The 72,089-nt window shown below is 37.0% G+C and overlaps 1 long non-coding RNA gene and 1 pseudogene across 1 annotated transcript; one reads left to right on the top strand and one right to left on the bottom strand.

The window, feature by feature from the left end:
- Positions 1-12,025: 12,025 nt before the first annotated feature.
- LOC150040992 (uncharacterized) lies at positions 12,026-70,484 on the top strand. The gene is made up of 2 exons (XR_016533721.1): positions 12,026-12,412; positions 70,359-70,484. It is a non-coding gene; the product is annotated as an uncharacterized LOC150040992 (long non-coding RNA).
- Positions 31,132-31,326, bottom strand: LOC150040993 (translation machinery-associated protein 7 pseudogene; annotated as a pseudogene).
- Positions 70,485-72,089: the final 1,605 nt, after the last annotated feature.

Below are 72,089 nucleotides of genomic sequence, written 5' to 3'. Positions count from 1 at the left end.
TAATCATGCTGATTTATCATCATATTCTGTATGCATGTATAGAATGATCATTCTGCACCTTAGAGTTACATACAAATATGTTATTTCAATTACAAAAAATAATTTTAAAAGAATGAAGAGACAGAAAAGGGTAAGGAAAGGCTTGTGCTGGTGTTTCTTCCTTACCCCAGGAAAAGGACTGATTTGCTTGCATGAAATAATATACTTCCTCCTGGACCAATCACAACTCTTAGGGAGTATAATTATACTGTGATAGCATGGAAGAGCCTTCTCTTATATGGTGCTGAGGACTGAACCCCAGGCCTTATGCATGCTACACAAGTGTTCTACCACTCAAGTATATCCCTGTCCTGGCATGGAACTTATTGTTGCAGCCATGTAGATAGTGAACTGAAGGAACCAAAAAGGAAAGCAGAATTCCTAGAGGGTATTTCTGGGTAATAATCCCATAGGTACGTGTCACATCAAAGATGTCCTACCATCTTCTCTCTTGGGTGTGAAAAGAGATGCTGTTGGTATTGGTTAGGATATGAAATTCTACCATCCTCTTTCTTATACACTGTTCCCTAACAGTAGAAAAATTGAAAAAAAGGATAGGATAGGGAAGGGGGAAAACAAGATGAGGGGCGGGGGTGGGGGAGGGACATGGGGACCAAGACATGAGAAAGGGTACCAGTGTTTCTGAAATAATGTACCTTCTATCTGAGAATATAATGTAACCCTTCTTCTATTAGTTATAATACAAATATATGGAAAAAAGAAGGAGCAACAGCAAAAAATATTATCAGAAGAAATTATGTGACATAATTTTACTTCATTTTCAAAAAATTAAATCAATGTATTTTAGGAAAATACAATTTGCAAGCAAAACAAGGAAGGTATTGACAACAGCACAAGAAAGCATAGTATTCAGTGGTTAGAAGTGAACTAACATGAAAATTATAATATTCTTTATGTAATTTGGTGTTGGTAACTTGAGTGTTTCCTTTAATAAACATATATATATATATATCAAAAAGGAAAAATTGAAAAATATGAGAAACAGAGGATTTTGTACCATTATTTGTACCTTTGACCCATACATATAATACAGAGTTCTGAAAAATCTGATTTGAAGTGCATGGCACAAAATTGAAGCCAAAGAAATTGCTATATTACCAATTCTGTATAAGTAAAAATATTACCTTTTCACCAGCCTGAAACATGGGAACCTTATGTTAAGAGAAACATGTTTGATCCCCAGAGAAAAGAATGAAAAACAGCTGAAACCCAGGCCATGTCCAACTGCCTGTTCTTTAGTCCATTTCTCAGGTCATAAATAAATGTGATTCAGAGAATGTCCTTCCATCTGGTTTACTGGCATAATTGTTTTTTAAAGTTAGAAAATATGTGGAAACTATTTTCTAGATTTATTTCTGGTGTGGAGAGCGATCTAGAGCATCTCTCCATTTTAATTTTCTCTTAGCCTTTAGAGTTTAATAGTTAACATGATAGTCAGCCATAACTATCCCTCTTCAACAGCAGAGAAGTTCTCCTCTTCTTATAATAGCATCTTCTTGACAGTCATTCTCTTCAAATTTTTTGTCTATCATCCTAGGGCAACAGCTACACAGCAGGCCTCAAATCCACCAGCCATTTCATTGCCCAGATGAAATTACATGGATCTATATTTACCCAACCTGATTCAATAAGTACTATATGGTGGTAGTATAGTCCAGATAATTCAATAGTGGCCCTGCAATATAAAAAATGTCATATATTTCAACAATAGCCTACTAAGGATTAAATTTCTGTGAAGGTCAAGTTTCATGTGAAAATGTGTTTTCTCTGTAGATATTAAATTCCCCAAGAGATTAAAGCCAGAAATTATCTTCTTCCCAATTTCTTATTTTGTTTTATCTCAGCCAGAGGCAGTATCACCCAGATGTCTGGATAGAGGCTGGTTTCCCTTAGCAGCTGCATGCTTGGCTCTACTTCACTGTAATTACAGTTCTTCTACCACTTCTTAAGTTAGATTGATACAACTTCAAGTCTCCCTTAGGTCTCATTTTTCTCAGGTTTCAGTTCCACACTCATAAAATGTAGGACCAAGTGCCTACAACAAGCAAAAGTAATGTTCTTCTATTACTATTGCTAGCCCTATTGCTTGGGGAACAAGAATAGAGTCTCAGAGAGACTCTTTTATTTTAACCTCATCTGTCAGATTGTGCTAATTGCTTACTGTCTACAGCTTAGTAACTAAAATTCAACTACCCTTGGGGGGAAGCAGAAAATTTACGTTGTTTATTTTCACCAAATCTCAAGTCTTTGTTCACTCTGAGCTCTTCCTATTAGACTTACCAGACATAGATCTATGGCAGTCTTGTTTCCCTCAGATCTTGAGTTCTCCAGGCTTTGGTCACCTAAACGGTGATATAAAAATTTCTCCTTCCATTTAAGTTTCCTACCAGAGCAGGATGCAAACTGTGTTAGAGCAATACACTGATCCTGTGCTCTAGGAAAGAGAGATGAAGTGTGATGGAGAGAAACCATCCTTCCAACCAATGCCCCAAGGCATGAGACCCAAGTTTTTCCCATCTACAGGTCTTTTCTGGCTGTAGATCTATGGGAAAGTGTGGTTGACATGTGGCACACTTGAAGCCTCAGTGAAGTTAAAATTCAAAAAGCACTCTTCTCTGAGGCACATAACATAGGAACACAAATCGATGCCAGCATGCTTAGTACAGGGAGAAATATATAGCGATAAGCAGAGAACAGAGGAGGAACATGAAAGGAAGTACCATGCATGAGTATAACATCTACTTGCAGGGGCTGAAAGTGTGGCCTAGTGGTACAGTGCTTGCCTAGCAAGCACAAAGCCATGGGTTTGATTCCTCTGCATCCCATACACAGAAATAGCCAGAAGTGGTGCTGTGGCTCAAATGGTAGAGCACTAGCCTTGAGCCAAAAAGCTCAAGTACAGTGCCCAGTCCCTGAGTTCAAACCCCAGGACTGGCCAAAAAATTTCTGCTTGCAAACACTTACGGCAACCAATTATTAAATCTGGTTCAATTAGGGAACATTTTATAACCCACAGCAATTCCCTTTCCCCTTCCCTTCCCTGCCCTTCCCTGCCCTTCCCTGCCCTTCCCTGCCCTGCCCATTATTCTTTACTTCGTGTGTGGGCGCATGAGCATGCACACGCACATGTGTGTGCCAGTCCTAGGGCTTGAAATCAAGGCCTGGACACTGTCCCTGAGCTTTTTTGCTCAAGGCTAGCACTCTATCACTGATATCAAACCTCTTTTTTTCAGTCTTTTTGGTGGTTAATTGGAGATAAGAGTCTCAAGGACTTTCTGGTTTGGGCCAGCTTGGAACTGTGATCCTCAGATCTCTACCTTCTGAGTAGCTAGGATTAGGTGTGAGCCACCAGCTCCTGGTGGTACTGTATTTCCTCATCTTAGGAACATATGTATTAAGTAGAAGATGTAAAGACAGGCACCTTCCTAATACAACTAGGGACATGACTGCTATCTTCTTATCATAAACAGGAGTTATTCAGGCCAAATGGTTATAGAAAGAACAACAGTTTTTGAATCAGAAGGAAAAGAATAAGCTAAGACAGGAGAGTGTTAAATTGTTTGATGCGAGAGACCAATTTGTTTTCTTTGAGATTAATTTGTTTTCTTGCATGGAATAGCAATTTAAATTGACCTAGCTTAAGCAAAAGAGGGAAATTAGCATGACCAAACAGTGTCTAAGTCAAGAACAAGAAGGTAGGTGAGCTTCAAGAAATAGCTGTAGCTAATAACTCAATTGCTATCTAGAGTCTCTCCTCTCATCACTGCATCTCTCTGTGTTTGCCTCATCTTTCCTAGCAGACCAGCTTTTTCGCTTTCCTAGACCATATGGCAGAAAAATGGCTGCTGCCAACAGCTCTGAAATTTATAATATTTAGCATAAGTAAGCAACCAGATTGGGCTGAATCTGGATTCTAGATTCCTGAGGAAAGACTAAGATAATCTGAGATTCATCAACTGTAACAGGTCACATACATAAAAATTTATCCAACAAGGTCACTATGAAGTTGATGGAAAGAGAAGGTCCCAGGAGAAGGAGTTATTCATCAGAAGAGAATTGCAAACCATATTTTTCTGAGTGTGAAATGGGATGTGGAGAATACTAGGTAGTAAGGCTCAAGAAGAACAAAGCCCTCATAGCTCACACCAATAATTCGAGCTCTGTAAGAATTTGATATCTGAAGACTGCAGTTCAAAGCCAGCCCAGGCACCAAAGTCCCTGAGTTCTTATTTCCAATTAATGCACAAAAAGCAGGAAGTAGAGGTGTGGCTCAAGTGGTAGAGTGCCAGCCTTGAATGAAAAGGGATAGTGACAGGCCCTGTATTCAAACCCCAGTCCTGTCCCAAACACACATACACATACACACTTTTCCCCCTCTACACATGCACACACAAAGGTTGGAAAGGAGGTAGGTTATGGAGAACATGTAGATTAAAGTATATTCAGTAAGCACAGAAAATACATTTGAGATGTTTTTAAACAGAGGAATGTGGTAAGGTTTGCATTTTAATTTAACTAACCTAAGATGCTACACGGAAGATGGTTTAAAAGGATGGTAAAAATGAAAGCAAGGAGCCTAATTAAATTTTTTTAAACAGTTCAAAGTAAATAATGATAAGGATAAAGCAAGGTTTGTGATAATGTAAGTTTAAAGGGAAAATGAGTAGTTAGGAGATGGTAGAGTTTGGTAATTAGATTTGTGGCATTAAAAAGATATGGAATACAGGTAAATCCAGAATAAGGATTTAGGATTATTAGGATACTGCCAGACTTGGGAAAACATTCTTCCTCCTCTCTCCTCCTCCTCTTTCTCCTCTGCGCTCTCTCTCTCTCTCTCTCTCTCTCTCTCTCTCTCTCTCTCTCTCTCTCTCTCTCTCTCTCTCTCTCTCTCTCTCTCTCTCTCTCTCTCTCTCTCTCTCTCTCTCGCTCTCTCTCTCTCTCTCTCTCTCTCTCTCGCTCTCTCTCTCTTTTCCTTTGTGTGTATGTGTGTAAGAGAATACAAGTGTGTGCAGTTACTAGGGCTTGAATTCAGAGCCATAGCCCCACTTCTGACTTTTTTTTTAAACATAAGAATCTTACAAACTTCCCCGCCCCCAACTGGCTTTGAACTTTAATCTTCAGGTCTCAGTCCTCCTAGTAGCTAGGATTGTAGACATAAGACACTAACACTGGGATGGGAGAGCATATCATTCTTGAGGCTAGATCATAGATCGTTTTTAATTCAATTGAGAGAAAATCAAGAGACAGATCACAAGCAGAAATTTTTATATGCCCTTTACTCAGTATTGAATACAATGTCAAATACAGACAAAACTTCTGATTGAAGTAGATATCTTCAGTTGCTAAATTGTCTTAATTTCTAGAAGTATTATTGTTCCCACAGGGATCGAAGGCAAACTGAAGGGGACTTTTGCATATAGTGGACATCTGAGCATTTGGAAGAACTACTAATGGACCATTTAACAGGTAGATGAAATTTTAACTCATAACCTTCTTTTTTTCTCTCCATGAGCAAAAGCATGGATGAGATGTATTTGTAAATTCATTTTTACACTATTTTGAATATAGAAGAAATATTTATTCCACTATGGGCATATATTGATTATCTATCTATTTTTCTTTGGCTGCCAAAACCACTAAAAAATTTAAGTTGGTTTATTCGGCATATTTATTGAGGACATATATTCTGTGCCAGGATTTTTAAAATGTACAAAATTAGACATTTTCATTCTTCCATAGAACATTCTTTGAACATATTAGCTCTTTCTCTTTCTTCCAACCTTTTCCCAGTAATTAGTTTGTGTTGTTTATCTATGTACCATTTAAAATATTTGTACAAAGGGGGCTTAACTTTTTATTCATTTATGTGTTCAATGAATCCTGATTCAAGTCATCTCATCTATCATTTCCCACATCTGTCTTATTTCTTCCTGTCTCAAATTTCCTAGTTCAGTTTTCACAAAATATACATTGCATATTAAAACTATACTTGCCCATCATTCACCTTTTTTCCCCATCTCCCTGATACTCATTTTGTCAAACTGTAAGGCAATGTTTTAAAAGGTTTATACTATTGAATCTCCTACATACACTATTACTCAGTTTGATCATGTGTATATATGTATATTTGCAAGGGATGAAGGATTAGTAATACCACATTGAACAAAACTGACAAGAATCTCTGTCCCATTGCAGCTTTAATCATAGTGATACATCTTATTCTTCCTTGAAGCATATTTGTAGCCTATTTTTCAGGAAAGGAGAAAAGTTTTGGGTTAATTTGTGTGATATTGGCATAATCCAATAATTTGTGAGAAAGTAAAAATCATTATGTGAGGATACCAGGGTCCTCTTTGGGGAGTCATTTTTGGAATCTAACTTAACAAGGAAAAAAAAGACCATTTATATGGAAAGATGATGTATTTAGGTATAGATACATTCACTTTGGATTGTTTGAGGGCATCTAGTAGGCAGTTGGATTTACTTAGATCTATTTTGATCTAGATGCCAGGAGGGAATTATGAATTATATATATATAGATATGAAAGTAATTCATGTCCAGGCAATAAATGGGCTGGTCATAGTGGCAAACTGTAATCTTAACACTTGTGATTATGTGGATGATGAATGTGATTATGAGACCAATCTGGGCTACATAGTAAGTTCAAGAATATTGAGATTTTAAATATAGAAATATTGAGATTTTAAAATAAACAAAAATAAAAATCAGAGAGCAAAATGCAAGAAACAGGCCTACGGAAGAACTGCAGAGTAGTATCAACATTTAAGGAATGGGTAGAAGGAGTTCATGAAAGCCATAGGGATGAAAAAGATAAATAGAAATCAGGGAGTAGAAACGAGAATATGTGTTTGGAAGTCAAGCATCTAGACAATTTCAAGCAGACCCAACTGATGATATGATTATTTGTGGCAGTTAAGTTCAATGAAAAGGGAGCTGAAGAGAGTTCATTAAATTGAGAAATTTGTCAGTAATTGGTGTTCTTAACAAAGGATTTTCGCAGAGATGTTGAAGTGCCATCCTTACTATAGTGTTTGAATATTTGAAGTGATTGGAGGCAGTCCCCTTTGAGGCCTCTGGGTGAGAAAGAAAGGTGATAGGGCAGCAGAAGAGACTTAAAAAACAACAGATAAAGTCTAAGATAAAAAGAAAGTATTCATTTTGAGAATGGATGAACATCATACCTGTAATCCCATTAATCACCAAAGATCCAGAAGTGGAGCTGGGGTTTAAGTGGAAGAGCACAAGCCTTGAGCAAAAACGCTAAGGGACAGTATCCAGACCCCAGTTTCAAGGTCCAGTACCTACACAAAATAAATAAAAAAGTAGAAAATAAATAAAATAATGTAAGATTATTGAATATGTTTATAGAAAAGAAGAAATATTTGAGCAGAAGAAAGTAATGGTTCAAGATATCTCATGGACTATATGAAAGAGAGTGCAGAAACTCAGATAAAGGTTTAGTTTCATGTAGTCTAAGTGAAACTGAAGGGGTAAAGGTAACTTAGAAAAAAATTTCTGGGCAAGGACTGTGGCCTAAGTGGTAGAATGCTTGCCCAGCATGCATGAAGCCCTGGGTTTGATTCCTTGGTATCACATATACAGAAAAAGCCAGACGTTGTGCTGTGGCCAAATGGTAGAGTGCTAGCTTTGATAAAGGTCAAGGACAATGTCTAGTCCTCAGTTCAAGCCCAGGACTTGCGAAAAAATCCTGCTAGCTTAGATTTTTAAGGAAGATAGGTTATGATGTTGGATGGTAAGTTTGGGAGATTGGAAGGCTGAAGCAATAGGTATGGTTATGGTATGGAATTATGGTTGAGGAGACTCGGAAAGGTCAAGAAAAAGTAAATGGATTGGAAAAATGATGCTAAGATGAAAAACCAAACCTGTGGGGAATAATTTGTATTAATTCAAATTTGCATTATATGGTCAGCAGGATTTTCCTCAGAGGTATTGAACTTGAAAGAGTGAACAGAAATTGAAGAATTGTAGTAAATAGACATGTTTCAAGTGCTTGGAAGTTTAGGAGTTGTTCTATGGAGAACATTTACCTTAAGGGTTAAGATGAAATCATACAAGGAGGTATGATCAGCCTGTATGCCTGATCAAATTTCTCATTTTCTACTCTATTGAGCAGTTTTAACAAGAATCCTCCTAACTTTGGGCCAGGAGTTTGGCCTAGAGGTAGAGTGCTTGCCTAGTATGCACGAAGACCTGTGTTCCATTCCTTGGTACCACATACATAGAAAAAGACAGAAGTATTGTTGTGGCTCTAGCCTTGAGGATGCCCAAGAATGGCGCTCAGGTCCTGAGTTCAAGCCCCACGACTGGCAAAAAATACATTTAAATTAATAATAAAAATCCTCCTAACCTTGCCTTTTCCACTCACTCATTTTTCAGACAGCTGTTTCCCCACTTGTTGATTATAAATTTGTCTTTATTGGAGAGTTGAGCACCATCTCTGTTTTTACTGTAAAATTCCATCATAGTACTTTTTTGCCAGTCCTGGGGCTTGAACTCAGGGCCTGGGAACTGTCCCTGAGCTTCTTTTGCTCAAGGCTAGCACTCTATCTCATGAGCCACAGCATTAATTCTGGCTTTTCCTGTTTATGTGGTATTGTGGAATTGAGCCCAGGGCTTCATACAGGCTAGGCAAGCATTCTATCACTAAGCCACATTTCCAGTCCCATCGTCATAGTATTCCTTTTTGAATAAATTCTTTTTACCATATTCAGTAGGTGTCACTATGTTTCAAATGTTTGCAGTACTGGGGATCCATGAATTTCTTTTTTTTGTGTCCTGGAGCTTGAACTCAAGTCCTGCGTGTTGTCTCTGAATGTCTTTTTGCTCAAGGCTAGCAATTTAACCTTTGCTTTCTTTCCAGCTTTTGTGGTAGTTTACTGGAGAGAAGAGTATCTTGGACTTCCCTACCCAGACTGGTTTTGAACTGCAATCTTCAGATCTCAGGCTCCTGAGTAGCTAGCATTTTAGATATGAGCCACTGGCATCTGACATGAATTTTTTAGAAAAGGTTTGGACTATTTGGTCTAGTAGTTGCACCTACTGTATCAGCACAGTTTCCTCTTTGAAAAACTCACTGATTTGTAATTATAAAGGCAAATAAAAGTGAAAAAGGAGGAAAGCCCCCCTTAGATTTTTATCATTGTGGGTGGAGGAGGAGAAAGAGTGAATCCTTAGTTTTGTCTCTTAACTTTGGAAATGCAGATAAATCTCTTCATGAACTAGAACATTTAATTATCTACTTTTACAATGCATACATATATCCAAGGTCATGAGTCATACTTCCCTTTGAGATACAAACACTTATCTTTAGAAATACTGTAAGAGCCTGTGTCAAGGTGTATTTCTGAAGTTAAGTGTTTCATTATTCTTTTAGAAGCAGTCAATTAGTTAAACAAATAGCTACCTCAATTGCCTAGTAATCTTTGTATCTTTATTACTATACAAATTCTGCAGGATTTTTTTCTGAATTGCAGTCTCTTGAGGGTTACCTGTATTATATGCATGTAATCTTTTATGCTTACTATAAATCAGTCTCTTTGTATATTGGTTTGGATAGGGCTATTTGTTGGTAAATGCTATTGCTTTGCCAACACAGTAGAACAATCACGTTTACATGGACCAAAGGAACTCAGATTTCCTCTTGAAACTCTAGGTAAAACACTGAAAGCGTTTTATGTACAGCAGTGACATTGTTCTGTATCTAGAAAGTAATATGTAAGAATAAAAGATAAAATTTTATTTAAGGCAATATTCTTGCATATATTTATTCCTATACAAATATGTATAGTGGAATGTAATTAGTTTAACTAGTGATAAGAAAATATACATTTTACAAAACTAAATGCATGTTTTAGACGGTATAAGAAAATGTCAAAAAATCTATTCCCATGAATTACTAATGGTCATTGGAAAAGGCTGAACATTAGAAGATGTTCTTTGAAGCTAAAAAGGCATGTCTGTACCATATGGAAGGAAGGCATAAACTGTGTGAGAATTCTATCCAAGCTCATTGACACATTCATAGTTGTAGTACATATTCCCCAATGATTATATCTTTTTGATTATTTCCATTAGATACTTTTATTTACTTAGTCTTCAGTGATTCAATCTCTTCAACCTTTTCAGTTGTTACTCTCTTTAATATTTTCTGGCTGTCTGGTTATCATAAAGTTTCACTGTACACTTATAGTCCATTTGAAGTTGCCATATTTCATTAGCTCATCCTGTAGGGCTTCTCAGAGTTCTTACACATGGTACAGCTATTTCCAAATTCTCTAAAATGTTAGATCATTTATCAAAAAATACCCTTCAGGGCACATTTCATAAATAGGTTATGTATTGCATTATCTTCGAAATTGGTGATAATTTTTTATCACTACACACTACGGAAGCTCTAAAGCTTATTTCAAAAAGACCAACTAATTAAGATCTCAGAAAATCATACAAAATATTTTGCATATAGTCATTGCCTATATGTCCATTTTCAATGTCAATATTTTAAAAACAACATGTACTTTTGGATGATCAGTGGATATTTGCATGTTCAGTAACTGGGGGCTTCATATAAATTTTTGTCAGTAGTGGGGCTTGACCTCTGGGCCTGGGTGCTGTCCCTGAGCTCTTCAGCTCAAGGCTATCTCCCTACCCCTTGAGAGGCAGCACCACTTCCTATTTTCTAGTAATTAACTGAAGATATGAGTCTCATGGACTTTAGTGCCCAGGCTTGCTTTGAACTACAATCCTCAGATCTCAGCCTCCAGAATAGCTAGGATTACAGGCATGAGCCACCGTGCCAGGCTCATACACATTTTCGGCCCACATTATTTTTGCGGAAATATATCTAAGCATTTTATAGATTGAATTGTATCCCAGAAATTGTGAAACAAGTCTGTTTGGGACACTAAGGGGGAATAGAATTGGAAAGGCTAGAGGAAATACTTCAGAGGGCTTTGACTGATAAGCCAAGGAGTTTGTTCTTTCTCCTGTATATTGTAAGAAATGATAACAATTGAAAAATAACTTTTTTATTGATTGCTTAGTCTGTGCTAGGGTAATTGCTTTACATACACTTTCTCACTTCATCCTATAAGTTTTCTATCAGCACTATCAATCTTCCTAATATACAGCTAAAGAAACAGATTAGGAAAGGTTAAGGATCCTAGCTTAATGAATCAAGTGAGCTTCTCAGTGGTGGAGCAAAAATTCAAAATTGGCTCTAACTGCAAACCTCATTCTGTAGTCCAGAGGGAAGTGAGAGTTGAAATGGGTTTTGTAAAGATTATTGTGGTAGAAGTATGCGAAAAAAGTACAAAAAAGAGAACTCTTTAAGGTAAGAACAGAAAAGACGCTATTGTGGTGGCCAGGAGTTGTTAGGCCTTATTACAGGGAACCATTAAGGGGGGGGGCGTTTCTTAAGCAATATGCCGAAGAGTAACCTAAGTAACAATTTACTTAGAAAATTCCTCCGACAGTAATTGTAAAGGAAGGATTGGAAGAGGGCAGTGAGAAAAATAAGAGAGATAATGGGACTGCCACTCTGAACCGTCTAGGTGCCTATCCAGGGACTGGGAGAAGGTCTCAGGGGACTGGGAGAAGGTCTTAGACCAACTTCCCAGGTTTTTCAAATTACAGAGTATCTTGGATCTATCCTCAATTTACTGCTACCTTGATGTTGCTCCATGGAGGGCCTAAATAGTGCGATTTTGTGGACTTTTCTAGGTCGCGCACCCGCTGGTCTGAGCTAGGACAGCAGCGCCAGCGGTAGTGGCGGTCGCCCGCAAGGGTGGGGCGCATGCGCGCGGTTGCTAGGTAACGGCAGTCGGGGCGCCTCGGCGGTAACAGTGCCGGGGCTGTATGTGTAGGCAGCTGCGCCAGAGGAGGAGGAGCACGAGGATGCAGCTGCGATCGCTGCCCCAAGAGGGAGCCGCCGCTGCTCTGTGGCCGCGGGGGCCGAGGGACTGGAATCAGGCCTGGGGGTCACGTCTCTGAGGGGACTGGGAGCGGCGGTCCCGCCAGAGGCTCGGGCCTAGTACCTTGGTAGGGTCCCGGCCCCTGGGCGAGGGCCTGCCCCCCATTGCCTCTCTTCGTCCCTCCACGTCGATGGTGGTCAAGTTGGCGAAGCCAGGGAGCGCAGGGCACCAGGCTGCCTCCCATACACCCGGCTCCTTTCTGGACCCGACTCTCGGACACCTGCGCCGCCACCTCCTCTCGCGCGCCGAGTCCACTCTCGGCGGCGAGGGGGGGGAGGGGCTCACCCCCCCGCAGGGGCTGCGTGCAGCCGACAGACCAAGGGACCATAGGAGAGTAGGGGTGAGTAGTGGCATTGCACTTGCCCGGTGCTGGAGCATCTTTCTGGCCTCGCGGGTGGCGGGTTGGGGGGGGGGGAACCCCGGAGGTGAGCAGAGCTCTGCTTTCTTTAGCAGACGCTTCTGACGCCCCTCCTTCATCTGCTCGCGGCTCCCTAATTCCTTCAAGGTACTTTTCCTTGTCAAGACACCACTTTGTGGTCTCTGCCCCAGAGTCCAGGAACGGGTTGTGAGGGGGTGGGGGTCCATGTTTAAGGCCTGCCTTTGCTTTTTAGGTGCCTTAGATGTTATGTTGATAATTCTCCATTCAGTCACGCACTTTGATCTCAGATTCAGGGACAGAGACTCTTCCAGTGCCATGCCCACCTCCTTCCTCTGACTCTAACGGAGGTTCTACCTCTTGATCTCTGGAGCCTGACCTCAACCTTGTCCAGAGCGCATGCTGCAGCCTAATGTCTCTTCTTGCTTTAACGCTTGCATGTGCAGTTAGAAAGCCCCCCCCCCTCCCGCCGCTTGTCAGTATTCCTACTAGGGTGCCAAGAGCATTTGAAAGCCTTATGCCTGGCTTCTTCCTTCTGCCTTGTGAAAGTAGGAAGACAGTACATACATTAAATAACGATAATAAAACAAACTAACAACACACTCTACTACTTCACTTCCAAAGTGCTATCAAACTTGAGAACTAGGCACAGTGGATGACTGAGAATAGTAGAAATAGGTTTGACAAACTCCTCTTCATCTAGAATGGCATACTTCATTTTTTATATATATGTCAACAAATTCTAAAATGTTCCTGTCAGAAGCTGGTGGCTCATGCCTGTAATCCTAGCTTACGCAGGAGGCTGAGATTTGAGGATCTTCATTTAAAGCCAACTTAGGCAGGGAAGTCTGTGAGGCTTTGGTCTCCAAATAACCAGCAAAAAGCCACACATGGAGTTGTGGCTCAAGTAGTAGACTGCTAGCCTTGAGCAAAGAAGCTAAGGGACAGCATCCAAGCTCTGAATACAAGCCCCAGAACAAGAACTAAGTCTAAAATGTTCCCAATAAAATCAAGGGTGGGTTGTGATCTGTTTGTTTTGCCTGAAGCAGCCTGCAGTTGAAAATAGTGCTTCCCAAAAAACATTGGCATGCAGCACTTCAATATTCTAGACAAAGTGATTGCATGAGGATTTAAAGTGGTAAGGTACTTTTTGAAAATTAATACTATTACCACTGAAGATGAGGTTGTTTAAAAACAAATGTCTGGGAAAACTTATGGCACTCATTTGGCCCCTTTCAAAAGTGGACTGAATTTAAATTAGTGCATTCGATCTAAGGTTCTTCTGGGAGAATACAAAACAAATAATGGATTCCTTCTTTTATTTGGCTTTCCTCCCTCTTGACTGTTTTTAAGCCATTTCAGGTTTCTTTATTCCAAAAGAAGTGGTTTTAAAGAAAAGCACAGTAATGGAAAAGCTAAATTTAGTTCTTGGTAAATCCTTTTAAGCTAAAGATTTTACAAAAGGATATACATGCCATTTGTGATTAGGTAACTTTATCTAGTGAATCAGTTAAAACTGACGACTCCCTATTGGCTTTTGGTAAAATGCTTTGTCTTGGCAGCTGACTTGCCTGAGGTTCTTTTGGGTATAGTTTAAAGCACCGTATAATTCTTGTACCACAGCAAAATAATTTTGAAGTAAAGTGTTTTGCAATTGGCATGGTTTCAGCTGAGAGTTAGAGATCTTGTTGATTTGGAAAAGCTTCTGATGAAGTCAAATCTGAATTATTTGAAATAATAATCTACTTTCTGAGCACTTGATGTTCACCTTTATGTACTTTCAGAAATGGGCAGGGATTTGGATCCAAAATATTTTGTTGGGATGAATATTGCCAGGTAGGCATTACATACCTAGGAGCATTTGCCAAATGTATCTTGACTATATAATAAGATAATATTGGTAGGTCATTTTGCAAGAGCCATTAAGGTACTCCACCACTAAATATGGAATGAAAGTTTTTTTTTTCTCAAGTGACATTTAACATGCTTTCATTTTCTAGGTTCTTCTGAGTGTCCACTACTATCCTGGGAATTTTGAAGAATAGAACAGCAGTAGGTCCCAGGAGTTAAATTGCTTTCCACTTGAGAGAGAAAATACATATATGAGACATCATGGTCAACAATTGGAAAATAGAGTAGTATAGAAAAATGACTAAAAGAGTTGCTGATGAAAGAAGATCACAAGATGCTGGGGCTTGTCTGAGAATTCTGTACAGAAAAATTCAGACTTTATTTTGAAAGTATAGGCTTTGTTGAAAGGGGAGGAATTATAGCACAAACTAGGGCTCTTGATTTTCTAATCTCTGTTCAGAATAATCACTTGGCTAAAACTAAGGTGGCTAGAACTCTCTAACAATTTCGTTGTAGTAGGCATAGTTTTCTGTGATAGATTACATACTAATTTAATAAATAAAACAAACAGCTTTACAAATGCATATGCAATAGAAGTCATTCTGTTATCTGGGGTGTGGGATAATGTTTTAATGTAGATATGGATAATTTGGTTTACATATTTCTTTAACTGTACATTCTTTTAACAGTATACTAACAGCTATAACCTAAGTGTTTTATATACAAAACTCATGAGATAAGTAAAATTGGTTGAGTATTAATGTACTCTGAACTCTATTTCCTGGTAAAGTCTATGAATAACATGAATTTTGTTCCCCTAAAGTATATACTCCTTTTGCTTATAGTCTTAACATTTAGGTCTACTATTTTCTGTCATTTTCTAAAAACGTAGGAAAGGGTTTGCCAGAGTCTTGTAAATTGATACCTGACAAGTTCTAATAATGTCAATGATGTATGTGTTAATAATTGGCAACAAATGCCACTGTTTAAATTATAATACATACTTATAGAAAATAGTGCATTTCTAACAATTTTCTGCTATATTGAGAATTGGTTATGTGACTAATGGTCTCTTGGGTTTAAGTCAACCATTGTAAGTTGGTGTTTACATATAGAAAATAACATGAAAGCATACTGCAATTAGAGATGGTGCATGACTTACTATCATTTATCATATTGTTTTTGACTGTACAATGGTACAAAAAAAGCAGTAGGCATTCAGTACAAACTGTAGAAGTTTCAGTTAAAACTTTACTTTTAATTTTAAATTTTGATCATTTCCTGGACTAATGATAAACTGGTTCAATATTCCTTAGCCATGCCAGGCACATGCAGCAAGCCCTGGTTCCCACACAGCTACGGGATCATGAGAGAATAGAGCCAATATCCACACTGTAGTATAAGCTGTCACGTTTTATAGCTTAGATGAATTAAATGTGTGTGTGTGTGTGTGTGTGTGTGTGTGTGTGTGTGTGTTTGCTAGTCCTGGGGCTTGAACTCAGGGCCTGGGCACTGTCCTTGAGCTTTCTCAAGGCTAGTGCTCTACCACTTTAGCCACAGCACCACTTCTATTTTTTTCTGTGTATGTGGTGCTGAGAAATGGAACCCAGGGCTCTGTACATGCTAGACAAGCACTTTAGCACTAAGCCATGCTCCTGGCCCCTTAAATGTGTTTTTTTATTTAGCATATTTTCATATTATAATAGATTTAGTTGGACTAACTCCATCATAAATTATATTACATGAAAAGAGAGGCATGTCTTCCAATAGAAGTACACATTTTACAATTACAAACAATTAACATGTTTAGCAAAAAAAACATATATAAGTTTGAAAATTTTAGAGTTATGAACACCATCTTGAACCCTTCCCTAGGTGTCTGTTTTTGTGTGTGCTGGTACTAGTGCTTGAACTCAGGGCCAGAGAGCTCTCCCTTAGATTTTTTTGCTCAAGGATGGTACTCTATCATTTGAGCTACACGTCCACTTGCTTTGTTTTGTTTTTGTTTGCTGGTCAATTGGAGATAAGAGTATCAAGGTTTTAAGGACTTTTCTACCTAGGCTGGCTTCAGACTATGATCCTCATATCTCGGCCTTCTGAGAAGCTAAGATTATAGGTGTGAGCCACCGACACCCAGCCTTTTGGTATTTTTTGCTACCAAAGTTCGTATTCTTTCATTAAAGATTTTACTGATAAACTTTACCTCACTGAAACTTAGGGTTTTAGGCTAAACAAATGTAATTGTCATTTTACAATTCTGTTAAGGTAATCTGTTAAACACATTTATAGACTAGAATGGTCCCTCCAGCTTAATCACCAAATATATGGTTATTATTGGAAATTAACCAGTTAAAAAGTTTGCAAAGTATATTCAGAGGTTATTGGGGGTAAATTTCCTTTGCTTAACAAGTGTTGAAAATTTCTATTATTAGCATGTTATGTCAGTAACGGAGGGAAGATCTTTGGAAAGATAACTGGCAAAAGCAAATGATTGGGATACTGCTGAGAAAATAAAAATTAAAGGTCTAAGTAAGGTAGGCATATGTCTCAGTTGATTTGCTAAAACTCAGTGGTAGAAGCTTATGAAATAAAACTTCACATCTGTTACATATGACAGGGTCACTCTCAGCCTGTTTACCTAATTTACTAAGTCCTGACATAGAGAACTACATTATACTGAATACCAATGTTGTGTTTGTGAGTTCTACTTTTCCTTAACTCTGTGGATTTAAAACTATTGTAAAGAATGTTTTTTTTTCCGGAACTGAGGGTTAAACTCAAGGCTTTGTGCTTGCTAAGCCGATGCTCTACCACTTTAGCCATTTCCTAAAATATGGTCTTTATTATGTCAGTGGACCAGTAAATTTTCCACCTGAGATTATCTCTAAATTTTATGATGGATGTTTATTGAAGACATGGCTATCACTCAATAATTCCTTTTAGAGAAGATTGTTCTACAACATAGCCTTTTGCACTAAATAAGAAATCTCTAGTAAAACTAAAGTAAGAAGAAAGGTGGAGAATGCAAATATTTTACCTACAAAAATGTCAAAATCTTTCCTGCCTAAATGGTAAACTAATGTTCATAGGAACTGTCTCACACAGTTAATTCAGAACCATGGCATCCAAAATACACCAAATCATACTTATTTTCTTATGAGTTTATTCCTGGGATCAGTCTTGTTACTCTTAGTATTCTGAAATTGATTTTTAATGATTTTTAAATGTAATACATAGTAACTGAAACCTGAAATTGAATTTTCATGATTAATGAGAAAAATTGGGATTTTGTAACAATTTTAGTATCCCCATAACATTTCACAGCCCTGCTGTATAGAGTTCCTCATTAAACTTATTTCTGTACCATGTTACCTACTAGGGATATTGATTTGTTTTCATCTTCACTTCTGAGCTATCTCTGTGAACCTTTAATCAAGATTCATAAAAGACACACATGCAGGTAGGTAGATTGGACTGTTATCTCCCTGATCTCCACCTTCTGAGTAACTAGGATTACATATTTGTACTACCATGTCTGACTTATATGTGCCTGTGTGTGTTTGTGTGTGTGTGTGTGTGTGTGTGTGTGTGTGTTTGTGTTATCCAGGGAAGACTTTCTAATAGTCTGAAAAGCCAGTAACATATCAAATAAATTGCATTTGCAGTTGATTGGTTTGATTGAGAGTAGCAGCAATGATAATAATTTTGCACATTCTTTTAAAAATACTGTGTCATACTAAGGAAATCTTTGAATAACTAGATTTTTATTTCAGTATTTATTTTCTTGGCTGAGTTTATGGACATGATCTCATCTACACTGGAGGCAGAGATCAGAGGATTGATTGTGATTGAGGCTGTTGATGTCTCAGAAAAAAAAACATAAGAACAAATCTGAAAAAATAAATGAATGCAAAAGGACTGAATAAGTGGTTCAGGTGGTAGAGAATTGCATTGTGAGCAAAAAATGCTGAGTTCAAATCCCGGTTCCACCAAAAAGTATTTTCTTCATTATAGGAAGCAAAAATCTGTTGTTAGGTACTTTCGGAATAGAAATAGAACTTCTTTCATGAATATTGATTCAGAGATTTTCATTACATTTTTATCATCTAAACTTTAATATAATAGGGTCTTTCTCAGTTTAGAATAAAAATGACTATCATCTCTACTTCCCCATTCTTATTGTCATTACTTTGTATTTGTACTGCATCTTTCAATAAAGAAATTTAGAGAACTCTTTTAACATCCTATGACATTTCACACTGGCAACATGAAACTATTTTCTTTCAAACTGAAAAATAGTCGTCATACAAATTGTGACATTAATAATGTTGATTTTATAGATCAGGTATGAGCCCGTGTCATTACTTATAATTTTCTTCTTTTCACTTTTCAGGTCTGGCATTGTATGGTATATACAGTTTTTCTGTACTGATCTTGGGACTTGAATTCAGAGTCTGGGTATTCTCTGAGCATTTTTGCTCAAGGATAGCACTCAACAACTTGAGCTACAGCTCCACTTTCATCTTTTGGTAGATAATTGGAGATAATTGGATTTTCCTGCCTGAGCTGGCTTTCTACTGTGATCCTCAGATCTCAGCCTTTGAATAGGTAGGATTACAGGTGTGAGCCAGTGGCACCTGCCTCTATACTGATACTTTTGATGGTTCTTGCTGAGTTTAATCTCTAAATGTGCACACATGTCTTTATCTTCAATTTCACTTCCTGCATGCTTTCAAGGATAAAGTTATTAAGTAATTGGGTTGTCTTCACTTATCATCAATGGATTTTAATTATCATGAATTAGATTTTTATTGCTGCTAAATTATTCTAGACACCTGTGATTCTGCCGAAACAGAAAAAAAATTGGACTGTAGAAAAATGGTTATTTGATCTTATTTCAAATTTTTCTTCATTTGCAGTAATTCAAAGGAGAATATGTCTGAAATAATTGAAATCTTACATTTTAGATTTTAAAAATGAATTGGTTTTTTTATGCTTCCTTATAAATTTAGTAACCAGAATTAAGGTTAACAAAGTGTTACATTTAAGAATCTTATCTTAATAAAAGATGAAAATGAAGAATCTGTGGATTATTCATGAAAAGACATTTTTGAGGCACTTAAAGGTCCTTTTGAATAGATTAAGTAATTTCTACTATTTTTATTGACTTGTTTAGCAGACTTATGCAAAAATGATTCTAGGGCCTGAAGTGTGGCCTAGTGGTAGAGTGTTTGCCTCGCTTGCATGAAGCCCTGGATTCTCTTCCTTAGTACCACATGCACAGAAAAGCCTGAACTGGTGCTGTAGCTTAAGTAGTAGAGTGCAAGCCTTGGAATAGCTCAACGACAGTACCCAGGCCCTAAGTTCAAGTCCCAGGTCTAGAAAAAAAAACTAAAGTTAATTTATTCAACAGTGTTTCTGAATTATCAGAAATGCTGACTCGGTGGGAGCCAAAGTCTGTCTGTCTGTCCTCTTTTTGTTGGTCATGGGACACCCCTGTTCCTGAGCTCTTCAGCTCAAGGCTACTGCCTTACCACTTTGAGCCACAGCACCACTTCTGGTCTCCTGATGGTTACTTGGAGATAAGAGTTTCACAGATTGTATTGGCTGGGCAGGACACCGTGATTCTCTGAGAAGCTAGGATTACAGGCATGAGCCACTGGTGCCTGGCTTGGGATCTAAATTATAATACAATAAACTTTTAGTGATTTATGACCCACACATCAAGAATTTGATTTGTAACCTTAATATATGTAGCAGTTATGCTAAATAATGTTTTCTGTACAATGATATCCCTCTATACTAGTAATAGAATCTGTTTTATAGGAAAAGCAGTCAGAGGGTACATTCTCTACTGAATAACAGTATTGATACTGAATTCAAATTAAGTATTAAGAGGGATGATGGTAGGAAGATGAAGATTTTTTTTGCCAGTCCTAGGGCTTGAACTCAGCGCTTGGGAACTGTTCCTGGTCACTTTTTCCTCAAGGCTAGCATTCTCTCACTGGAGCCACAGTGCTAAATCCGGCTTTTTCTTTGTATGTGGTTCTAGGGAGTCAAACCCAGGGCTTCATGTATGCTATGTGAACATGCTACCACTAGGCTACACTCCTGGCCCAGATGAAGATTTCTATATATTTTAAAATATCTTCTAATTATTCTATTACTAACTAGAATATTAAATATATTGGGCTGTGAAAGGGATTTGAATGTTAGTTAATATAAATTAAATATCCTTTTCAGACCAGAAGCATTTCAATTATTAGAGATTTTGGCATTTGGGAATATTTGCATAGACTCACAGATTGGTCATTCTTAATAAAAAAATCAGAAGCTTGAAATACTAAAATATCTGAAATTATTTGAGTACTTATATGATGCCCCCAAAATTGAATTTTTGGAAAATTTTGGGTTTTCAGATTACAGATGATCAATAAGTGACCTATAGATGTAATGTAAGCAGAAAAAGTAAGGCAATACTTATGGCAAACTGCTTTCTGATATCTTAAAAACTACCTTGGAAATAATAATTAGGTATAAGTCCAATGCACTTACAAGTTCTTACTGACTCATCAGACGAAGGAAAACGTGCATTGAAAGTTATACTTAGTAGTCTCATGTTGATGTTGTTTCCAAAAGTCTAAAAGTAATAAACTTCAGGACATTTTTCTGTAGTTCTGAATTAATAATCAAGCAATGAATGCATATCTGTTGATCCTGACTTGGTTTATTTATGTTGTGATGCAGGAAGCTGTAAAACCCAAATGTTTCTGTGTTCTGGGATGAAATTTTTCAGATAAGAAACAAACACAGCTAAATCTAATAATAGGATTGCTGGAGGCTTGTTATTTACTATCAGTACTCTTTAGAGAGGGCAACAAGGTAGTTCTTTGTTTCTTATCTTCTTCAGTATGATAATTTGCCTCTACTATGGAACTTCTTGCTCTTTATTTTCAGGGTTTGTTATTTACGAGACTTAGATTGATTAGAATAAAAATGTAGCTCTTTGGAATATCCTCATTAGAATTCTTTCTGTTTTTCATCTCTGTGACATGTGTGATAGAGCTTTGCTGTGTGTATTTATGGGTGAGAGAAAGAAGGATTGAATATATTTTCTCAAAACTTAAACATCAAATGTGGAGTAGGAATTAGGGAAATATGTTGAATTCTTAGTAGGCTCTACAAGCAGAGGGGAGAAAAAACTTAAAAAATAATTTTAAATCATTTGACTTTGGAAGATAATTTTGTATTTCCATCTGAATGTGAATGATTCTAATCTAGATAGTTCCATATATTCAGTTAACGAAGAGTTAACTAATCAGCTTTCTAATTAAAGATGAATGTAAATATATAACTAATCTATGATAGGAATATTTTGCCTAGGATGTCCAGAACCTTAAGTTGAATATAATTTGTTTGTTGACTACTGACCCAATTGTGTGTGTTTGATTAAAAGAGTTTTGGGAAACCTGGTGTGATTATGCATGCCTGTAGTCCTAGTGGCTCAGAAGGCTGAGATAGGATTATTGCTTGAGCTTGGGAGTTTGAGACCAGCCTGAGCAAATTTGTGAAACCCTAACTTTAAAAAATTCTTTTTTTTGTAGTAAATAATAAAGGTGTACTTCAAACTAGCTTAAAGCACAAATAAGTAAGTAGGCAAATAAAAAAAAGAAGTTATGCATTTATGTTAAGAATGTGAGAATTTTTCAAGAGCAAGAAGTTTAACTTAGGCACTAGGATACTTACCAACAGCCACTGATTGTCACTTCCTATTCTCCTTTCCAGTCCCTGTTATCTGCGGTCAGCCGGTGTGCTTCTTCTCATTTTCTAGCACATGGCCAAGCATGCCTTATCCAAGAGCGCTTACGTTTACATATTCTAAATTCAGGCAATCAGAACAGACTCATTATCATCTCTGAATTTCAATTTCCAATTCTAACTGACCCAGTTTGGACCGTATGTCTAGCCAAGATCTGTTTGATTATCTATGTGGAAGGGCAAGATCTGCCTATTTTCAAAATAAAAACATTAGAAGATAAATAGAATATCAATTTCTTCTAAATTATCTGTAAAGTAGATAAATAATTGGAGAATATAATGTGAAGATGTCAGTCTTAAGAAACAGTCGTGTGATTATGATATCTTGACTACTGGGAAACCTACAATAGAAACCAAATTGATAGTTTCCCTTTTAACCCATGCTTATTTATTGAGTACCTGCTATTTATCCAGCACTGTTTTACAAATCAAGGATATAGTGATGAACAGATCAAAGTTCTGTGTTCTGGAGTTTACATTCTAGATGATGAAATGGGCAATGAATAGAAAAATGATAAGTAATAATTAGTGATAATGGCTGTGAACCTAAATAAACCAGGGTGAGTGGATAAGAAGTGTAGTAATTTTTTACATACAGTGTTCTGGAAAAGTGTCATTATGAGGTGATTTCAGACCTACCCTGAAGGAAACAAGGGGAAGGAACAAATACATATGAGGAAGAGCATTTCAGGCACAGAGAATAAAATGTACAAAAGCACCAAGGTAGAAATCTGGTTGGCATGTTCCAGGAACAATGAAGATTCCATCGTCTGTATAATATAGAAAGTGAGGGAGGCAGTGATAGAAAATAAGATAAAAGATGTATTCAAGCCAGATGTGGTGGCATACAGCTATAATCCTAGCTATCTCAGGAGGCTGAGATCTGAAGATCAAGATTTGAAGCCAGCTCGGGCACTAAAAAGTCCGTGAGACACTTATATCCGATTAACCACCAGAAAACCAGAAGTGGTGCTGTGGCTCAAGGGGTAAGGCAGTAGTCTTAAACTGAAGGACTCAGGGACAATGCCCAGGCCCACAGTTCAATTTCCAAGACCCACAAAAAAAAGGGATGTATTCTGAGGTGAAATGATGTAGCCATTTGGACAAAATAGGAGTTTGGGATTTTACTTTTGGTGATAATAAAGCATTGAAAGATTGAGAGAAGTGTGATTTGATTTATAAAAGGAATATGTTGACCCATATGTAGATTGGGACAAAGAATAAGGAGCTAAGGGATTATTACAGTAATTCAGGTGAGAGAAAAATATTTGGTGTTAGTAGTGTACACACACACACACACACACACACACACAGAGTGGAGGCAAGATTCAGTGCACCTATAATCCTAGCTCTTAAGGAGGCTTAGATCTAAGGATTGAGGTTTGGAACCAGATAGAGTAGACAAATCCTTCAGATTTATTAATCTCCAATTAACCAACAAAAAGCTAGAAGTGGAGGCATATCTCAAAAGCTAGAGTGCTAGCCATGAGTAAAAAAGCTGAACATGAGTGCAAGGTCCTGAATTTAAGCCCCAGTACTGGCACAAAATAGAGTAAATATATGTATTCTGTATTTGCTGATTTTGAAATGAAATTTATAGGATGTTGAAATAATTGTACAGAAAGATTCTATTCACACTTCAGCGGGCCTCCTCCAATGTCATGCATTAATAACAATGAAATAGGAAAAAGCAGGATACTGACAATGACCTTATTTAGATTTCCCACTTAAGTGATTGTGTGTGTGTGTCTATACATTTGTCACATTTATAGCTTCATGTAATCAATATCACATTAAGATATTTTACTGTATTATTACCATACTGTTGGTTCTCTTTTGCTGTTCCTTCATAAAGCCACATCTACCTCCTTTATTTCCATCCCAAACCTCTAGCCTTTCATCTGTTCTATATGTTTGCAGTTACATTATTTTGTGAATATCATGTACTGTTCCTCTATTTCTCTAGTAATTTTCTTTTTTCTGAAGTTTATCTGATATTAGAATACATATTCGTGCTTCAAAAAGTTTGTGTTTCACTGTTGATACAGTTAATACACACTAAAAAAAAAGAATGATAGGAAAGCAGAACAAGGTCTCTTGTGGAAGACTGGAGGCAGTGCATACCAGTAGGATGGGAGGAGGGATAATGAAGAGGATGTATTAGGATCAATATGGTCAAAATAGTTTAATTGAAGACATAGAAATAGAACAATGAAAACTGTTGACATCATTTTGAGAAGGGGATTTGGGGTAAGTGAGAGTGGGTGAATTTGATTGGGATACATAATATGCATGTGTGGAAACTATTTCCCAGTTAAGTCCACCTGATACAACTAAAGCATGATAAATCAAAAATTAAAAATTAATATCCATGTTTCAGTCTGGTATGGTTGCAAATACCTGTAATCTCAGCAACTGAGAGGTAGATGTAAGAGGTTCAAGAGTTTATGTGGGGCAGGGATGTGGCCTAGTGATAGAGTGCTTGCCTAGCCTGCAGGAAGCTCTGGGTTCAATTCCACATGGGTAGCAACCACATACACAGAGTAAAAGCCAGAAGTGGTGCTGTGGATCAAGTGGTAGCATGCTAGCCTTGAGAAAGCCTAAAGACAGTGCCCAGGCACTTAGTTCAAGCCCATACTGGCAAAAAATAAAATTTTATCGTCAGCTTGGGATACATGCAAGACCTTGTCTTAATTGTGCTTTGATGGTATAGCTTTACCTATCCATTTAATTTCAATGTATTTATGTCATTTTTAAAGTATTAATGTGTTAGCTGGGCATGGTGCCTCATAGCTGTAATCCTAGCTTCTCAGGAAGCTGAGATCTGAGGATCATGTTTCAAAGCCAGCCTGCCACTTTAAAATGGGAGTCTCTTTTCTTTTGCCAGCCTTGAACGCAGGGTCTGAGCATTTGTCCTTGGGCTTTCTCAAGGCTATAGCTCTACCACTTGAGCCACAGCACCATTTCTGGCTTTTTTTCTATGTATATGTGGTACCGAGGAATTGAACCCCGGGTCTTTATGTGTGTTAGGCAAGCACTCTACCACTAGGCCAATCTCCCCACCCAAGAATGGAAGACTCTTACCTCTAATTAACCATTAGAAAACAGGAAATGGGACTGAGGCTCCAGCGGTAGGGAGGTAACCTTGTGCTGAAGAGCTCAGGGACAGCACCCCATGAACCACACAAAAAAAGGGTGTTGTGGACAACATATAGGTTGGATACATATATATATATATGTATATATGTATATTATATATAATTTTTTTTGCTGGGTCGTGGGCCTTGAACTAGGCCTGGGCACTGTCCCTGAGCTGTTTAGCTTAAGGCTACCACCCTATCCCTGGGCCTGGGCACTGTCCTTGAGCTCTTTAGCTCACAGTTACCACCCTAACCTTGAGCCACAGCCCCACTTCCCATTTTCTACAGGTTAATTGGAGATAAGAGTCACAGGTCCTTTTGTGCAGGGGCTGGCTTTGAACTTTGATCCTCAGATCTCAGCCTACTGAGTAGCTAGGATTACAGGCATGAGGCCCTGTGCCAGGCTTGGCCATATTTTTTGGGGGGGAGGAAGATTGCTGGATCACATGGTAATTCTATTTTTAATTTCATAAGGATTCTCCATGCTGTTTTCCCTAGTGTCTTTACCATTTTAGAGTCCAAATTAATGCACCGGGGTTCTAATTTGTTATAACTGTTTTTAATGTTATTGCATATATTTAGAGTGTATATAACGAATTTATGAGGTTTATATAATATGTGATTAGAATGTTATAATTCATGTAGCTATAGTGTTGTAAATTTAAATCTTTTCAAAGTTATTCATCCTTTCCCAGTAAGAGCATGTATAAATCTACTCATTTAGCAAAAAATAACCCCATAGAGTAAAAAAAAATAAAACATAGAGTAGGCTATTTTGAACTCTAATGTACAACACTTCTTATTTTCTGTTTTTGTTTTTGTTTTGTTTTTCTGATCCTGGTGCTTTAACATACAGCCTGGGTGCTGTCCCTGAGATTTTTATTTTTTATTTTTGGCTCAAACCTAGTACTCTTCTACTTGAGCCACAGCTCAGCTTTTTGGTGGTTAGCTGGAGATAAAGAGTTTCATGGACTTACTTGGTTAGACTGGCTTAAAACTGTGATCCTCATCTTAGCCTCTTGAGTAGCTAAGATTACAGGCATGAGTCACTGAGATAACCAGATTAAAAAAACAAACATTTTTAAGTTATGAGGTGAAACTGATGGTGGTTTTGATTTGAATTTTTGTGCTGATTGGTAGTGTTAATACCTTTGCATATATTTTTCAGCCATTTATGTTTTCTTTGGAGAATTATCTGTTCAAGTCATTGACACAATTTTTTGAATTGTATACTTTTATATTATATATTATTTTCTGCATTTTAAACCTGTATGTAGAGATTTAAAAGTATTTTCCCATTTTGTAGATTACCTTTTAAGTCTACAGAAAGTTTTCTTTGCTTTGCAGTTTTATTGATTTAATTTCATTTGTTGATTTTTCCACTTGTTTTTTGTGCTCATTATGTCATAAACAATTCATTGTTTAAGTCAGGGTTGTGAAATTTCCCTCTATGTTTTGTTTATAGAAGTTTTACCATTTTAAACCTTGCGTTTGGGGCTTTAATGAACATAAAGTTGATTTTTATCTATGGTGTAAGACTGGGATCCAATTTCATTCTTTTGCTTGAATATCCAGTTTTTCTAGCACCATCTGTTGGAGAGGCCATCATTGTAATGTAGTCTTGGCATCCTTGTCAAAGATCACTTGACTGCATATGTGTGCATTTATTTCTTGGCTCACTATTTGTTTTCAAGTTGGTTTGTATGCCTGCTTTTATGCTAGTTCCAAAGTAGTTTATTTCTATAATTTTTAATTTTTTGAATCAGTGAATGTGAGCTTTGTTCTTTCTCAATATTGTTTTGGCAATTATGTGTTATTTTCTTTCTTTCTTTCTTTCTTTTTTTACAAATTACTATTGAGCTTTTTATGTGGATGGTATTGAATTTGTAGATTGCATAGAGAAGTAGGGACATTTTAACATTAATTCTTCCAATCTGTAATACATGGTCTTTCAGTCTATTAATTTCTTTCATCTCTATTGTATAGTTTTCAATGTACAAGCCTTTCACAACCTTAGTTTATTTTTAAGTAATTTTATTTTATTTGGATGCTGTTTGCTCTTCAGTTTTCTGAAAATATTTTATAAGGATAGACCTGTCCTTCTTTTTGTCTTTTTCTTTTTGGTGGTACATATGCCTCCTGTAGTTATGAGGATCGAGTGACAGCTTGTACTCACAGTTTTCAAACATTCTTCATTTTCATTGGGGAGAAGAAAAAAGAAATGGGCTTTGAGTTTAGAGATGATTCTCTGCCCTCTTTTTATCCTTCCATGAAAGCTACTCACTGCAATTGTATGGTTGTATATGATTGGTCTCCTGCATATGACTGTTTGCATAGAATGTTCCATAGTAGAAACTATGATTTGAAAATTACAAATCAATGTGTATTTAATGTATTTAATGAATTGAGAAGCATAAATAGTGTTTTAAAATTAATTGATTTGTACATTCAGTTACTGAGGATTGTGTTTGGATTTGTTCTACATACTGAAAATAAAGAAATGAGTGAAGTAATGGGAAAGAGAGTAATTATGTAAACTAACAAAGATAAAATGTGTCAAGTGTTATGAAGGAACATGAAGTATGATCAAAGGATTGGGTGGTTGCAAGTATTATTTTAACAGGGATGTTAAAAATCTTTGCTGATAAAATGATGTTCAAATAGAGTTCTTGAAAGAAAAAGGTGTTGCATTATGCAGATATCTGGTAGGAGTGTGTCCCCACAAGTCCAGAGAATAGTGAACAAAGCTAAAGGAAGAGAAAAGGAGCCATGGGGCTGGGAGTTTGAACTAGTGGTAGAGTGCTTGCCTAGCATGCAAAAAGACCTAGGTTCGACTCCTCCATCTTACATACATAGAAAAAAAAGCCAGAAGTGGTGCTGAGGCTGAAGTGTTAGAGCTCTATCCTTAAGAAAACCCAAGGACAGTGTTCATGCCATGAGTGCAAGCCCAGGACTTGCAAAAAAAATCAGTGAGAAAAGGAGCCATAGGCATATTCACAGAGACCAGAGGGGATGACACATCTCATTTTAAGTAAGCCTGGGACATTTACCCAATCATTCAGAAACAATGACATACTAAATCCACTAGCACAACGATGTTCATTGCAGCACTATTTACCATAGCAAAGATTTGGAACCAATCCAGATGCCCCTCAGTTGATGAGTGGATCAACAAGATGTGGTATTTCTATGCTGCTGTCAGAAGGAATGGCATCGCCTCATTTGTAAGGAAATGGAAAGACTTAGAAAAAATACTAAGTGAAGTAAGCCAGCCTCAGAGGAACATAGGCTGAATGGTTTCCCTCATTTGTCATAATCAGTAGAAACCTTGGGCTCTCCTAGCAGAGATTTATTTCAAATAACCAAATAGGATAGAGAAGGGGAAACTAGATAAGAAGTGGGGTGTGGGGAGGGAAATGGGGGCCAAGACATGGTATCTGGTGAATATAATGTAACTCTTCTATTAATTGCAATAAAAATATATGAAAAAAATAAATATGCCTGGGAATGATTAGAAGACATGCAAGAGAGAAAAGACATTTCATTTTCACTTTAGTTGTGTCATTCTAGGTTCTTAAGACGAGATTAGACCACAGAAAGTCAAGAGTAGAAATAAGAAAGCCAGTTAGGAGATAGATGGTGAGAGAGAAAAATAGAGATGTTGAGGATTTGGTGGTAAGCAGGGTACAGATTCAGAATTTGAAATCAGAGCTGTCTGCATGCCCTGATAGGTCGAATACAGAGCAACAATGAAGAGCTGAGGACGGCTGTACAGGTTTTTTTTTCTTTTTTTTGGCTAGACAATTGGTACTATGGACTTAATGAGATGAGAAGATGAAATGTAAATTCGGAAGAATTTTTATAGGAAATGAAGTATCTATTTTGGTGCTTTGAATTGAAATATGCCTATTTTACATTGTAGTGGAGATAACCAAATAGCCAAGTGTGCCAGCCTGAGTGGAAGAGAAGTGGGTTAGAGCTCAAGACACAGTGATTATTGTACATGGAGGTGACCAAATACTGGAGGTACATTTTTTAAATAAGGGCACATAGAGGAGGTATACAGGAACTACAAACATCACAGATTAAAGACTCCAAGTACTATACCACTTTAACCATACCTGCAACCCCTCTTGATTTAGGTTATTTTTGGTGTTTGTGCTTGGGTAATGGTCTTCTGGCATATGGCTCTCAAGTAAGATTACAGATGTGTTACTACATCCAGCTTATTTTGTGAGATGGAATCTTGCTAACTTTTTGCCCAGATTGGCCACCTGATCGCCACTTCCTAAATAGCTATTATATGATTACAGATGTGAGAGCCTGCACTTAGCTGAATTCTATAATTTTTTTCTAAGATTGACTAGAGAAACCCTCTGGTAATGTGCTTTTTTTGGATAAACAAGTTTTGATTACTAATAATATCTCCTTAATAGTCATAGTTATGTTCACATTTTGTATTTTTTCATTATTCATTCTTGGTATATGTGAAGTTTCTAGGAATTGATCTCTATCTTCTAGGCTAGCCAATTTTTCTGGTTACAGGGCCTGAGCTTTGTTCCTGAGCTCCTTTTAATAAAGACTAGCCCTGTATCACTTGTGCCACAGTAGTAATTTTGACTTTTTATGAGCTGTTTATTGGAGATAAGGATCTCATAGACTTTCCTGCCAGGGTTGGCTTTGAGCCGTGATCCTTAGATCTCATTTTCCTGAGTAGCTAGCATTACAGACGTGATCCACTAGTACCCAGCTCAGCTCATTTTTTTTTTTGGTCGACTGCTTGAACTGTGGGTCTGGGCACTGTCCCTGAGCTCTTTAGCTCAAGGTTACTGCTCTATCTTTTTAGCCACAGAGCCACTTAGAGTTTTCTGGAAGTTAATTGGAGATACGAGTCTCAAGGATTTTAGTGCCCGGACTAGCTTTGCACCGAGATCCTCAGATCTCAGTGTCCTGAGCAGCTAGGATTACAGGTGTGAGCCACCAGTGCCTACCTAGTTACGTTATTTTTTAAAGATCTAGATTACACATATGAGTGAAAACATGCAATTTTTTTTGCCAGTCCTCAGGCTTGAACTCAGGGCCTGGGCACTATAAATTGACCTACAGCACCACTTTTGGCCTTTTCTATATATGTGGTACCAAGGGTTCCGTGCATGCTATGCAAGCACTCTATCACTAAGCCACATTCTCAGCCAAAACAAACAATCCTTATCTTTCTGGATTTGATGAATTTCAATTAACATGACCTCCTCTCCCACCTATTTTTTTACAAACAACATAACTGCATTCTTATTCAGTGCTGAATAATAAGATTCTACTGGGTACATGAACCATGTGTTCTTTCTCTGTTGATTGGTATTGATAGCCAAGGCTGATTCAGTAGCTTGGCTATAAACATGGATGTGCAGTTATCTCTATCTTATGTTGACCTGCATTCCTTCAGACAAATGCCTCAGAATGGTATAATGGGATCAACATATTGTCACATTTGTTTATTTTATTCATCACTCTATCATTTGGTTGAGGGGTTTAAACCATTTGTATTTAAAGAAATTATGAACAATGTAAAACTTAGCCATTTTTTGTCTTTTAAATGAATTGGTTTAATTTCAAGATGATACACAATACAAGAGTAGAATAAAGATCAGACACTGGCAGTCATCTAGGCTTTTATTTTAAATTTACAGCTGAAGTAAAATGGTTGACAAACTAGAGACTGATCAACAGTAGAGCTGGTTTTTGGTTTTGTTTCATTTTTTTTAAAGGTTTTTCTTCATGTTTAGAATCCCCAACAAAACCTCATTCTACAGGAAATGCATATGTTTACTGGGAATGGAATCAAGGGTCACCATAGACTCAGGGATAAGGAACAGCTTACTTTTTGCCAGATTTGTTATTTCTACTTGTAGCCAGGGTTCCCTTCCCAGCGGCCTTTGCTTTAAGTTCTTTGATTTTCTTCTGATCATTTTTCTGTGTCTGCTTGAAGGCCTTGTCTTCCTTATCCATTTCCTTGAGTTGCTTCTTGGATTGCTTCAGGGGCTTTTTCTTGCCACCTTCATGGCCAGACATGATGCCAGCTCTGCGTTTGCCAAGACATCTGTTGTTGTTGTTTTTTAATCTTAAAAATTTTTCTGTTTCTCTTACTGTCTTTGTGTTTCATTGACATTTTCATAGAGGAATGTTTTGGTGCTTTCCTCATTTTCTTTTATATTTCTTTATACTTTTTTGTGATTATCATGGGGCTAAAATAGAAAACATCTTGTATTTAATAGCAGTTATCTCAGCCTATTTTGAAATGCACATGAAACTATATTTTTACTTTCCCCTCACACTTTGTTATTGATATTACAAATTCAATATTTTATATACTTCCAATAATATACTTTATAGTTATGATTATCTTTTATACTTTTGTCTTAAAACCTGTGCACCACCTTTTTAGTATTACAATTTTATTTTGTCTGCATGTTTACCTTTACTTTAAAGCTTTATATTTTCATATGCTTTGTGTTATATTCAATTGCTATTTTGTTTCAACTTAAAGATTCCACTTAGCACAGGCCCTATCTTCTCTTTTGTTGAAGGCAGGTTTTTTCTGAATGTAATAATCTTGATTATCGTTTTTTTTTCCTTAAATTCTTCCTGGCCTGAGAGGTTACTACAAATAATGTGTGTTTCCCTTGTACAGAATAACCTTTTGTTTCTTCTTTTGAAATTCGTTGTATATGACACTTGATAATTTCTCATATACTATCATCCTAGTCAGGTTTTCAGGGGGATTCCTTGATCTGGAGGCCTATTTCTTTTCTTACATTTGAAATATTTGGCCTAGGGGCCGGGAGTTTGGCCTAGTGGTTAAAGTGCTTGCCTACCATGCATGAAGACCTGGGTTCGATTCCATGGTACCACATACATAGAAAAAAAAGCCGGAAGTGGTGCTGAGGCTCAAGTAGTAGAGCTCTACCCTTGAGAAAGTCCAAGGATAGTGCTCAGGCCCTGAGCTCAAGCCCAGGACTGGCAAAAAAAAAAAAAAGAAATGTTTGGCCTATTATTTTATCAAATAAGCTTTATTCCCCTTTCTTTCATCTTTCACTTCCATACTATGAATAGTAATCCAGTAGTTAACTGTTTTCTAAGCCTCTTATATATTCTTCATTCTTTTTCCTTTTTTTCTTCAGTCTTTTTCATACATTTCTCTTTTGTTCCATTTTAATGATAATTTTGTTTAGATGTCATATCTTTACATTTTCACGTACCATCTGCTTTATCAAGGATGCTATTGAAGTACTGTAGTTAATTTTTTTGTTATTATTTTATTTTGTGGTTTCTAAATATGATTTTATTGACTGTTTTATTTTTGTTCATACATCATTTTTTGAGGTCATTTTCTGTGTTGGTTAATTTGTCAGATAATTTGCATATCTTCTTTAGGGTCAGGTTTAAGAGATTTATTCTGTTGATTTCTTTGATTCACACATTTCTTTATTCCTTAAACGATTTTATACTTTGGTGTTTGAGCAAATGACCATTTCTCCATATCTTTATTGACATTATATAGGGAGAATATTTCACCAGTAAGTCTGTTAAAGATTTTGGGGAACCTCTCAGACCTTTATTTTGAACAACTTTGCTCTAGATTTGTGTATGTAAAATCCCTTACTAAAAGGATTTACTAGGGTCTTCCCCCCACTCCCGCAATTTCCTAATACCTTTCTTTGCAGACTGCTCATCTGCTTTAGTTTTTAGTGTCCCTCAAGCTTCTAGAGTGTGCTGGATTTCATCAGTGCCTTCAATCTGGTAAAATTTAAAAAAAATCTGTTATCAAATTACTTAAATGTTAAAATGTTAGAAATTAACTCCACTCTTCTCTTACCCTGAGGCTGTATTGAACACTTACCTGCTTTACGATGTTTACTGTGGAGTACTGGCAAGTTACCTGCCATCTTTTATTCCCAGCAGCCCTCAGGCATGCAAAGTATGTTGAGTTCTTTCAGCTTTCTAAGACTGGCAAAAATCTATCCCTTGAACAGCTTGAACAGCTCCCTGCAACCGTAGCATATTGAACAGGTGCTTCAACATCTTACCTCCTTGAAAGAGTATCTGAAAGTTGGGAGAGTTTTTTTTTTTAGTTGCATGGAAGTAATAAAGTGAATCTAGACTTTGGCCCTTAGTAGTGGTTCCCAGACTGGGACCCTTTCTATCTGCATTTTCAGGCAAGATACCTCCATTCCTCCAGCGTCCTCCATCGCAGACAACCACATATTGGATACGTATTTTAGTTTTCTTTTTTCCTCTTCAGGGAGAAGCCTAGAATTGAGCATTTACTTCTGATTACACTTTGCTGAACCAGGCAGAGCAACCATGGCCAGTAAGTAACAGAAATTTTCCTCCTGATTTTACTGTTGGTTCATGCTTGCCTGCAATGTAGGAGCATATTAATTTCTGAATTCTTCTTGGAGCACATTAGAGTATGTATGATTATTAAATTAGCATCCCTTTTGAGAAAAGGTCTGAGGCTTTCTATTCTGCTGTCTTATTCAGATGACGGGTCTCCATTTTATTGTTTTCTGCTTATGCCAGCCTAAAAACACTATATTGAGCCAGTATTGGATTGGTTTGCTAAGCTATCAGTGATGTCCCTGTGGACCACAATTGTCTTGTCTGTGGATGAAAAGTTAGGATGAATTGTTTTTGAAATTCCTTCTGTGTGTTGATCAGCACTCTTGTTGGCATTCTGATTGTAGATTCGAGCATGAAAATGCCATGGTACTAAGGTGCCTACCTCAGGTACTAAGAGGGAATAATTCGAAGTACAATGTAATGCATGTGTGAATTACCAGGATTTGGATTATTTGTGTAAAATTTCCTGGTGGTTGTATAAAATAAACATTCATATTGTCTTTTAATGTTCCTACTGAATATTATAATCTGTCTAAATTTGTTTCTATGATAATGCTTCTCAAAAAGAGAAAAAAGATAAACTCAACTTTGAAATGACAATGGAAGAGTTCTCATGGGGAGCTTTTAAACTATAGATCCTGCTTTTCCACCATAAGTGCTAGGAGTGATAAGTAGTTATTAGCACTCTGAGATTCTAGAATATGTTCAACAGTTGTTTGTTCATCTTTTGATTAACTGTTTTCCCAGACAGAAAATTCCTTATCTCACAAAGCAGATTGAAAATGACCTATTAACTCCTTCAAATGTTTTAATTTCTAGACCTCTGTGTGTGTGTGTGTGTGTGTGTGTGTGTGTGTGTATGTGTGTGTGTGTGTGTGTGTGTGTGTATGCTGGTCCTGGGGCTTTAACTGAGCCTCTACTCTGTCCTAGAGTTTTTTGGCTATATTGATCAACCACTTCCACACTTTCAGCTTTTTTGGATGGTTAATTGGAAGTAAGAGTCTCATGGACTTTTCTGCTTAGACTGGCTTCAAACCATGAAGATACTCAGCTTCCTGAGTAGCTATGATTACAGGTATAAGCTACCAATGCCCAGCTTAGCCTTAGTCTTAATCTTTCTGATATAGGCTAAGCATGATCCACCTTACCCCAATATTCCTTCAGTTACTTAAAGACTCATTTTTCTCACCTCCTGAAATGACTCCTCCCTCCATTCCCTGATGCCTTAGATATTATACTGTGGTGGTTAAATTATATGCTCCAGTTTCAGAGAGTTTATGTTCCCCTCTGGCCTAGCAGTTTACTGGCAAATGCAGTTCTGAGTTTATTACTTAATTTAATTTTTGCCTTAATTCTCCTGGAAAATAGGAGCAGTTAATATGTAATATCTTTTTCTCAGAATTATTAAATGGATTAAATGAGCTGACATATGCAACATATCTACAACAGTGCCTGAGATGATTATGATACATATTAGCTATTTATTATAGAATAACATTTTCCATTCTATTATCATCCCATTTTTCTCTATATAGACTTCAGTTTTTCGTTGTATTTTTTTCAGTTGGAGATAGAGTTTAATTGTTAAACTGTGATATGAATAGGTACTGTGCATTGTTCTGAACCCTTCAACTTTTTGATAAATATGGTAGGTATAGTTTTGGGATTTGAGACTTGGATTCAGATCATGATGATTTTGCTAGTCTTGTTTGCTCTTGGCTGGCTCTCTACCCTTTGAACAATATTTTTGCTGGTTAATTGGAGACGGAATATTCTGGATTTTTCTGCTGGCTAGCTTTGAACCTCAGTACGCCAGGTCTCTGCTTCGTAACTAGCTAGGATTACACCTGAGAGCCACTTACACCTTCCATATGGTAGTTTAAAAAAATAAATCAATTCTAATGATCATATTGATTATATCAACTAATCTCATTTTCAGATGAAGTGCTGTAGATCTTTGCTTCTTTGTACTTTCAGCTTAATATAGGTGATACTTTTTAACAGGGTCTTGTTACATATTTTAAACTGGCCTAGAAATTGCTATGTAGGCCAAGCTGCCTTCAGTCTTGCGATTCTCCTGCCCCCAGTTCCTTATTGCTAGGAATTCAGGCATGTGGCGCTAGCCTGACTAGAATAGTTGAGTTTTAAATCTAAATGCAGATGTTTATACTTCGTGGGAGGCTGAAAAATAGCTCTCAGATGTATCCAGTGTTAATTTCTGAGAGTTGTAAATATTGTTTCACATAGGAAGAGACTACTGATGCTATTAAGGATTTTGAGAAAAGGAAATTAATCTAGAATATCTTGATTGACTCTAGTGACATCGTAAGTGAGGGAGATGAAGGAGATGGGACCAGTCAGAGAGGAAAGAAATGTGGTCACTTAAATATTTTCTTGGATGTAAGCTTATCTGATCCATGTAATGGGAATGGGATTCACGAAAACAGCAGGTTAAAGGATGAACTAATGTAACCATGATACTCACTGGACATTATTTTGGAAATGAACTTTACCATCTGGGGAGGTGGGGAGTAGTATGTGGGAGGAAATAAGGGAAATGATTACAGTGTTTAAAAATAAATGTACTTGTGGGCTGGGAGTTTGGCTTAATGGTAGAGTGCTTGCCTAGCATGAACTAAGACCAGGTTCAATTCCTCGGTACCACATATATAGAAAAAAGCTGGAAGTGGTGCTGTGGCTCAAGTGGTCGAGCTTTAACCTTGAGAAAGCCTAAGGTCAGTGTTCAGTCCCTGAGTTCAAGACCCATGACAGGCAAAAAAATAAATGTACTCATTACCTTATTTATATAAATATAACCTCCCTGTTCATCACCTTTACAAAAATACCAAGTTTTAAAAATTAAAAAAAAATAGAATACTACATGGATGGCTTTTTTTTGCTCATCTTGAAAGGTGGAACTGTGGAGGTAGAATGGCCTTGCTGACATATTGATTTTGGCTGAGTCAATTTGATCTTTTCTGGCAGTCAGTACTGAGGTTTGAACTCAGGACACTGTGCTTGCTAGCCATATGCTAACCCCCAACCTTGAAATTGATTTTTAACTTCTGACTTCTAGAATAGTAAGAAAAGAAAATAGTCATTTTTTGCCAGTTTGGAAACTTGAACATAGGGCCTGGGCACTGTCCCTGGGCTTTCTCAAGGCTAGTGCTCTACCACTTGAGTCACAGTGCGACTTACAGCTTTTTCTGTGTATGTGGGATGAAGAAATTGTACCCAGGGCTTCATGCATGTTAGGCAAACACTCTACCACAAGGCAATACTCCCTGCCCCAATGGTGATGTTTTTTATTGTATTTTAATGACAGAGGTTACAGAGGGGTTACAGTTACATTTTTCAGATAGTGGGTACATTACTTCTCGAACATTGATACCCCTTCTCATGTCCCAATAGTCATGTTTTTAAGCCTCTAAATCTAGTTTATTTCACTAGCCATGGAAAACATATATATATATATGTATATGTATATGTATGTATATGTGTGTGTGTGCGTGTGCGCGCTTGCTATGTTTCCTCTTGTTTCTTTTGGCCCATTATTCTAGCCTGTCAAAATTGTAAAGGAAAAAAAATGTAGTAGCGATGATTGGGGACCACATAAAGCATAGTTGAATGAATGTCTCAATAGATACAGAAAAGGCATTTGACAAGATCCAACACCTCTTTATGCTAAAAGCTCTGGAGAAACTAGGAATCCATGGAACATTCCTCAATGTAATAAAGGCTGTGTATGAGAAACCCACAGCTAGCATTATACTTAATGGCAAAAACCTAAACCATTTCCTCTAAAATCAGGAGTGAGACAAGGATGCCCAGTCTCTCCACTTCTCTTTAATATAGTATTGGAATCCTTGCCAGATCAGTAAGGCAAGAAGTAATCATAAATAGGCTCCAAACAGGGAAAGAGGAAGTGACTTTCCCTCTCTGTAGATGACATGATTCTGTATTTGAAGAACCCTATAGACTCCATTCTCAAGTTGCTTGCGCTGATTCAAAACTTTGACAAGGTAGCAGGGTATAAAATTAACCCTTAAAAATCAATGGCTTTCAAGCCAGATGCGGTAGCTCACACCTTTAATCCTAGCTACTCAGGAGGCTGAGATCTGAGGATCAAGGTTCAAAGCCAGCCCGGGCACAAAAAGGACTTGAGACTCTTATCTCCAATTAACCTCTAGAAAACAGGAAGTGGGACTTGGTTCAAGGATAGAGTGGGAGCCTTGAGCTGAAGAGCTCAGGGATAGGGCCCAGACCCAGAGTTCCAGCACCAGGACCACACACACACACACACACACACACACAATCAGTGGCTTTCCTGTATGCCAAGAATGAGAGGAGCGAGGCAGAAATCAGGAAACCAATTCCATTTGCAATAGCCACAAACAAAATAAAGTAATCAGGAATTAGCTTAACTAAGAAGGTAAAGGACCTTTATGATGAAAACTTTAAAAATGTGAAAAAGGAAATTAAAGCAGAACTGAGGAAATGGGAAAACTTCCCATGCTCCTGGATTGGAAGAATTAAAATTGTGAAAATGGCAGTCTTGCCAAGGGCTATCTACAAATTCAATGCAGTACCCATCAATATCACAATGTCATTATTTAAGGAAATAGAAGCAATCCAAAATTTCATATGCAATAATAAAAGACCCCATATAGCAAAAACAATTTTTAGCAGAAAGAACAGTGCAGAAGGAATTTCAATAGCAAATTTTATTTCGTATTTTACCAAAACAGCTTGGTACTGGCACAAGAACAGGCCTGAAAACCAATGGAATAGAACTGAAGACCCAGAAATCAACCTGCAGTCCTATGGCCACCTAATCTTTGACAAGGGAGCCAAAAAAATAGAATGGAAGAAAGACAGCCTCTTTAACAAGTGGTGTTAGCAGAACTGGCTAAGCACCTGCAGAAAACTAAAGTTGTATCCTTCTATGTCACCTTGGACCAGGATTAATCTCAAATGGATCAAAGACCTGGAGGTCAAAGCAGATACAATTAAAACTTTACAAGAAGGAATAGGAGATACACTAGTTTGAAACTTTCTTAATAAAGACCCAGAAACACAACAAATTGAAGAAATTTTGGACAACTGGGACTGCATTAAACTGCAGAGCTTCTGTATGACAAAGGACCTAGCCAGAAAGTTAAATAGGAATCCTACAGAGTGGGAGAAGATCTTCACTTACTGTACCATAGGCAAAGGCCTCATATCTAAAATATATCTACAGCCGAAAAATTGAATCTTTCCAAAACAAAACTCCAAATAACCAGCCCATTAAAATATGGGCCTATAGATAAATGAACAAGTGCTCGACATTTCTGGCCATAAAGGAAATGCAAATCAAAACACCTTTGAGATTCCACCTCATTCCAGTTAGAATGGCGATGATCAAATAATCTAATAACAATAGATACTGGCAGGGAGGGATTGCTACTGCATTGTTGGTGGGAGTGTAAACTAGTTCAACCACTGTGGAGAGCAGCATGGCCATTGCCTGAAAGGCTAAACATAGAGCCCCCCTATGAACTAGCAATTTCACTACTTGGCATTTACCCAAAAGTCCAGAAACAAGGACCTTCTAAAGCCACTCGCACAACAATGTTCATTGCAGCACTATTTACCATAGTAAAGATATGGAAACAACCCAGATGCTCCTCAGTAAATGAGTGGGTCAAGAAGATGTAGTACTTATACACAATGAAATTCTATGCTGCCATCAGAAATAATGACATGCCTCATTTGTAAAGAAATGGAAAGACTTAGAAAAAATCATATTAAGTGAAGTAAGCCAGACGCTAAGGAATATAAGCTCAATGGTTTCCCTCATTTGTAATAATTAGTGCACATTTAGGACTCTCCTAGCAGAAGATTACAGAAGCTCAAAACATAGGTACATAAGGTCATATAGGATGAGACTAAGTGAAAGGATCTCTAGAATATGGAAAGAAGAGCTTTATCTTGAGTGTTATTCTTAATGTACTATGTATTTCTCTTCTCTTTTATTGCCCTTTGGTTAATTTCATATTGTTACTGTATCTGACTTTGTTACCTGTTTTGTTGTTTATATGTTTATTTGAAATAGGAAAAGGAAGAGGGAAAACAAGACGATTGGGAGGGGATGCGGGGAGGGAAACAAGAACAAAAATATGAGAAGGGGTATCAATGTGTGAGTAATAATGCACCTAATATCTGGTGAATGTAACTGTAACCCCTCTATACATTACCTTGATAATACAAAATAAAATAAAAAAAAGCATAGTTGAGAGGCTACTGGAAATCAGACTTTAAATATGTCAGCAGCTCAACCTTAGAACTGGACTACAGACACACCCATTTTGGATGCGGGTTAACCTTTGAAATGGTGCTCATCTATGCCAACATTCTAACAGGCCTCTTCCCACAAAGTCCCCAGAAATTGAGATCATGCCCAATCCATTTCTTATAAGGAGTTTTAATTTTTGCCAGCCTCAGTCATAATTCCTGACTAACAAATGATGTAAATTACCAACACCCTTGAGATTTACAGCTATAAATATAGCTTTCATTTTGTAAAACCTCAAAGCACATTTTCAACATTGCTTGAATCTGTTTCCCCAGATTGCAATTCTAATTAGCTCCAAATAAGTATATCTTTTTGTTCGTTACTAGGTCAACTTCATTCTATATCAATAAAATTCTTTTAAGTAAAGCTTTTGAATTTTTAGATGTTGAGGACTAACATCTAAAAATGTAATGGCTATAATGCAAACTAATATTAAAGTTCCTCTTTAGATGATATTATTATTACTATTATTATTATTAATTTTTGTAGTGGAGCTCGGGCTTAGGCTCTGGACCTTGGCACTGTCCCTAAGGTTTTGTTTTGCTGAAGACTACTCTTCAACCACTTGAGCCACAACCCCACTTCTGGTCTTTTTTTTTGGGGGGGGGTGCTAGCTAGTTGGATATCAGTCTCACAGACTTTCCTACTCCTGCTGGCTTCAAACTGTGATCCTCAGCCTCCTGAGTAGATAGGAATACAAGCATGAGCCACTGATACTCAGCTATACAAATATGAATTTTTAGGTGATAATTTTTTCCAAATAAGTGAATTCTCCAAGATTATACAATAAATATCTGTGTCATTGCTAAATATAGTGTGAATTGTTTAAAGACTTGCATGGGCTAGATACATAAGGCCATATAGGATGAGGCAAAATTAATGGACCTCTAGGACTTGGAAACAAGAGCTTAATTATGAGTGACACTTATTCTTAATATAATGTGTTTTTCTCTCTTCTCTTGTGTTGCCCTTTGGTTAATCTCATATTGTGACAGTATCCCACTTTGTTACTTGGTATATTATATAGATGTTTACTTGTTTATTTGAAATAGGAGGGGAAAATGAGGGGAGGGGAAGGGTGAAGGAAATGGGGACAAAAACATGAGAAGGTTATCAATGTGTGAGAAGTAGTGCACCTTCTATTTGGCAAATGCAACTGTAACCCCCCTATACATTAAAAAAAGATTTGGGTGGGGCCAGGAGGAAGCTGCTCAGTCTGAAAAATTTGTCAATTTCATCATGGGCTGAACATCAGATAAACATTGGTGATATAGCTCAATACAATCAAGCCATGGGAAACAGTATGATGAGGCTGCTGCCAGCATAATATAACATACAGTTTAAAAATGTATGAATATAGTCTAAAATAACAATATATTAAATGCATTAATCACTAACATGGTTCTTGATTTTTTCAGATATTATGTCCTGTACATAATTGTATGTGCTATAGTCTTATATAATTGGTGTCACCAGTTGATGGATGAGGGGCTTCTTCAGCTTCTCAAGTCTTCACACAAAACTATAGGTCCTTTGGATCCATACATGAAAAGAATTTGAAGTTGTCTTACCCAAAAGGAATGTATCACAAAGTGGAATTTTTGATAATTGTTTTAGTATACTAGAATGAATTTGGAAATGAGAGGAAAGGACTCAATGATGGTTTCTTTCTATACATTTTATACTTTCTGAGCTGGGAGACTATACATAATCATATTGTCCAACAAATCCTAATGCAGTGATGCTTAGTAGACCAGACAGATGGAGATTGTGATATATATAGGCTCACCTAAATCCCAGGGACAGTAAGTGATTTTTAGTATTTCCTTTACCAGATATGCCTTTTAATTCTATCTATTCACGAATTGTAAACATTCTGTAGCTTTGTCACAATTCAAAAGAAAAGACAAATGTAAATAATCCCTCTTAGTCATCCATTCTTGTACATTAACATTTAAAAGTAGGTGTAGAGGAAAGGAGAGCTAATTGCTTTGGTTTTCCAGTTTTTACTTTGTTATTGAAATATCTGAATCTGACCCTTTTAATATCTATATATTTTAATTTACAGGTCTTTTCATCTGTTTGTCTCAATCTGCAGTGCAGCAGATGTATATCAGGGTCACCCTGTAAGATATATTGTTAAGACTTTTATGACAGCCGTATCACTACCTGACAAGAAATTTTCAGCTCCATCGTATTTTATGGGATTAACATTGTATTTAATTTGTCAATGCCTGTAATATCTATATTGGTCACATGACTCCATAGATTTGTAGTTGGGAAAGGTGTGGAAATGGGGGCATATGGGCACTATATTTTTTCACTTGATTTTATTGTGAACTAAAAACCATGCTGAAAATGAAGTTTATTAAAGAATTAAAAACATGGAAAGAAAAAGAAGAGTTTTGTCTAACTGTAAAGAGTGAGGAGAAGCAGTATTTACATTTCAGGTCTGTATGATTCTGGAACCCATTGTTCTATCTAGTACACCAGTGGTTCTGAGACTGTGGCCTAAGGAGCCATACCAATACTTGAGACACTTGTGGGTGCGGAGTGGGCGTGGTCTATATCAAAACTATTTTTTGCCAGTCCTGGGGCTTGAACTCAGGGCCTAGGCATTGTCCTTGAACTTTCTCAAAGCTAGTGCTGTGTCACTTGAGCCACAGCACCACTTCTGGCTTATTCTGTATGTCTTACTAAGAAATCAAACTCAGGGCTTTGTGCATGCTAAGCAAGCACTCTACCACTAGGTCACACTCCCAGTCCTCAAAACTATTTTTTCAAAAAAAAAACAATACTTGTTAAGATATTATTTTAATGCTTTATTTCCTATGTTGACATTTCCAATGATAAGGAAATCTAACTTTATCATAGCACAAATGAAGGTAATGATATCCAGTTCTACTACTAATTATTTTATTCTTCATTATCATATACTCACAGTAAAGAATTCAATTTCACTTTAAAATGTCCCTGGAGAAATAATGAAATTTATTGTTATTATTATTCTTCGTTACAAAATGGGAAATACTCATGAAGCACTTTTGCTACATGAAGGATTGTGACAGTTGCTTTGCTGCTTGTTTGAATCTTGAGCCAAACGTCATTTGTCTCATGGGATATCAATTTTATCATAAGGAAATTTGCACTATTTTACAAAAGCTAGATTTTATCCTTACCTATCATAATAAATTTTAATTTCTTCATAACAATGTTTGTTCAATTTTTCTTAGTCTATTATTCTTAGAGAAAAATGAAGCAAAATAAAACTTGAGTGGTTCTCTGATAATGAGTTTAATGCTTTGGCAGTTTTTGCTCTGATCCTGTAGTAAAACATTTTGTATTTTTATTAGCATTTTTGTAGCTTGAGGCTTAGCCTTCCTAATAGAAGTCTTAGAGCTAGTGCTCTGTGATTTTTGTGGTATCATCCTTCATCAAATTCTCTCTTGTCCATATTTTATGTATCTTTTAAATTTGACTTCATTCAAGAGCATCGTAAGAGCTTCTTGATGGTTCATCATAAAGACATAACTCATCTTTCGAGACATTTTGTTTTTATTTTTAAAAATATCTTGTTAAAATTTTGTTTTGGAGCTGGGTGTGGTGGCTCATGCCTGTAATCCTAGCTACTCAGGAGGCCGAAACCTAAGGATCACAGTTCAAAGCCAGGCCAGACACAAAAGCCTGTGAGGCTCTTATCTTGAAGACTTAATCACCAGAAAAATGGAAGTGGTACTCATGCACTCATACCTTGTGCTCAGGGTTCTCAAGTGCAGCAAATACCAGCAACCAGCAGGCAGCTCCCAGAGGCTGCATACTCCACCAACCAAAGGCACGATGCTTTATTTCTGTAATGATTTTTAAGTAATGAGACTTGCCCCTTCCAGGGAGCATGTAGCTACCAGCCATTATATCCTCCATGGCCTAAGCTTCCTGCTGTTTAACCTTCTCAGTTAGAAATGTCTTAGGATATTGGACTGTCATGTAGGAATAAGGACAGCAACTTGACAAGGCCAAGTTTACTTCTGCAGAAGGGCATACTACTGCTGGGAAGCCAAGTAAGTACACTGGCCAGGCAGTCTACTGAGGTTTTTTTTTATCACAAATGTATTTCTGATCTTTATTCTGATTGGTCAGAAGGTAGGCTTAGAATCTTGTGTAGCTGGCTGATTTGAAATGGTTAAAAGTTTTCTTAATGAACTGCTTTGCTAAATGGTAACTCCTTTGTAAAACGATTTAAAGATCATTAAAAAATGAAAGAAGTTTTATCTGAGCAATCAACCAAAACCAGAACACCTGGCCAATTTGGCAGAAAAAAAACAAAAACAAAAACACAATTTTTACTCAGCTGGAGCCATATCATTTGAGCCATACCTCCAGGACCTAGAAAAACAATTCTTTTAACAGGATGTTACTTAACTAAAATAGCTTCTTGTGAAGATGAGAACTACCCTTAAAATGGCAGTGCTTATGACAAGCAAACACTTTGACAGAAAAGATTCTAACTCCTACACTAAATCATATCCCCTCCCTCTCCATGGCCATTTCATGTGTCTGTCTCTCACCAAGATAGTGAGGTAGATTTTCCCAATATGCTCTAAGATATGACTGTTCCTTGTTTTAAAGTCTAGAATTATAGGTGAGAGCTACCAGTGCCCAGCTTATTCCATCTTCTTATAGTAGATTGTAATACTGTAGAGATAAACCATCTTTCCTTACATCTTTTCTGAAAATTTGAAGTCTGTCCAGTTAGGAAACTAGGAAACTCTCTTCAAAACTGATGTCTCTTAGGCCTTATACATTTTTTTTGTTTGTTAGTACTTTGTAGTCAAGCCCTCTCGCTTTTGCTTGGCTTTCTTGTTTGTAGAACCATATCTCCAATTCAGCAATTTTCTGATTAGTTCGATCTGAGGTCTAACAGACTTTCTGCCTGGGCTGGCTTTGAGCCTTGATCCTCAGATCTCAGTCTCCTGAGTACATGCATGAGCCACCAGCATCAAGCTTAGTCCTTTGTGTCTTTAAAGTGCTTGGAAACAAACATACACAAGGTTGCATCTGTTTAATGAAAATGCGTATTAATGTTCTAGACTTACCAATGGAAATCTTTTAAACATATTTTCACATGGCTCCACGCCCACTGGCTTTTATTTGGCCCCATCCTTTGTGTATGTTATGTTTAAATTTCCCTGGTCCTGTAATTTGATCTTTGAATGAGGCTCCTTTCTGATATTTTGTACTGAGAAGTTCTAAGACTTCTTGGATTATGAAGCTCCTTGAGAATCTGACTATAGCTATGTTCTTCTCTAGAATAAAATACACATACACTATTATTTTGCTTACAGCTTGAGTATGTAGGTTTTCATGGTGTACAGTTCATGGAAACCTGTGGGTGGAGGATTGTTTGATAAAAATGCAATATTCTTGATTCTTCAGATCTATAAAGCAAAATTTCTGGTAGAATCAGCAACTTAAACAATCTCCCTGGTAATTCTTTTTTTCATATATTTTTTATTGTAATTAATAGAAGGGTTACATGATATTTGCCAGATAGAAGGTGCATTAATTCACATACATTGATAACCTTCCACCTGTCTTGGTCCCCATTTCCCTCCCCCGCACCCCCACCCCTCATCTTGTTTTCCCCTCTTCCCTATCCAATTTCAAATGACCAAATACAAATATATCCGATATATCTCCCTGGTAATTCTTAAGTACACCAAATTTTGAGAAATTCTCAAAAACTCAACTTGTTTTCACAGTCCGGCTTTTCTTTCCTTCTTTGCCACTTGACTTTGGGTACAGGGGCTCAAGTTCTAGAATGCTGACCCTAATCCAAAGAGAGCAGCTACTTTTCTCTCAGGCTGAATGTGAAGCCCCTTCTTGGAGAAACCCTAGAGTATGATGATGGGTCTAGGTCACTTTTCATTTTCAGGAACAAATCTGATTTTTTTAGCATTTTCATTAGTATACATTAGTTATACAATGGAGGATTTCTACACATGTTTACAATATATTCCAATCAATCTCACCCCTCTATCATTCTCCCTCAGTTCTTAATTGTGGATGCCCAGACATGTTCCATAAAGCCACACTTCACTCCTTTCAGTTGTCTATTTCTCATCAGCATCTGTCTCTGTTTAGACTGGAACTTTCCTATCCATGCAACATATTATTATTATTAATTATTCAGAGACAGGCTTTTATGTGCCCAAGTTGTCTTTTAACTCATGATCCCCTGCCTCAGCTTCCAGTGTGTTGAGATTATGAACATTTGCTACCATGCCTAGCTTAAGATATATTTTGCTTCTGCACATTTGCCTTATTTCCAGGGTATTGTTTCTGTGAGATACCCATGGATCTAGAGTTAGAGGCCTTATAGAGTTAGAAGAAAACAAAAAAAAAGGCTTTGCAGAATTAAGCTTATATCATAACTGGTGATAACAAAGGAAATCATAGTGAACCTTTCTTTCACTAGCTATAAGAAATTGTGAATGTAATTGATAATAATTTTAAAAGTATTAGGTTAAAAATTATTTTCATTTTATTTATTTAAAAATTATTGTAAAGGTGATATACAAAGGGGTTTCAGTTGCGTAAGTAGGTATTGAGTTTATTACTTTTTGAACAGTGTCACTCCCTCCCTCATTCTCTCCCAATTTTTCTTCTTCCAACTTCCCTTCCCTCCCCACCCGCAAGTTCTGCAGTTCATTTCCAACATAGTGTCTAGTAAGTATCACTGCTGAATTGGTTCACCGTTTTTCCTGCCATTTCTGTGCTTCCCCTCCCCAAATCAAATAAACTTATATATAAGACAAAGTGTACAGAAATCAAAAACAGAGACAAAAGGAAATAAAACTAAGAAGAAAAAATGAACTACAACCAGTATTATTAAAAATAATACTTCCTTATTTCCATCTCTTGAAGTTCAGTTTGATAAGCATCACTCTATATGATCATGTGCATATAGCTATTGAGTCCCTGTGATCATCTCCTAAGAAAATCCCCCTTTGTTCTCACTGTGTAAATGTTTAATTAATTGTGTCTAAGTGTAATTATTTGTCTTTTACTATCCATTGGGTTTCCTTGTAGATTTGCGGACACATTCTAATAATTTCAAATAAGAGAAGCCATGTAGCCTATGTTTCTTTGCATCTGGATTACTTAGTTTAGTATAGTTTTTCCAAGTCTTTCCATTTCCTTACGAATGGTGCAATGTTATTCTTTCTGATGGAAGCATAGAATTTCATATATATATATATATATATATAATATATACCACATTTTCTTGATCTGTTCATCCACTGAGGGACATTTGTGTTGATTCCATCTTTTGGCTGTGGTAAACATTGCTGCAATGAAAATGGCTGTGCTGGTAAGCCTAGTTTGTGGTCCTTTGGATAAATGCCCAGGAGTGGAATTGCTGGGTCATAGGGAAGTCCTTTGTTTAGTCTTCTGAAGAACTCCATACTGCTTTCCAGAGGGGTTGGACAAGTCTACATTCCCAAAATCAGTGTAGTAGCCAAATCCCTACCAGCATCTGTTATTGTTAGTTTTCTTTGATAGTGGCCATTCTAACTGGGATGAAGTAGAATCTCAATGTTGTTTTCATTTGCATTTCTTTTATGGCTAGAGATGTTGAACATCGCTACTGGTGTCTATTGGTCATTTTTTTTTCTTTGAAGAACTCTCAATAAGTCTTTAGCCCAGTTATTGATGGGATTGTTATTTCTTTGAGGATTTGGGTTTTTTTGGGGGGGGTATATTTTAAATATGAGGCCTTTGTCTTATGCATAGCTAGCAAGTATCTTCCCCAATTTGGTGGGTTTTCTATTTATCTTGCTATTTTATTTATTTTTATTTTGTGTGCTGGTCCTGGGGCTTGAAGTTTGGGCCTGTGCTATGTCCCTGAGCTTTTGTGCTCAAGAGTAGGTCTCTACCACTTAATGCACAGCTCCACTTCCAGATTTTCTGTGGTTAATTGGAAATAAGAATATGATGGATTTTCCTCCTGAGCTGACTTTGAACCACAATCCTCAGATCTCAGCCTCCTGAATAGCTAGGATTGTGGGTATGAGACACTGTAACTCACTAGCAGGGTTCTTTTTTTTTTTTAGCAAAGGATGTCAATTATAAACTTTATCAACATGTGAGAGGCAACCACATATTTTATGCTAGTACTAGGGCTTTTATTTTACTTCACTTATTTTATTACAGCATATTTATGCTATATTAACTATATTTATACATTAAAAAAGGAAGTTATGGAGTAACTAGTTCCAGGTATTAGTGCCAACCTTTCCCTCACCCTGCTTAATTTGATTTGCTATAGCTACCCAAGGTATGGGGAACAATAAAATAGTTTTTTTTTCTCCAAATCTACTCTGTCATTCAGGAAAAGTTACTTTTATACCACTAGGTTTTGGCTTGTGAAAAGTGTATACTTGTCCCACAGTCAGGTCTTCCAGTTTGTCACCAGATTTCCTAGTTTATTTTTATTTGTATTTGCTAGTTCTGAGGCTTGAACTATAGTTAGCTTTTTTTGCTCAAGATTGAAACTTTACAACTTGAGCCACACAGCTCCACTGCTGGCTTTTTAGTGGTTAATTGGAGGTAAGAGTCTCAGTCTTTCCTGCCTAAGGTGGCTTCTGTTTCAAAGTTGTTTGCTTCCTTTCTGATAATCTTTATTTTTTCCATTTTCTGCTGACAGCTGCTCCCTGTCCAGATTCCCCCTCCCCACCACCAGGGTCCCACCTGGACTGTCCATCCCCAGGGAAATGCCAGGTGGTACTGCCCAAGGGGCCCCACCCGTTCCCAGACCCAACCTTGATAAACCTCTCCTCCCTACCCCTTACCTCATTGCCCCATGCTTTTAAGCTATTGCAATCCTCTGATAGAAAAATTCTAGACACATACTAATTGTTACAGATGCGGGAAGCCATGGGGTCTATGTTACCTTAGGTCTGACTTACTTCACTTAATATGATTTTTTTCCTAGTCTTTTCATTTCCTTATGAATGGGGCGATGCCATTCTTTCTGATGGCAGCACAGAATTCCTTTGTGTAGGCTTGGAGTTTGGCCTAGTGATAGAGTGCTTGACTAGCATGCACAAAGACCCAGGTTCGATTCCTCGATACTACATACAAAGGAAAAAAATCCGGAAGTGGTGCTGAGGCTCAAGTGGTAGAGCTCTAGCCTTGAGAAAGTCCAAGGACAGGGCTCAGGCCCTGAGCTCAAGCCCAGGACTGAACAAAATAAAAGAAAAATAATTCCATTGTGTACATATACCACATCTTCTTGTCCATTCATTTACTGAGGGGCGTCTGGATTGGTTCCATATCTTAGCTATGGTAAGTAATGTTGCAGTAAACATTGTTGTGCTGGTAGACTTAGTATGTTCTTGTTTATGGACATTTGGGTACATGGCCAGTAGTGAGATTTCTGGGTCATGGGGGATCTCTATGTTTAGCCTTGTGAAGAACCACTGTACTGCTTACTAGAGTGGTTGAATGAGTTTACACTCCCACCAGCAGTGTAGTAGTGATCTCTCCTGGCCACATCCTCGTCAGCATCTGTTGTTATTAGATTTGTTGACTATGGCCATTCTAGCTGGGATGAAATAGCATCTCAAAGTTGTTTTGATTTCTTTTCTAGCCAGAGATATTGAGCATTTCTTCATGTGTCTATTGACCATTCTTATTTCCTCTTCAGAGAAGTCTTTCTTTAAGTCTTTAACTCACTTTTTAATGAGACATTTGTTTTGTTGAAGATTTGTTCCGGAGAGATGCAATGTTTTGAGGTCTAAGTATATTTTAGATATGAAGCCCTTGTCTCTTGTATGGCTAGTGAAGATCTTCTCCCACTGTGTGGGCTTTCTATTTAACATGCTAGCTATGTCCTTTGCCATACAGAAGCTCTGCAGTTTAATGCAGTCCCATTTGTCCAAACTTTCTTTAATTTGTTGTGTTTGTGGGTCTTTATTAAGAATGTTTCGACCTGTGCCAAGGAGCTTTCGTGTATCTCCTACTCTTTCCTGTAAAATTTTCAGGGTCTTTGATCTATTTGCAATTGATTCTTGTGCTGGGTGACATACAAGCATCCAACTTTAGTTTTCTATAGGTGCTTAACCAATTCTGCCAGCACCGTTTGTTGGGCAGGCTGTCTTTCTTCCATCGTATTTTTTGCACTCTTACAGAGGATTAGTTGGTCATAAGTCTTCGGGCTAATTTCTGGGTCTTCAGTTCTATTCCATTGGTCCTCAGGCCTGTTCTTGTTCCAGTACCAAGCTGTTTTTATTACTAGATCTTTGTAATAGAGTTTTAAGTTTGCTAGTAATATTGCTCCAATGCTATTCTTTCTCTAAGGATTGTTTTTGTTATATAGGGTCTTTTATTATTCCATATTAAGTTTTGAATTGCTTCCTTTATTTCATTAGAGAATGACATTGGGATATTGATGAGCATTCCACCGATTTTCCTTTCTGGTTAATCTTAAGAGGATAGTTTGTTCCTTTTTTTTTTTTGAAGGGTTCCTTCTTTGGCCAGGTGCCTTGGCCCTTGCTAATTACATTTGAGTTACATACATCCTTTTCCTAAGCATATCTAACATCCTGTTTGAAGTTTCTTGAATTTTAATTACATTCTGTTAATTAAACTATATCCTTCTGCAGATTGTAAATGTGAGCTCAGCTGATGTGAACAGAGGAGCAGGGCCTGCTGGATTAGGGATAAAAAGAGAGCAGCCTATCTGTTCTGGGTTCTTGTTTGCCAGAATTTTAGCTGATGACACACCTTTCTGAAGAAGTAAACTTTGCCTTGCCAAGTTCCTTTCCACTTGGTGTCTTTATTCCTATGTGATACCCCAACATCTTGATCTATTTCTAACACTTCAGACTGGGATTCCAGATTCTCAGAAGTCAGTCTTCTTTAGTTAGGATTATAGGTGTGAACCACAGACACCTGGCTAAGACAGCCTAGTTAAACTTGCATTTCAGGCTTCAGCTTCTCCTTCCTTGCAGGTAGTCAGGGCTGAAACTGCAGACAGTTCACGGATATACTGTCTCCTTTTTATGCCTTCATGTTTCAGTTGTCTTGTTCCTTTTTTGTAGATCCTGATGCCCTTCCTCTCTTAGTCTCTTCGGAATGTTCTCTTGTTACACTGACCCTTATCATTCATAGACTCAAACAGAGAAAGCTTCTACTAACATCAAGCCTCATGCTCTAAAAAATTAATTGGATTATTTAATTTGAGTTGTCAAATTTATATGTGAAGAGCTTGTCATAGTAACACTTAATTATCTTTTCATTTCTGCGGGATCTTTAGTGATAACCCCAGTTTCATTGCTGATATTCATTAGTTATGTTTTTCTTTTGTTTGACTTGCTCAAGGTTTATTGATAAATATAATTAATTTTCATGATTATGTCATCTTTTCAAGTTGACTGCATTGTCTTCTGTGCTTATCTTTACTGTTTCCTTCCTTCTGCTTGCTTTGGGTTTATTTTGGTCTTTTTCTAAGTTCTTGATGTAAGAGCTTACCTTATTATAGGTTTCTTTTTCTGCTCTTATAGTATAACCAGTAGTGCAATAATCTTCCCTGTAAGCACTGTGTTAATGTGTCTCAAAAATTTGGATGTTATAATTTTTACTTTCAAGCAGTTTAATGTATGTATTACTATTACTATCTTTAAGTAGTTGTGCAAAGGAGGTGCCAAGACAATGTATGAATAAAATACATCTTGATCTGTGTCACCTCTGTCAGCATTCTGGCCCATTTCTCCTTGCCCACCCCTTCCTTTACTTTTCTTCATTCTCCTCTTTTCGTCTCTTCAAAATGTCTACCCTTTCTCCTTTTAGTACCTGCTTCCTGGTGTTTCATTTTGCTGAACGTTAATTTTGCCTTTTTTTTGCTAGTCCTGGGGCTTGAACTCAGGGCTTGGGCACTGTCGCTTAGCTTCTTTTGCTCAAGGCTAGTGCTCTACTATTTGAGTCACACCACCACTTCTGGCTTTTTCTGTTTATGTGGTACTGATGGATGGAACTCATGGCTTCGTGCATTCTAGGCAAGTACTCTACCATTAAGCCACCTTCCCAGCTCCAGCTTTTGCCTTTGTAAGAAATTATACTATTTAAGTTCTCCCCTTTCAGTCAATATATTTTTATTTCCATTGATTATTTTCTTTTTGACCTATGTCTTACAATGAGCATTTTGTTTGATGTTCAAATATATAATAATTTCTTATTGTTATTGATTTCTGTATTGATTTACTTATATTTGAAAAATAACTTTGTAATGACTCATAATATTTTAACAGTTTTGAGATTTGCTTATATTCTTGAGTATGATGTATTTTGGCACATATTTTCTTAGCACCTTAGAATGTATATTCTTGTTTGAAATACAGTTTTCTGCATACATAGCAATTGAATTCTATTGGTTGATAGCATTCTTACATTTTTCCTATATATTTCCTAGTTTTTGAATTGTTGGGAAGGAGATGTTGAGATTTCTTTTTTCTTTTTTATTGTATTTTATTTCCAGGATAATGAATAGAGGGATTACAGTGACATTTGTTGGGTAATAAGTGCTTTAATTCTCAAATTTGATACCCCTTCTCATGTTTTTGTCCCCCATTCTGTTCCCCCACCCCCTCCCAATCATCTTGTTTTCCCTCTTCCCTTCTCTATTTCAAATAAACAAATAAATGTATACACACTATACCAGGTAACAAAGTCAGATACAGTAACCACAATGAGATTAACCATAAGGGGGGGGGAAGAGAAAAGAAATAAATTCACATAGCACATTAAGAACATCAGTCACAAAGATTTCTAACGTAATAACTAGATTTTCTTATCCCTTCTTCTAATTCTACTATTATTTCCTCTACATATTTTTACTTTCTAAGTTTTGTCATATTCAATTTAAAGAATACATGTTACATCTTCTTGGTAGAGCGATCTTTTTATAATTATCTAATTTATTCTCTTATTGTTAAATATTTTCATTTTATGTATTTTCCCACCTTTTTATGTTTCTTGTTATATTTAAAGTAGTTTTTGAAGACAGTCTATAGTTGACCAATGATACTTTTGGGGCACTGAGGTATGAATTCAGGGCTTCATGAGTACTAGGTAAGTGCTCTACTACTTAAACCATATCTCTAGCCCTGATTGCTTTTCTTATAGTTTAATTAGGGTCTTTCTCTTTTATCTGGGCTAATCCAAAGTATAGATCTTCTACTTACGCTTATCCTATCACTAGCATGCCAGGAACATGCTACCAAGTCCATTTTTTTCAGTTGAGATCAGATTCTCACTAACTTTGCCTGGGTGTCCTTAAACAAGATCCTCCCAATTTCTGCCTTCTGAGTAGCTAAGCTAGGATTACAGAGGTGAGCCACTGTACCCAGGTTGGCAGCTTTTAAAATCCAATCTATCAATCTCCTTTTAATTAATGTATGTATAGTGGTATATGTGGTATTTTAGAGTTTTTTTTATTCAGATGTTGAGGCTTGAACTTAGGGCCTGGGTGCTTACTGTCCCTTAGCTTTTTCTCTCTAGGTTGGTACTTGATCATTTGAGCCACAGCTCCACTTCTGGCTCCTTGATGGTTAATTCTAAATACAAATCTCATAGACTTTTCCTGCCAGGTCTGGCTTCTAAAGATGATTCTCAAATCTCAGATTCTTGAACAGTTTGGGGTTACAGATGTGGGCCACCAGCGATGGGCATAGAGATTTTAATTATGCCATTTTGTTGCTTGTCATCTGTATGTTCTCTACTTTTTTTCCTTGGTTTAACATTCCATACCTTCTTGTGGGCTACTTCCAGCATTCTTAGAATTCTACTTTCATCTATCTAGAGTTATTGAGACTGTATGGGCTACTTCCAGCATTCTTAGAATTCTACTTTCATCTATCTAGAGTTATTGAGACTATCTCTTTGTTTACTATTTTTAGTGATTCTAATGTATTGTGTGTATGTATTTATGTATGTATGTATGTATGTGTGTATATATATGTGTATGTATGTATGTATGTATGTATAAGATAGTCCACTCTTGTCATATCTTATTCAGTCCTATTTAAGTGTACATACATCAAGTTTATTGTTACTTTAACGATAATCACATTTATCGTTATCTTCAATATTTCCTCTACATATAGTTAGAAGATACCAAATACTACAAATTTTAAACTGTGAAACATACAGTAAGCTTCCTTTATTTTATTTTATTTTTATTTTTTGCCAATACTGGGCTTGACCTCAGGGCCTGAGCACTGTCATTGGACTTTCTCAAGGCTAGAGCTCTACCACTTGAGCCTCAGCACCACTTCCAGATTTTTTTCCTATGTATGTGGTATCGAGGAATCGAACCTGGGTCTTCATGCATGGTAGGAAAGCACTCTACAATTAGGCCAAACTCTCGGCCCTAAGATGCCTTTATTTGCAGTCTTATCACATGTTGTTTTAACCAAGTGTGTTCGCAGAATGATAAAGAAAAAATGGAAAGGAATTTATAAGACCAAACTCTAACTTCTCCTATGTTAAACAGCTCAGTTGATGTAGAGAAGTTCTCGTTCTCATGTTATCAGTTGTGTTTAAAATGTTATATGATGTGCTGAATTTTTCTCTGTTCTTAATTTTGTAAAAATATGCATTTCCAAAAAGCAAATGATGGAAGTCTAGCTATGATTCATCCTTGAGTGAAAAAGCTAAGGGAGGACATGAGTCTCTGAGTTCAAGTCCTTGTACATTTTACATTTGTTGAAAGGCAACATATCCTTAGGTGAAGTTGGATAGTATCAATAGGAAAAATGAATCTAGCATCTATGGTATAGTACTGAACTCTTTGCATTCTGATTATTCATAGTTTTTTCTCAATTGAAAGAATTCTTTTTTTTTGCCAGTCTTGGCTTGAGCTCAGGGCCTGAGCACTGTCCTTGGACTTTCTCAAGGCTAGAGCTCTATCACTTGAACCTCAGCACCACTTCCGGTTTTTTTCTATGTATGTGGTACCGAGGAATTAAACCCTGGTCTTCGTGCAAGTTAGGCAAGAGGCAAGCACTCTATCACTAGGCTAAACTCCTGTCCCCTAAGTTGACAGAATTCTTGAAACCATATATCCATGAATACTATAAATTATTGTTTTTTTCCTTCCTGAAAGTCCAAATTTCTGTCCTTACAATTTACCTCTGTTTATAACATTTTTTGTGTCTTAACTGTAGATAAATTATCCTTTATTTTATTTTCTTTCAGGATCTTCTGTTTGTCTTAATTTTCATAAATTTTAATTATAATTGTGTGTTATAATGGATTTGTTGGCAGTTATCTTATTTGGATTTAGCTCAGCTTTTCAAATTATTTTATAACTTTCAACAAATTTGAGTGGTTTATAACCAATTATTTTTTTTCTAGTACTTTGTCAGCTCTGACTTTATTCTTCCCTACTTTGGGGACTCTAATGATGTGAGTATTAGATATTTTGTTATAGTCACACATGTCTCTGAGGCTCTGTTTATGTTTGTTTGCAATTTATTTCCTTAATATTGGTCAAATTAATTTCTATTGTTCTGTCTTCTGGTTACTGATTATCACTTGGTTCTCTAGATTCTGGATCCTATTAACTGATCTTTTTTTATTTCAGTGGCTTTACAATTCTAAAATTTCCATTTGCTGCTTCTTTACACATTTTATTTCTTGGCTTAGTTCTGGCTCCCTGTGGGGCTTCTGTGTGTCAGAAAGATTTATTACTGACTGAAAAGATGAAAGTGTTGGCTCTCCTGTTGAATTTCTTAGACACTGTGGTAGGATGTTGGGGCTCTTTGTTACAGCCTTGCTAGAACAGAAGTATGGCTCCCTATTTGGTCTTTGCCTGTATGGGTTGGAGTAGTAGTGGAGTTTTTTTTCCCAGTGATTTTCTGGAGTAAAGCTATTATGATTTGTATGATTCTGTTTGTTGTTTGTTTTCCTCTTTTGAGGCCACTCCTATCCTGATCACTGGCTGATGAGATTAGAATTTTGTTGAGCTTTGTGCCAGTAGCAGTTCTGGAATGCTGGTGTTTTCAACTCCACCTCAGGATTACGTGGGGCAAAATGAAAATCTAGAGAAATCACTACTGTGTTGTTCCTCAGTTTCTGAAGTGCTTTGCTGCTATGCTTTTCCCTGTTCCATTTTTTAGCCTTATGTTTGTTTCATATGTAACATTCAGGGGTTTTCATTGCACTTAGGAGGAATAGTTAAAGTATACCTTCATATGTCCATGGAAACAAGCTAGACCATATGTTTCAGAAAACATATTTTATATATATATGTTATATCACCATATATTCATTATTTCTACGAAGTTCTGAGATACAAAATCTGAAGCATATTGGGTATAGAGTACCAGGTATGAAATTTGCCAATTCATCAGAGAAAATATGAAAGTAATTTTAATATTATAAAATAAAGAATATTACTTGTTTGTTTTTCTGTGGTGGGGCTGAACTGAGGGCCTGAGGTGCTGTCCCTGAGCTTTTACCCCTCAAGGCTAGCTTGCTATAACTACAGTCATAATTTACTTCCCAAGCTTTACATTATAAACTATGCCATTTTGTTTTCAATATTATTCCAAATTCTACAAAATTTTAATTATACTTTCTAGTAATGTATATATGAAGTATTTTAGAAATTTTGGAAATTAAACAAATTAAATAGGCTATTAAGTTAACATCATCATCATCATCATCTTTTTGTTCTATATATTTTTATTGTAATTAATAGAAGGGTTACATTATATTCACCAGATAGAAGGTGCATTACTTCACATACATTGATACCCTTTCTCATGTCTTGGTCCCCATTTCCCTCCCCTCACCCCCCACCCCTCATCTTGTTTTACCCCTTCCCTATCCTATCTCAAATAACCAAATAAACAAATATAGAGTATATCATATAACAAGGAACATACTGTAACAATATGAGATAACCAAGGGACAGCAAAAGAGCATCATCATTATTTTTGGAGATAGTGCCATACAGTATATTGTAGGCTGGCTTAGAAATCAGAATCTCCTACTTCTATCTCCTAATTATACCAAATTGAAAGTAACCATTTTCGATTTAAAAGTCTTAGTATATTTGTTTAAGAAAGACACAAATAAATAACTTACTTTCATTTTACAGATGAGACTACTTACTTCTGTATAAAAGTGTCACTAGACTAAATGGTTCCACCTCTTGATGTTAATCAAAGACGAACAGAATATAGTTATTACATAGAGTGAAATTTATTTGCTGCAAATAAGAATACCATGAGAGAATAAATTCCAAAGCTGATAATCCCTAGAGCTAGAGCAAGCTGTAATTTTAGGCTGTGAATGCATATTCAAAAATGAAAAAGTTATCATTACATGCATGGCTGGGAATGATTCTGCACCAGCAGTCTCACAACCTGGTCCTTCCTACTTTCCATGGAAATGAGCCTTCCCTCCATGGAGATTTTAGCATAATAATTAGGTGAAGTTCACTTCTTGGTTACTGGTGCATGCTCCTTAAGGTTGCTTGGGGCACTTATTTTGGGAAAAACAATTTTAAAGAGATTTACAAGGAAAAGTTATTTCAGGGTTTAAAGTACTGCATGAGAGACCATCTATCTTGCCTTTCATGGCTACTGAATGGGAGAATCTGTAACTTATTTTTCTAAGACTGCAAGTGTGGAGAATTCTGCATTCTGCTTCTCAGGCTGGCCTTTCTGCTAAAAAATAAAACAAAACAAATCTGTTTTAAATCATGTAGGAAAAGAACTTGAATTATGACTATAAGGGAACATTTAGGTAAAAGGCAATTTATTCTTTGAGAAAATATTTTCTTTTGCTTATGCTTTGCTATTTCTTATAGATTGTAAGTATAGTTATTCAATTTTTCCATTATCTGAGTACTATATATCTTCCAACTCTGATACCCTTTCTTCTGCTTGATCTTGTTGGCTAATGATACTATCCACTGTGGTTTTTTATTTGATTTTTTGAGCTTTTAATTTTCAACATTTTTACTTTTTTGCCGGTCCCGGGCCTTGAACTCAGGGCCTGGTCACGGTCCTTAGGCTTTCTCAAGGCTAGAGCTACAGAACCGTTCCTGGCCTTAACTCCAAATGGATCAAAGACCTCGAGGTAAAAGCAGATACACTGAAAACTTTACTAGAAGGAATAGGTCTCCTTGGCACAGGTGAAAACTTTCTTAATAAGGACCAAGAAACACAACAAATCAGAGAAAGTCTGGATAAGTGGGATTGCATTAAACTGCCGAGCTTCTGTATGGCAAAGGCCATAGCTAACAAATTAAGTAGAAAGCCTACAGAGTGGGAGAAGATCTTCACTAACCATACAATGGACAAAGGCCTCATATCTAAAATATACCAACAGCTCAAAAAATTGAATCACTCCAAAACTAATCTCCAAAGAAACAACTATTTCATTAAAAGATGGGCCAACGACTTAAAGAGTGTCTTAAGAATGGCCTATGAACACATGAAGAAATGCTCGACCTCTCTGGCCATAAAAGAAATGCAAATCAAAACAACTTTGAGATTCCACCTCACTCCAGTTAGAATGGCCATGATCAAGAAATATAATAACAACAGTTACTGGAGAGAATGTGGTCAGGAGGGATCGCTACTACACTTTTGGTGGGAGAGCAAACTTGTTCAACTACTATGGAAATCAGTATGGCAGTTCCTCAAAAGACTAAACATAGAACTACCCTATGACCCAGCAATTCCACTCCTTGGCATTTACCCAGTCGTCCAGAAGCAAGGATATACTAAATTCACTAGCACAACGATGTTCATCGCAGCACTATTTACCATAGCAAAGATATGGAACCAATCCAGATGCCCCTCAGGTGATGAGTAGATCAACAAATGTGGTATTTATACATAATGGAATTCTATACTGCTGTCAGAAAGAACGACATTGCCCCATTTGTAAGGAAATGGAAAGACTTGGAAAAAATCATATTAAGTGAAGTAAGCCATACTCAGAGGAACATAGGCTCAGTGGTTTCCCTCATTTGTCATACTCACTAGAAACCTTTGGCTCTCCTAGCAGAGATTTACAATACAGCAAAACCTAGATACATAAGGCCATATAGGATGATGCTAAATGAAAGGACCTCCCAGGATATATAAACAAAAGCCATATAATGAGTGATTGTTGTCCTTAATGTACTATGTTATCTCTCATCTCTTTTGCTGTCCTTGGTTATCTCATATTGTTACAGTATTTCACCTTGTTATCTGATATATTGTATATATGCATATTTGCTTATTTGAAATTGGATAGGGAAGGGGGGAAAACAAGATGAGGGATGGGGGGGAAGGGGAGGGAAATGGGGACCAAGACATGGGAAAGGGTATCAATGTTTGTGAAGAAATACACTTTCTATCTGGTGAATATAATGTAACCTTTCTATTAGTTACAATAGAAATAAATAGAAAAGGGCTGGGAGTTTGGCCTAGTGGTTAAAGTGCTTGCCTAGCATGCATGAAGATCCAGGTTCGATTCCTCGGTACCACATACATAGAAAAAAGCTGGAAGTGGTGCTGAGGCTCAAGAGCTACAGCTCTAGCCTTGAGAAAGTCCAAGGACAGTGCTCAGGCCCTGAGCTCAAGCCCAGGACTGGCAAAAAAAAAAGAAATATATGGAAAAAAGCAGCCTTGGATTCTTTAACTGCTATTTCACCCAATTCATTGTTTTTAAATTAAGTTATTTATTTGTTGTGAAGTTTTGGAGGAATGACTTTGCATTGATTTTCGTATTGGAAGTATGTCTCCATTGTGATTTTTTTTCACATCTGTTGAGATGAAATACCCCAACACATTCTATTTCTTCTCAGAAGAGAGAGAGAGAGAGAGAGAGCCTACAGCACTAACAAGATCAATTTCTTTTTTTCTTTTTTTATTGTAATTAGTAAAAGGGTTACATGATATTTGCCAGATAGAAGGTGCATTAATTCACATACATTGATACCCTTTCACATGTCTTGGTACCCGTTTCCCCCCCCCCCACACCCGTCCCACCCGTCTTGGTTTTCCCCCCTTCCCTATCAAATTTCAAATATCCAAATACAAATAAGTTCAATATATCAGATAACAAAGTGAGATACTATACCAATATGAGATAACCAAGGGACAGCAAAGGAGATGAGAGACAACATAGTACATTAAGGACAACAATCATTCATTATATGGCTTTTGTTTCACTATCCTGGAGGTCCTTTCAATTAGCTTCACATTATATGTCCTTATGTATCAAGAGTTTGCTCTATTGCAAATCTCTGCTAGTAGAGCCCAAGGTTTCTACTGATTATGACAAATGAGGGAAACCATTGAGACTAAGTTCCTTTGAGTCTGGCTTACTTCACTTAATATGATTTTTTCCAAGTCTTTCCATTTCCTAACAAATGGGGCGATGTCATTCTTTCTGACAGCAGCATAGAATTCCATTGTGTACAAATACCACAACTTGTTGATCCACTCATCAACTGAGGGACATCTAGGTTGGTTCCATATCTTTGCTATGGTGAATAGTGCTGCAATGAACATTGTTGTGCTAGTGGGTTTTGTATGTCCTTGTTTCTGGGTGGTTGGGTAAATGCCAAGTAGTGGAATTGCTGGGTCATAGGGGAGTTCTATGTTTAGCCTTTTGAGGCACTGCCACACTGCTTTCCATAGTAGTTGAACGAGTTTGCACTCCCACCAACAGTGTAGTAGTGATCCCTCCTGGCCACATCCCCTCCAGCATCTGTTGTCATTCGTTTTCCTGATCTTGGCCATTCTAGCTGGAGTGAGGTGGAATCTTAGAGTTGTTTTGATTTGCATTTCTTTTATGACCAGAGATGTTGAGCATTTCTTCATGTGTCTATAGGCCATTTTTGTCTCTTCTTCAGAGAAGACTCTCTTTAAGTCTTTGGCCCATTTTTTAATGGGATGGTTGTTACTTTGGAGGTTAGTTTTGGAGTGATTCAATTTTTTGAGTTGTTGATATATTTTAGATATGAGGCCTTTGTCCGTTGTTTTGTTGGTGAAGATCTTCTCCCACTCTGTAGGCTTCCTGATTAGTTTACTAGCTATGTCCTTTGCCATACAAAAGCTCTGCAGTTTAATGCAGTCCCACTTATCCAGCCTTTCTCTGATTTGTTGTGATTCTTGGTCTTTATTAAGAAAGTTTTGACCTGTGCCAAGGAGGCCTAGTGTATCTCCTATTCCTTCCTGTAGAGTTTTCAGTGTGTCAGCTTTTACCTCCAGGTCTTTGATCCATTTGGAGTTAATTCTAGTGCAAGGTGACAAAGAAGGATCCAGCTTTAGTTTTCTGCAGGTGCTTAACCAGTTCTGCCAGCACAACTTGTTGAAGAGGCTGTCTTTCTTCCATTCTATTTTTTGGCTCCCTTGTCAAAGATTAGGTGGCCATAGGTCTGTGGTTTAATATCTGGGTCCTCAGTTCTATTCCATTGGTCTTCATGCCTGTTCCTGTGCCAGTACCAAGCTGTTTTGATAATTATAGCTCTGTAATAGAGTCTAAAGTTTGGAATTGAAATTCCTCCAGCGCTGTTCTTTCTGCTAAGAAGTGTTTTTGCTATACGGGGTCTTTTATTATTCCATATGAAATTTTGGATTGCCTCTTCTATTTCTTTAAAGAATGACATTGGTATGTTGATGGGTATTGCATTGAATTTGTAGATAGCTCTTGGCAAGATTGTCATTTTCACAATGTTGATTCTTCCAATCCAGGAGCATGGGAGGTTTTTTCCATTTCCTTAGTTCTGCTTTAATTTCCTTTTTTAGGGTTTTAAAGTTTTCATCAAAAAGGTCCTTTACATTCTTAGTTAATGGAAAGCAGTGTGGCAGTGCCTCAAAAGGCTAAACATAGAACTCCCCTATGACCCAGCAATTCCACTGAACAAATGACTAAATATTTAAATGAAATAAGTGATTAAAAGCTTAAAATGATCAAAATTACAGGAACTAAGAATCTTCTATAAAGGATGGGGTAAAGAAGATGTAGAAAGATAGGAATGTGAAATGGAGGATATGGGAAATAATAGTGTGTGTGTGAGAGGGAGATCACTGTATTATAGAAGAATAACGAATCTTTTGGGGAGTAGAAATAAAAGGACATGTGCACGCGTGCAGGTGCACGCGCGTGCGCACACACACACACACACACACACACACACACACACACACACACACACACACACACACTTGCAGGCCCAAACTGCAAACAGAATGAAATAAATCAATGCATCTTTCTTGCTGAGAAGTACAGATACTGGTTGGGTTCTCTAGAAGTGTTTCCTGTTTTCCTGTTTTGCTCCAACATTTAGTTCTTAGAGATCTATTTGTTACTATCTCAAATTTCGGCTTTTGGGTGGCTTTCCCAGAAGTATAGATCTCTTGGAAGCAATCACAATCCTCTACGATTGGACCATTGTTTGTCCAGGTACAGCCTGAGTATTGTGTTCTGTGGTCAGTGGAGGCTCTGGACCAGGGGAAGTTTCTGGATTGAGGTTCAGTATGTACTGTGGAGTAACAGCAGTTATACTTTGGGGCTGTTCTGTGTTCTGATGGAGGTAGGGTGTTTCCAGGATTGTGAAGTAGCAGTTGGGAGTGAGTAGTAGCAAGGTCTCTTGGCACAGTTAGTAGATTAGAAGGCTCTCTACTACTGTTGATATATGGGTTTTGCCCCACCCAGGGATTCCAGTGACTTTTGTGACCTATCTGTTGTTATTTGGGTGAGTGGTTTAGGGCACAAACCAGCAACTTGATGGCCTATATAGCCACAATTTGTGTTGTGTCTTATCGCTGGTTGTGGAGTAGGTTTCCAAGCAGTTCCACCCATTTTCTAGCCCAGAGCCACGAGTGGGAGCAATTAATCTGCTCTTGTAGCCGAAAGTCTCCTGTGGACAATTTTATTTATGTCTATCCAGCATTTCCCCATAGGGAGCCATGGTTAGAGCTATAGACTGTTTCTTCCTTTTTTATTATTCACCATGTTTTTCAGCTCTTTCATTATTTCCAGTGCTCCTCTTTTTCTCCCTTTGGAATATAGTCTCTCCTTTATTATTCCAATTCTCATTCATGGGATTGCTGGGCTAGATGGTATTTTCAAGGATTAAACCAATTATAGAGAAGTATGCCTGATGCTTGCTATCCATCACAGGCATCCTTTGTCTTAGACTCGAATTATACACTAAACAGTTTCAACCACCCACTACCGGGGGCCCAGATGAAAGTCTGTCATGGATACTTGTATTTATGCCTATATACTAAATTGAGCTGGTATCCTCAGTTGCTCATTAACATGTTGGTCTTTTCCCTGGGCTTGTTGGCCTCCATGGAGATATTTTCTTCACAGGGTGGCTCTAGTGGGTGTCTCTTGACAGAAACAGAATCCCTTCATAAGAAAAAGAAGAAGGAGGAGTTGGAGGAGAAGGAAAGGGGAAGGAACAGGTACTTTTCAGGCTCTGTGAGGCAGCTGTGAGCTTCAACCAAGTAAAGTTTCTTCTTTGTTTCTTTTAGAGATAGACAGGTCAGTATTTTCTCTAGACTATTTGCTTAGATTAAGAGTGGGAATGTGTGGTCCCATGGGCCATAAACAGGCTAAAAAATCATTTCGTACATGATGAGACAGACGTGTGCTTTTTATGTGCTTCTTTTCAGCTGCTAACAGTTGTCTACCTGCATTAATAATTTTGTACGGCCTACTAATGATGTTATAAACATCCAAATGGCTCTTGGCAGAAAAAATATTTCCCACCCCTGGTCTAGACTTTTACTAATGTCCTCCCGCATAGGCTTACTAACTTTCCTACCTTCCATTAAAGTCATGTACCTGAGGATTTCGTTTTTTTCTGATTTATAGTTATAGTAAATTAGTTTGTATTATCAACCCACCATCTTGATGTCTTCATGTATGTATTAGACATCTGTATGTCTTCATTTGAAACATGTCTAAGGAAGCGTGGCCTTGTGGTAGAGTGCTTGCTTAGTATGTGTGAAGCCTGGGATTCAATTCCTTGGCACCACATACACAGAAAAAGCTGGAAATTGTGCTGTGGCTTAAGTGGTAGAGTGCCAGCTTTGAGAAAGTCCAAGGAGATTGCCCAGGCCTGGAGTTCAAGCCCCAAAACTGGCCAAAAAAGAGGAACATGTCTGCAATGTTTATTGTCACATTTGTTTACTGAATTACTTGTTCTTTTGATGTTTAGTTTAGAGTAATGTATATGTTCTTGGTGCTAATCTCCTGCCAGATTAATTTTTTTGAGATTTTTCTTTTTTTGATTAAAGAATTTATTAACATTGATTTTTACATCATATTTCAAATGTCATATTTAACAAACAAGTTTTCAAGAAGGGAATCTCTATATGCAATCACTGGCACTCAGATTTTAGAACATAATATAAAATTAAGCTGAGGGTTTGTATGTCATAGATACATATTAATGTATGTAATAAAATATTATGTCTATAGAATATATGGCCCATAATAGATTTTGTCTATATAGTTATGTTTGTATCTCCAAGACGATGTCCATAACATTGGGTACCCAAATATTGAGTCATCACTCTTGTATTGTTTGGATCTAATATCCACATATTGAGGATACCCATGTGCCTTTTGTTCCTTTGGTCTTGACTTATCTCATTCAACATGATTCGCTGCAGCTTCATCCACTTCCCAGTGGCTATGTAGAATTCCATTATATATATATATATATATCACATTTTTTGTATTCATTAATCTGCAGTAGGGCATCTGGGTTGTTTCCTTCATTCAGGACAGATGCCAGGAATGGTATGGCGGGATCGTAGGGAAGGTCTATTTTCAGTTCTTTAAGAAACCTCTGAACTGCTATCCAGAGTGGCTGAACTTGTTTACATTCTCACAACAGTGCAGGAGGGTTCCTCTTTTTCCACAACTCCGCCAGCATTTGTCATTGTCTGATTTCAAAATATTGGCCATTCTAATTGGGGTAAGATGGTATCATAGAGTTGTTTTTATTTGCATTTCCTTTATGACCATGGATAATGAGCATTTTCTCATATGTTTTTCTGTCATTTAACCTCTTCTTTTGATATGTCTCTCTTTAGTTCCCTTGCCCATTTGGTGATTGGTTTGTTGGGTTTGGGGGGATTAGTTTCTTGAGTTCCCTGTAGATACTGGATATTAAGAATTTGTCTGATGTATTATTGGTAAATATCTTTTCCCAGTTGGTTGGCTGTCTTTCTACATTAGTAGCTATGCTTTTATCTATTTTTAGGTAGTCCCATTTTTTGAGTCTTTCTCCAATCTCTTGTGACCCTGGGACTCTGTTCAGGAACTTTTTGCCTGTGCCTATGAGTTCCAGTGTCTCTCCTACTCTATCATGTAGCACTTTCAAGGTTTCAGGTGTGATATTGAGGTCTTTAATCCATTTTGAGTTAATGCTTGTGCATGGCGAAAGGCTAGGTTCAATTTTTAGTTTTCTGCTTTGTGGATACCCAGTTTTGACAGCACCAATAATTGAATAGGCTGTGTTTGTTCCACTGTATATCTTTGGCTCCTTTGTCAAATACAAGTTGACTATAGGTATGTGGTTTTATTTCTGGATCTTCTATTCTGTTCCATTGATCTTCTGGTCTATTTTTGTGCCAATACTATGCTGTTTTTTTTTTTACCATGCCTCTATAGTAGTTTGAAGTCTGGTATTTTAATACCATCTGCATTGATCTTTTTGCCTAGAATTGTTTTGGGTATTCTAGGTCTTTTGTTGTTCCATAGAACCTTTGGTTCACACCTTCTATTTCAGTAAAGAATGCTTTTGGGATTTTGGTGGGGATTGCATTGAATTTGTATATCAATTTTGGCATTATGGCCATTTTCAATCTATTGATTCTCCCTATCCATGACATGGGATATCTTCCCATTTCCTGGTATTGTCTTTAATTTCTTTCATTATGCTTTTATAGTTTTCATTAAATAATTCCTTTACATCTTTAGTTAAGTTACTTCCTAAACATTTTATTCTTTTGGGGGCTATTGCAAATGGGATCATTTTCTTGATTTCGCCTTCTGTTTGTGTATTGTTGGAGTACAGAAAGGCTACTGACCTTTGCAGGTTGATTTTGTATCTTGCCACTTTGCTATAGTGGCTTATTAGTTTCTACGTGTTTGGGAGTGGAGTTTATTGGGTTCTTCAGGTAGAGGATCATGTCATCTGCGAATAGGGATAGTTTAGTTTCTATTTCCCTATGTGGATGCTTTGATGTCCTTCTCTTGCTTATTGCTCTGGCTAAGGCTTCCAGCACTATATTGAAGAGAAGTGGAAAGAGTGGGCATCCCTGTCTAGTTCCTGATTTCCTGATTTTAAAGTAAATAGTTCTATTCTTTCTCCATTTAGTGTGATACTGACTGTAGGTTTGTCATATATGGCTTTACTTATTTTAAGGAATGTACCTCCTATTCCTATTTTTTCTAGTGCTTTCAACATGAATGGATGCTGTATTTTGTCAAATACTTTCTCTGCGTCCAGAGAAATTATCATATGATTCTTATCCTTAGCTCTATTGATATGATATATTACATTAATTGCTTTGCGAATGTTAAACCAGCCTTGCATCTATGGGGTGAAGCCTATTTGACTGTAGTGCATAATTTTTAAAATTTGTTTCTGAATTCTGTTGGCTAGTATTTTATTGAAGAGCTTTGCATATGTGTTCATTAGAGAGATAGGTCTGTAGTTCTCATTTTTTGTTGGGTCTTTCCCTGGTTTGGGTATGAGTGTAACATTAGCTTCATAAAATGAGTTTGGCATGGCTCCTTCTGCTTCTATTTCTCATAAGAGTTTCAAGGGTATAGGTAATGATTCATCTTTAAAAGTCTTGTAGAGGGGCCAGGAGTATGGCCTAGTGGTAGAGTGCTTTGCCTGGCATGCACGAAGACCCATGTTTGATTCCTCGGCACCACATATATAGAAAAAAGCCAGAACTGGTACTGAGGCTCAAGTGGAGCTCTGGCCTTGAGAAAATCCAAGGACAGTGCTCAGGCACTGAGCTCAATCCCAGGACTGGCAAAAACAAAACAAACAAACAAACAAAAGTCTTATAGAATTCCACAGTGAAACCATCTGGACCTGGGTTCTTTTTGGTTGGCATTTCCCTGATTGCTTCTGCTATCTCATTGTATGAAATTGGTTTATTCAGTTTGCTATCTCTTCTTTTTTTTTTGCCAGTCCTGGGCTTGAGCTCAGGGCCTGAGCACTGTCCTTGGAGTTTCTCAAGGCTAGAGCTCTACCTCTTGAGCCACAGCACCACTTCCGGCTTTTTTCTATTTATGTGGTACCAAGGAATCGAACCTGGGCCTTCGTGCATGCTAGGCAAGCACTTTAACCACTAGGCCAAACTCCCGGCCCTGCTATCTCTTCTTGATTCAGTGTGGGTAACCTATATTTATTTAAGAAATCATCCATTTCTACTAAATTTTCCTGTTTCTTTGATTAATTTTTAACTGCTATAAATCCCTATTCCAATTTTGTCAATCAAGTTTTTCTTTCCTGAACTACTGAAGTCTTATTCAAAAAGATATTTCCTAGATCTGAATCCTGAAGTGTTTCCTCTATATTTCCTTCTAACACTTTCATATTTTCTGATCTGACATAAAGTTGATCCATTTTGAGTTGTTTTGTAGAGAATAATAGATAGGATCTTTTACATATCAGTATTCAGTCTTCCCAGCACCACTTGTTAATCAGTCTGGTTTTTTTTTTTCAGTATGTTTTTGGTGATATTGTCAAGAACTATCAGGCAATAACGACTTGGTCTAATTTGGCTTTTTAAATTATTTTCCTGTGTCTATAAGTTTGTTTTTGTACCACTACCATTACATTTGTTTGTTATTTATGGCTATATAATATGATTTGATATCAGATACTGTGATACATTCAGCATCACCACCCACTGCTCAGGGAGCCGTGATTTGAGCTGTAGACTGTTCTCTAATTTTGGGGGCTTACCTTCCATACATTCATGGAATTGCATAGTTGAAGTTTTCACTTTGCCATCTCATTTTTTATTTGAGTTTCATTTTTCTATTAGGTTGATTTCCTCACAAATTTTAGATACTAATCACTTAAGAGGTACATGAATTGCAAGTGTTCTTTCCTAAGGTATTGTCATTTCTTCACTGATTACTTCCTTAGCTCAGTAGCTTCTTGGCTTTTTATTATCACAGGTGTCTATTTTTCATGCCAATTTAGGTATCATATCTAAGAAACTATTGTTCAGACTAATATAGAGCCTTCCCCCCATATTATATTCTGGTAGCTTTAGAGGTTCTAATGTTCATTTAAGTCTTTTGTTTGAGTATATTTTTATATATATTGTAAGTTAAATTTATATATGAATAACCAGTTCCTCCATAGCACTTATTGAATAGACTACTCTTTCCATATTGTGTATTCTTGGCAACTCTCTTGAACATCAATTAATTATTAAATGTGTGCGTTCACTTTTGGGCTGTATATTCTGTTCCTTTGGCCTGTGTGCCTGTTCTTATGCCAATACCATACTGGTTTTATTACTAAACTTTTAATTACGTTTTGAAGTAATATAGCCTGATGCCTTCAATTTTGTTATTTTTGCTCAATATTTCTATAACTACTTGGGGCTATTTCTGGGTCCATACAAAATATTAATTACTTTTTTGGCCTGGTGCTGGTGACTTACACTTATAATCCTAACTGTTGAGGAAGCTGAGATCTGAAAATCATCCTGGGAAGACAAATCTGAGAGACTCTTTATCTCCAATTAACTGGCAAAAAAAAAGGCCAGATGTAGAGATGTGGTGTAAATGGTAGAGCAAAAAGCCTAGGGAAGAGTATGAGGCCCTGAGGTTAACCATCAGTCATGGTGCACTCATGCAAATGTGCACATGCACACACACACACTCACACACACACACAATTGCTTAGTTATAGCTCTATGAATTATAATCTTGGAATCTGGATAGGGATTGTACTGATGCTACAGAATGTTTTTTGTATTATGAGCACTAATTTCTATTTTATCAATGTTTTAAAATTTTGCATATACAATTTTATTGCCACCTTAGTTAAGTTTATTTATAAATATTTTATTTTTTTCTATCTACTATAAATGAGATTGTTTTCCAGAAAGTACATTAATAGAAGCACAGTTATTGAACAATTATTGAATTTTGTTTCAAAAGTTTTTGTTTCAGTTGCTAGGGCTTTTTGTAGATAAGATTATGTCTTGTGTAAATAGAAATAATGCTTTTACTTTCTTTCAAATCGGAATCATTTTTTTTGTCTGTTGTGGAACTTGAACTCTGGGCCTGGGCACTGTCCCTGAGCTCTTCAGCTCAAGACTACCACCGTACCCCTGGAGCCACAGTACCACTTCCAGTTTTCATCTGGTTCACTGGACATAAAAGTCTCATGTTCCCCGGGCTGGCTTTAAACTACAATCCTCAGATCTCAGCCTCCTGAGTAGCTAGGATTACAGGCTAGAGCCACCGCATCCGGCAAATTGGAATGACTTTTATTTCTTTTTCTTATCTAGTTGAACTGACTTAGATGTTCAGTACTGTGTTGGATAAAAGTGCAGAAGCTGGGCACCTTTGTCTTGATTTTTATCTTAAAGGAAAACTTTAATCATTTTACTGATGAGTATGATGTTAGCTATGGCTTTGTCATGTATGACCTTTATGTAGGTGTAAGCATACATATATACCTATGTGTGTGTGTATATATATATATATATGATTCTGTGTTTGAATTTTTTTCATAAAAGCATATTAGTTTTATCAAATGCTTTCTCTGTATCCAATGAAATGATTATATGATTTTGTTCTTTATTCTAGAATAATATATTTTTGGATTTAAATATATGAAGCAGATCTTGCATCATGGATATCAATCTCACTTGGTCATGGTGAATGATTCTTTTTAATATGCTTTTGAATTGGGTTTGCTAGTATTTTGTAAGGATTTTTACATAAATATACATTAGGCATATTGACCTGTGATTTTTTTGGTGTTATGGTTTCCTTGTGTGGCTTTAGTTTCTTAGTAATTTTAGCATCATAAAAGGGGATTAGAAGTTTTATCTCTTCTGTTTTTCTGAAAGAGTTTGAGAAGGATTGGTAGTGAACTTTCCTTAAACAATTTGTATAATTCATCAGTGAAGACATTGTTTCTTGGTAATTTAGTTTTGTTAGGTTGCATACATCTGAGAATTTATCTGATTCTTCTAGGGTTTCCAATTTGTTGGCATGTAATTATTCTTAGTAGTGTCTTATGATCCTTTGTTTTTCTTTTATACAGGTTGAGCATCCCTAATCCGAAAATCTGAACCCGAAATGCTCCAAAATCTGAAACTTTTTGAGTGCCAACATGATGCCACAAGTAGAAAATTCCACATCTGACCTCACGTGATGGGTTGCAGTTAAAATGCAGGTGTACTAAAAATAGTGTATAAAATTACCTTCTGGTTATGTATATATGATATATATGAAACATAAATGAAATTCATGTTTAGATTTGGGTCTTATCTCTAGGATATCTTATTATGTGTATGCAAATATTCCAAAACTCTGAAAAAATTGAAAGCCACAAAAACTGGTCATAAGCATTTCGAAAAAGGGATACTCAACTTGTATTAACTTTAGTGTTTCTTCTTTCATATCTGATTTTCTTTGAACCTTCTATTTCATTCTTAGTCTAGTTAAAGGTTTATCTGTTTCGTATATTTCAGAAAAAGAAAACTTTTTGTTTCACTGATCTTTATTTTTCTAATGGTTATTTCATTTATTTCGGCTATGATTTTTACTATTTCTTTCCTTCTACTAACTTTGGTCTTGGTTTATTCTTTTTCTAGTTTCTTGAGCTATAAGGTTAGATGGTTTATTTCAGATACATCCTCTGTTCCACTATTTTACTCCCTCCTTCCTTCCTTCCCTCCCTCCTTCTGTTCTTTTTACATGCTGGAGGGGTTTTTTTAGGGTGTTTTTTTTGGCCAATCGTGTGGCTTGAACTCAGGGCCTGAGCAGTGTCCTTGGACTTTTCTCAAGGCTAGCGCTGTACCACTTGAGTCACAGCACCACTTCCAGCTTTTTTCTATGTATATGGTACCGAGGAATTGAACTTGGGTCTTCATACATGCTAGGCAAGCACTCTACCAGTAGGCCAAACTCCTGGCCACATGCTGGAGGTTTTAAATTAAGGACCTCCTGCATGCTAGGCAAGTTCTCTATCAGTGACTCATGTTCTCAGCTACACATATCTACTTTTTGGAGGGATTGTATGGAGCTACTTTCTGATGTACCCATTTATTGCTTAAACTGCCTTCTTGAATTCCTTTTTTTACATTCCATAGGTTTTCTTTGGCATGTTGCATCTGCATTTTAATTTGTCTCAATCCAGTCTTTTGTATTTTCCCTTTGCCCATTTATTGTTTAGGAGCATGTTGCTTAATTTCCATTGCATTTATATATTTCCAAAATGTTTCCTGGTTTCAAATTTTAGCTTCATACTTACTATAGTCATAAAATATAATTGGCATCATTTATTTGAAGAAAGGAAAGTCTTTTTAAGCTGGTTTTATATGGAAAACTATTTAGCAATTAGCCCATCCAGGATTTTGGTAAGCTATCTGGAATGATCTGGCAAATTTGGTGTGACATTTCTAAAGCAGCCTGGTCTCATGCCTGGTTCAGCAGATTGATAGGACTGAGTATCTAAGGCTGTTGGCTTGGGCCTGGAGCATGGATTCATGGGGATGAGGGGTGGGATGTATACGGTCCCACCAGATTGGGCATGGAACCTCAGTCTGTGTTAACAGGCCTGGAGCCCAAATCCTTAGGAGCAAGCTTAAAACCTGTGTTCACAGAGAAAGATGTAGTGCTCAGGTTAATATCTAGCTGGATTTTGTAAGGACTAGCCAAATAGTGAGATGAGACCAGCTCATCCACTGAAGCCATCCTGAATGTTCATGGTGACCGATTAGGCACTGAAATGAGTCTAGAACCTGACTCTGTAGATGTAGTCTTCTATAGG

This window comes from Megascapheus bottae, chromosome X (genome assembly GCF_031878675.1).
Source record: "Megascapheus bottae isolate mThoBot1 chromosome X, mThoBot2.hap1, whole genome shotgun sequence".
Lineage (NCBI taxonomy): Eukaryota > Metazoa > Chordata > Mammalia > Rodentia > Geomyidae > Megascapheus > Megascapheus bottae.
Note: the sequence above shows the minus strand (reverse complement) of the source record. Positions and strands in the feature narration are given on the sequence as shown.